The following is a 72,089-nucleotide window of genomic DNA, read 5'->3' as shown; positions in this document are numbered from 1 at the left end:
AAAGCTGCTGTGGTACGAAGGGATTTGATTTACTTTAAAATCGTGCGTATATTGATTAATGAATAAAGATGGCAGAAACAGTTGCAAAGATTCTTGTATGCAGGAGTAAACAGACAAGCAATATTTTTATTGAGCTGAGGATGCATTGTTACATTTACACTCCTATAAGATAGCAAAATTTTTTTAAATCCATCAATCTGCAAAAATATCCTCTTCATCATAGGTTGTTGTTGAAGGAAATTACTGAGATTTAAGTAAATATCAGAGAAAGGAAGAATTTAATGATGATAAACTTTCATTGATATAATTAGATTTGGCCTGTATTCATACGGAAGATTTTCATGCTTAAATATCCCTATTTTTTGTTGATTTACTTAAATGACAATTTATTTCTGATTTCAGAATTGTGTTCAGTGTTCCGAGTACTACTGTCCTGGATGTTTTGCAGCATTTCATTTAAAAGGGGCCCTGAAAAAGCATAGGTCCTTACCAGTGTCTGTAAGTGCATAGCAATCTGGTCATTGAGTCTGTGATATAACCATGAATTTGTAATCATTTTAGAAATAAAATTTCCTATGGTGTATTTGCAGGCAACGGGCCCAAGGCAGTGTATGTCTCCCAGACCCACCCCACCCGTTACCAACGGCAATAGGTACTTCCTGTTTCTTTTATTTAGTATTTCAGACAATGTGTTATCAAGCCATGGGTTTTTGTTATCACATGGACTGAAAATTTAGTTGCATAGGTACCAAAAGTGAAATGTAATTTCATCTGAAATTTTTTTTTTTCTTCTTATAGGAATTATGAAATTGATTCCTCTGAAAACTTTGAAAGTCTCCCCTCTGATAGTGCAATCCATCCAGCAAACTCTGTTGTCAATAGAGTTCGAGTAAGTGTTTATCTTATGCTGTAAACATAAACATTCAGCGGCGTTTTCTTTTTAGCGTTGTTGGCGGCAGACATCCACTAAATTAAGTACATCACTTAATGCATACCTGTTAAGTAAATGTGAAATCTGGTTGCAGTAAGCGCTATATCAAAAACATAATTTCCGCCAAATGTTATACATGCTAAATATACTACATTTACAGTAATTAGTTGGACTTTAGGATAATTTTGCAATCACAGTCTTGATTATAGATACAAAGAAAACTTAACCCACAAGGACATTTTCCTCTTGACAGTACTTGCAGTTTTTTTTATTGTCAATGAAAATCTTGTAGTTTGATGACTATGGAAGGAACAGCCCAGAGGGCGCCAGTGGATCTTTTGATGGCCCCTCCCTGTTTGACGGAAATTATGATGAGTCAGAGAGTGCCGCTTCTTTCCAACAGGCTCTCGCTGCCTGGAGATCAGGCAAACCTGAGGCCGGGGAACCAGCTTCGGAGGCCACCAGACAACCTCAAGTTCTCAAAGTGGAAACTCCTCGTAAGTATGGATTGTCTTTGGATTTAAGAAAATACATTTTAAGCACTGGTGTTGTATTTTAGAATTTATAAAATTACAGCGTAGTGCCGTTAATGAGTCAATTTTCACATTCTACACTGTATATTTCATTGAAAAATATCCTTTGTTTGAACAATCATTCAGAATTTATATTTGCTCTAACTTTTATGAAATCTAAAATATTTATTACAAAAGATCTGGACATAAATTCTATCCATGATTTTTAGAACTTTTACCAACAATTGCAGAAATATGACTTATGAAACTCTAACATCAACTTTTAGCATTCCATTTCCTTATATAATCTTTTGTAAGAGTGGAACGAAACCTTGAGTGTGGTGTTGTTACAGTCATATAAAATGTGTATGCTGTTTAGGGAAAAAAGACACTTGAGACTATAAACTGCAGATATTTGTGTTGTTAAAATAGTGTAAAAGTTGCTAAAAATTGAATCTTGAGAAGTTTATAAAAATGATTTAGAAAAGTGGTTATTTTCAATGAATTATATAGTAAAATAAATAAAAGTTGACTCATTTATGGCACTATGCTGTAGATACAAGGTGTGTTAATGGATGCTTTATGTAGAGGGAAAAGAAAAAATATTTGGCTGGTCTGGGAATTTAATCAAGGACCCCTGCATTTCTAGTCAGGTGCTTAAACCATTGAACTACCGGTATACACCAATTCTACTACATTCCTCCCTCCTTAAATAGTCTTAAACTCGATGACAAAAATTCCAGTCCATCCCTGCCAGGGAGTCTTAATTATCATAAATATCTGGACAAGCTATGGTACAATCTGTTGTTTGATAATATATGGCTGGATTTGGAATTGAACCAGGACTCATCCATTACCTTTCAGGTGCTCTAACCACTGAGCTACCCGTTACCTGTCACCCCACCCCCCCCCCCCCCCCCCCACCCCCCACCCCCCCCATTTATGCCAATGTACATTTTTCATTATTTTTACGTGTAAAGTAGGATATATTAATTGGCTTGGTGATTGCCTCTTCCTCTTTTATAGCAGTACTGTATTGAATGGTAGTGGAAATATGAGAATGTAAGCATTTGAACAGATAAAATCAACAAGGTCCCCCACTTGAAATTTGCTTGTCAAATATTTTCAGACATTTGTGAATTGTCAACTTCTCGTGCAGTTGGCTCCTTACCACTTTTGAAAAACAATGATATGTGCCAGAGTTAGACAATCTATACCTTTGTCATCACAGATCAGAATTCGATTCAGAAAACAGTCCTACAATTTAAGGAAGTCTATGAAATGACTAGTTTAATAACAGTGTATTTCATACAAGTAAACCTGAAGTTTCTATCTACAATTGTAGGTCATTCGGTTCCAACAGGAGTTGACAGTGGCACTGAAACCAAGGAAGCTCCACCTGTAGAAATCAAGTTCTCCTCCAACCTCAGTTACGCCGAGCGCCTCCTGATAAAAAAGCACCGGAGGACAGACATTGAGAAGTCAGACACCCCCAGAATGAGTCTGCCCTCCACTCCTCGACTGAACTTCTCCATGCCTAAGGACAGTCACAGTGAGGTAGAGATGCCCTTCACTCCACGGAGCCAACAGACCCCTCGGATCGAGGCCTATCCTCAGAGGGCTTATGCTGAAAATGAAGAGCAAGATGATATAGAAGGTAAGCGTCAGACAAAAATACCTGGAAATAGAATATTGAATTCCAGAGGTACAGTCAAACCTCGTTATCTCGAACTAAAGGGGATTGGAAAAAACTTCCAGATATCCGAGGATTCGAAATATCAAGGGTAAGATACTTAAAAGAATAAGTGTTTAGGACTTCCAAATCACTTCAACAGATCCATGGTATTTAAGATATTGGTGTTCAAAATACCAAAGTTCAACTGTACAAAATTACACTTTTTAAAAATATTTCTATGTATAATGAACATGTACTGAAGAAATCCATGCACTGTTTATGTGTGTGATTCTATGATTATACATGTACATGTGAACTTTAAGGTGCACCAATGTGAATTTCTATAGATTTCCTGTCATTGCAGATAAAGCAGAAATGTCTGTCACATGATAAAAGTGTTTGCAGAATTTGAAATTCTTTCCTGTTGTGTTTTAGGAGAATTAGAAGAGAGAGTTAATTTTAATGCCCTTTATGAACTTGCCAAAGTGTCCTCCAACACCAATCAGGGGAGACCTCGTCATGACGAAGACAACATTTCTATCATTGAACTGGATACCATTACAGTAAGTGAAATTAAACAGTAGAATCTAGCAAGATAGACAGTAGTAGATTCTGCTGCAAAGGAAATTTTTTTTTGCTTGAAGCCACATGCAATTATATCGCTTGGGTTCGAATTGACTATACTCTTTAATAGTATATTCAAACCTGGGCGATATAATACGGAAGTTCCGAGTTCCCCAATTGTCGAACTCTTCCGTAAATTATGACGTAAAATATGATGACAGTGGGTACATTTGCTAATTACTATCATTGTATTATTTCTTAAAAGATGATATCCAGAGTTTCTGAGACCATCCTATCTCAGGGAAAAGGCAACTTTAGTGAGTTTATGAGTATTGGATAACAAAATGGCTCAAACAAATATTGTTAATTGCCATCTTTCTTTGATAAAAGCGTCACTCATGTAGAAGAGAAAACGAATAATGATTCAATAGCCAATTTGATGATCTTATTCAAACAAATTATGCTTGATGTGGCCAAAATATGCATACCAGTGATTGATATAAACAAAAGTTACGCTTTTATTACATTAATCGTACGTAATCGTTATGTACAATGCCAGTGTACGATATAATGTATACATTGTGTACCCACCATACATCATAAAATGCGAAAGAGTTCGACAAAGGGAAATAACTTTTGGGTAACTCGGAACTTGCGTATTGCCTGTGTTTGATGCTACTAAGGATTATGTGCGATATAGTGACTATTTTCTGCCTTCTGAACTACATGTACATCTTGAGTTGGAGCTATATATCTGATATAACTTTCAGAACATCACTTTGTTCCAAAACTGATTTAATATTCAGGAATCAATCATTTATTTAGTAATTACACCATGGAAATGATGTTATTTAGTATTTGTTGCTATTTTCAGCAAAATGTGGTATTTCATTTAAGATTTTTTGGTTGGAAAACTTTAAGTGCATGTGTGATCAGACGCTTTTACTGACACGTTGTGTAATGGGTGAAATGATGATATATCAGTGAAATATTTATAGGTTATAGACTTTGTATGGGAAAATATGACGACCGAGTTTTTTGGCGCGTAGATGGACCGAGCTTGCGAGGTCCGTTCACGACAAAAAACGAGGTCATCATATTTCCCATACAAAGTCTATAACCTTTTTATTATATACTTTCAATTTCATTTAGAAACTAACAATAATTTTATTTTTAACAATAACTTTATCGGTTTAACTGAGTAAAAGATGAAAAATTTGAAAATTAACGGCGTAGAAATTTGATAGTGACGTAATATTTGCGGGTCGGAATGTTTCCAGGCATATATTGTGTGATATATGTCCGCAAACTTTTAAAGAAAAAAGAAGAGATGAAATTGAAAGTATATAATAAGTAGAAATACTGTCTCAGCACTTCTGTGTTCCATTGTTAAATCAAAATATGGATAATACATGTACATGTATTTCAAATTTTTTTTTTTTTGGCTGCATTTTAAAGAAATTGCAGGAAATTGTTCATTATGTGGCATCTTAGAAACAATCATTAAAGGAGGCATTGATTTCTACATATTATAATAAAATTATCACGACAGACATTTAAAATTTCTGATGTTTTATATAGGGGCATATAATAGTAGTGTATCAAATATAGCACCGTGCAGGTGTTTTTTATAAATATCCATCAAATGAGAAAACTTAATTTTTTTGCAATTTTAGTGATATGTGTTGTTATATGAAATTAAGTTTCCTTTATTTTTGAGACAAAAATTTGACTGTTTCCAAGATGGTGATGTCAATAAATAAATTGAAATTAAATTTCATTTAGAAATTACTTCTTGAACTTTTAGGTATCTACCACAAATTTAAAAAGAATTATTTGATCACTCTTTAACAGATAGACTTTTCACTTCGGTGGATTTTCGCAGTATACAGATAAAAAATATTATTATCTACAGACTAACCCCACCATTGAGGTGACTACTCATGCAATGTATCACTATACAGATATAAATATTGTTATCTACAGACTAACCCCACCATTGAGGTGACCACTCAGTGTATCACTATACAGATATAAATATTGTTATCTACAGACTAACCCCACCATTGAGGCGATCACTCAGTGTATCACTAAACAGATATAAATATTGTTATCTACATACTAATTCTACCATTGAGGCGACCACTCAGTTGTTATCTACAGACTAACCCCACCATTGAGGCGATCACTCAGTGTATCACTAAACAGATATAAATATTGTTATCTACATACTAATTCTACCATTGAGGCGACCACTCAGTGTATCACTAAACAGATATAAATATCATTATCTACAGACTAACCCCACCATTGAGGTGACTACTCAGTGTATCGCTATACAGATATAAATATTGTTATCTACAGACTAACCCCACCATTGAGGTGACTACTCAGTGTATCACTATACAGATATAAATATTATCTACATACAATTCCACCATTGAGGCGACCACTCAGTGTATCACTATACAGATATAAATATTATCTACATACTAATTCCACCATTGAGGTGACCACTCAGTGTATCACTATACAGATATAAATATTGTTATCTACAGACTAACCCCACCATTGAGGCAACCACTCAGTGTATCGCTATACAGATATAAATATTATTATCTACAGACTAACCCCACCATTGAGGTGACTACTCAGTGTATCACTATACAGATATAAATATTATTATCTACAGACTAACCCCACCATTGAGGTGACCACTCAGTGTATCACTAAACAGATATAAATATTATTTACATACTAATTCCACCATTGAGGCGATCACTCAGTGTATCACTATACAGATATAAATATTATCTACAGACTAACCCCACCATTGAGGCAACCACTCAGTGTATCACTATACAGATATAAATATTATTATCTACAGACTAACCCCACCATTGAGGTGACTACTCAGTGTATCACTATACAGATATAAATATTGTTATCTACAGACTAACCCCACCATTGAGGCGACCACTCAGTGTATCACTATACAGATATAAATATTATTATCTACAGACTAACCCCACCATTGAGGTGACCACTCAGTGTATTACTATACAGATATAAATATTGTTATCTACAGACTAACCCCACCATTGAGGTGACCACTCAGTGTATCACTAAACAGATATAAATATTATCTACATACTAATTCCACCATTGAGGCGATCACTCAGTGTATCACTATACAGATATAAATATTATTATCTACAGACTAACCCCACCATTGAGGTGACTACTCAGTGTATCACTATACAGATATAAATATTGTTATCTACAGACTAACCCCACCATTGAGGCAACTACTCAGTGTATCACTATACAGATATAAATATTATTATCTACAGACCAATTCCACCATTGAGGCGACCACTCAGTGTATCACTATACAGATATAAATATTGTTATCTACAGACTAACCCCACCATTGAGGAGACTACGCAGTTCATGGTAGAGGAATCTGGAGATCTGGAGGCCTGGACTGTAAAGGATGGGTCTGTAATCAAAGATTCTGACTTCCATCGTTAAAAATCAATTTACAGCATGATGGATACTGTAAATCAATTTTCAATAGAGAAAATATGCAAAGTTGCTTTGCTTGAAAATAAGATTTTCAGGAATATTTTGCATGTATAGGCTGTGATAAACAATTTACAAGAATTACTACTATGTGTCTTTGATAAATCAGACAAGGTGAGATTGTGGTGCAAAATATAACCATAAGAGTGATTGAAAGCATTTTTTTAAAAATCCATGAAAAGTATGTTTCTAAATCAAATGCAGCTTATAGGTGTAAGAAAAGGCATCAAAATTAATCTATATTTGGCATGCATATTCTACATCTACAGTTTATTGATCAAATATGACAATACTGTGTAAGCCCTGTGATATATTTTTTTCACATTTTCATATCTGCTTTATTGCCAGTGATAAATCCTCAGCATTACCAACATTTTCAGCTGTAAACTGGTGTACCATTTATATATAACAAACCACAATAAGACCATGATATTCAGAGTGCAAAATTATAAAATGTCACTGTTTATGGACCATGCAAACTTCTATAGAATATTGTACCTTAAAAAAAACAGAGTGTGTATGATCTACAATGAAAATTGGATATTTGTAGTGAGGAAAGTGTAAGAGAAACGCAAAGACATAATCAAACAGCATCAATCCACCGCACAGCATCAAGAACGGCCAACAGCATTACCGCCTCCCCAGAAAATGTGTCAGCCAAACCACCAATCAGACTGGACGACAGACTGGGGTCAGCTAAGGTCAAGACCAGTAGTCAAAGTCAATCACAATCTGAGACGAGGGTCAAGTCTGGGAAGGTGCGACCTCCCTCTGCCAAATCTAGACCGCCATCAAGTCGAGCAAAGAGTCGACAAGACTCACAAAGACCCGCATCACGAACAAGAAGTCGAGCTGGATCTCGGATGGAAGGGTGATTTTTTTTCTTGTGGTCAACATTTAAATGCTATGTGCTGAGTACATTTTATAGTACAATAAAACATGAATACAATGAATACGCTAGCTTATAATGAATTCACACTTACAGTGAAGGGATTTTCATGTTTTAACATATTATGAACTTATTGGATATATCTATATTTGTACTACATTTATAACGAATCTAAATTATTTGTCCCCAGTACTTTGCTACAGAATAAGCGTGTCTTACTGTACCAGGTTTGATGATCCTCATGTTAGCGCTTTAAAAAAAAACTGAATACATTCAAGAAATAAATTTCATTTTTGAAGAAAAAAAAAATGATGGTACATTAGCATTATTTTCTTCAGACCTAAGAAACCCCTTATGCCAAGGCCAGGCCACATTGGAGATTTTAATGTTTTAGAAAATATCTATAGGAAAGATCCAAAAATGACTTTGGGAAACTTTTAGAATCTGTTCAAAATATATTATTTAAATATTCAAATTATGATAGAAATTGGTATACATTCACCCTGAGCCATGTATAATCATTATAATTATGTGTGAATATAGAATTGTCCACTGAAAGTTTTTCTCATGTCTCATCTCTGTATGGCCACAGTGACTCAGGTGAGTGTTGTGGCCCATGGGACTCTTATTCTGTAAACAAGCAAAGAGGTGGATTCAAACACTATTCTAAGCAAACCTGAAATGTAGTGATATTCATAGGACTATTATTTACAGAGAAGGCTGTTTGACAAAAGTTCCCGGTGAAATGTAGTAATATTCATAGGACTATTATTTACAGAGAAGGCTGTTTGACAAAAGCCCCCAGTGAAGCACTAAGTATGGTGGCCCAGATGTCTGCAGAGGTCAAAGTTCAACAAAGCATTCCCCTGGAAGAGCTGTTTATGATTGGTGTTACTCCAGCACAGCAGGACAGGGTCATGACCCCATCCAGAGCTAAGAGTGCGAAGGACGACAGAATGAAAGTTAGCAACCAACGTGAGTAATGTAATATCTGGTCATTTTCACAAAAAATCTTACGACTAAGATGCAATTTCTGTCTCTACCTTATACTCAAGTGAGTGCAACTGTGCCCCGAGTAAGAATTGAGTGTCACCACCAATGCATGTACTTAATTTTGCTCATTCAAAATATGTGAGCAAAGAATTATAAAAGAGTGACAATGTTTTAAAATTTTCATCTTAATTTTAAGATTTTTGTGAAAAGGGCCCCAGGGCATTTAATGCAGAAGTAAAGTTTTGTTGCTTTATCTAGCAAGTTAGGCAAATAAGGAATAACTTGAATTAGCAATCAATGACGTACGCTATAAGCAGATTATGTTGCAAAAAAATTATGAGGATATTGAGTTATCTATCAATGTATGATAACAGATCATTTTAAGTTATCGATCATTGTATGATAACATATCATAAGTTATCTATCAATATTAGATAATAAATTAGTTATTTATCAATGTATGATAACAAATTATAAATTATCAATCAATATATAATAACAAATTATAAGTTATCAACCAATGTATGATAACAAATTATGTTATTAGATATCGATCAATGATTTGATAGCAGATGAGGCTCTAGAGAAAAAATCAAGTTAATAGCTAAATGAGAGAGAAAAAATTCGTGGGGGCCAATTTTCGTGGATTGCTGAATTTTTACGAGTTTGTGGGGACATAATTTCCTGGATTTATATATTTGTAAGAAAGATAACGCTGGAATGTAAATAGTTGTCTTTATTCATTGAGGATGTAAATTCGTGGGTGAGGGGTACCCACGAATTCCACGAAAATTGAGCCACCACGAATTTTAATGATTCCACAGTATATTTGTACATTCAGGAAAGCTTTAATTTATCAGTATCTGTATTTCCTACATTTATTTGTACTTCTTGGTAACTTGTATTCAGTATACATTAATCGGGCTAGCTGCAGATCTCTCACACTCTGGGAAAATATTGTGTCTGTCCCGATATCCTCCGAGAGAGCTACAAATCAGCAGCTACAATGAGGCATGCATGTGTGTTTCTTGGGGTGTTACATATATATATTATATTGCTGGTAAAGTCACCAATGGCTACAACTGCAATGCATATTTTCATGATTGCTGTTAGCAACATGTGATCCATTATCCATCATCGCTAGCCACAGTGACCGAGTCCAGTAGTATACCTACCCTACCTCAAACCATGGCGTTTGATGTAGTGTAAACAGGCTTGCGACGATGTCCATTATCTAAAGAGAGAGACAACTCCTAAATACCTAGTATGTTTACCAGGTGAATTGAATGGCATATACTATATGGGAGATATTTTGGTTTATTAATTTTTCCACATTCTAATTCATTTAGTGTATCAGATGGCCCCTCGCTCCTGGAGACCAGACAGCAGTCTCGCAGACAATGTACCAAATGACCTTGTACAGATAGAGCCAGTGGAGGACCCATTGGCTGTTCCCATGGAAACTGATGCAATTGATATGATCATGGATGCTAACAGCTACCATAGCAACACAGAAGGAATAGATGATAAAACACCGACACCAAGGTATTGATATAAATTTTATTCACAACAGCTTTATTTCGCAATTTACTGGTGAGGAACTGGTTTGCAGTGACTTTTTGTGACCGAGATAATCTTCAATAGATATTGTAGTAGTTAGGGCTATGTGAACAGTGGATATTAGCCTGAATAGCTCAGTGGTTAGAACACCTGACTAGTAATGCAGGGGTCTCAGTCCAGCCATGGATTTTCAACTCATTTCTACTTCAATTGGTCCCGTTGACCACCCCTGCACTGCAGGTTGTCCTGCCAGGGGCAAAAAGAATCTGGATTGTGTGTCTTTGAGGGCAAAGACAAAGGAGGGAGAAATGTAGTAGTTAGGGCTATACGGACCATGGTTATCAGCCTGGGTAGGTCAGTAGTAAGAGCACCTGACTAGTAATGTGAGGGCCCCGGGTTCGATATCTGGTCCAGTCTTAGATTTTCTTTTCACCTATACTTCAATATGAAAGGCATTTGATTCAAAGGACAGTGAGAAATGTTTACAATAACAAGGTTCTTATAAATGTCACGAAAATGTCTTAAACCCAAATAAAACAGCTTTAAGACATTGATTATATTCCTGTTTCACTATACAGAACATTTGCATCAATTTGAAATTAAAAGGAACATGACATGAATTACAATGTAGATCTAGTGACATTAATAACAATATAATCCTCATAGTGACAAAATGACAGTAATGCAGTCTTTTTAGTGACAATAATGACAGTAATGCGGTCTTTGTAGTGACAGTAATGCAGTCTTTGTAGTGACAGTAATGCGGTCTTTGTAGTGACAATAATGCGGTCTTTGTAGTGACAGTAATGCAGTCTTTGTAGTGACAATAATGCGGTCTTTGTAGTGACAGTAATGCGGTCTTTGTAGTGACATTAATGCGATCTTTGTAGTGACAGTAATGCGGTCTTTGTAGTGACATTAATGCGGTCTTTGTAGTGACAGTAATGTGGTCTTTGTAGTGACGTTAATGACAGTAATGTGGTCTTTGTAGTGACAGTAATGTGGTCTTTGTAGTGACATTAATGACAGTAATGCGGTCTCTGTAGTGACAGTAATGCAGTCTTTGTAGTGACAGTAATGCGGTCTTTGTAGTGACAGTAATGCGGTCTTTGTAGTGACATTAATGACAGTAATGCGGTCTTTGTAGTGACAGTAATGCGGTCTTTGTAGTGACAGTAATGTGGTCTTTGTAGTGACAGTAATGTGGTCTTTGTAGTGACATTAATGACAGTAATGTGGTCTTTGTAGTGACAGTAATGCAGTCTTTGTAGTGGCAGTAATGCAGTCTTTGTAGTGACAGTAATGCAGTCTTTGTAGTGACAGTAATGTGGTCTTTGTATTGACATTAATGACAGTAATGTGGTCTTTGTAGTGACATTAATGACAGTAATGCGGTCTTTGTAGTGACAGTAATGCGGTCTTTGTAGTGACAGTAATGCGGTCTTTGTAGTGACAGTAATGCGGTCTTTGTAGTGACAGTAATGACAGTAATGCGGTCTTTGTAGAGCTCCTAGTCGCAGTGATTCTCTGCTGAGAGATTCCACACTTCCCGAGTTTACCAGAAACCTCAGCTATCTGTCAACAAACCAAAGATCACCAGAACCTCCAAAAGAAAAAAACAACAGACAGGCTAGTAGAAACTCTAAAAGTCGTTCCTCTCACCTCACCCCTAGAGCAGGGTCATCGAGGGCTGACCCGCACAATATTGCACAACCTACTGCTTTACAATCCTCTGCAACTTTCGATGGGTGTATGAGCAGCAAAGGTGTGGATCAAATGGGGGCGAGGGCTAGCAGTAGATCTGGTTCTGGGATAACCCCACGACCTGCAAGGGCATCCTCCCGTTCAGGAGGAATGATTCCAGGAGCCGAGGAATTAGAAAGACCTGCTTCCAGAGCCATAGGTAATTTTTTTTACATTCATTTGAGATTCAAAACCAATTAAGGCAAGATTATGTGTATTAAAAAGTAAACTGTGAAACTGAGTTAATCCAGGTCTACTAAAGGTCTGCTAGAAAAATGTTATTTTGTATGCTGAGATGTTTAGACTTGTTTTTATTAATGAGAGCAATCCTCCCCTGTATTTTGTTTGACAGTTGTTGATGGGGAGGATCTATCCTCGTATGACACAGTTGGGGACCAGGAAAACAGAAATCTGGAGGATCAGGAGAGTCTCAGTAGGCTGGAGTGGGAGTTGGCCTCAGAGTCCGGCAGAGTCACAGGTAAGGAACGCAGGTGTTATAAGGGATCACAGGTAGGGAACACAGGTGTTATAAGGGATCACAGATTGGGAACACAGGTGTTATAAGGAATCACAGGTAGGGAACACAGGTGTTATAAGGGGTCACAGATGTTGTAAGAAATCATAAGTAGGGATCACAGGTATTATAAGGAATCACAGGTGTTGTAGGGGCATGGTGTTATAAGGGATCACAGGTGTTGTAGGGGCATGGTGTTATAAGGGATCACAGGTGTTGTAGGGGCATGGTGTTATAAGGGATCACAGATAGGGATCACAGGTGTTGTAGGGGCATGGTGTTATAAGGGATCACAGGTAGGGATCACAGGTGTTGTAGGGGCATGGTGTTATAAGGGAACACAGGTAAGGAATATAGATTGTAGGGAATCATAAAACAGATGTTGAAGTGGAATCACAGATAGGGAATGTGTGGTAAGGGGATCACAGGTAGGAAGTAGTGTTGTACATGTATTTTGGAAAATAGGTAGGGAGAGTGGCAGGATTACAGGTCAAAACAAAAATATTGTTATGGAGGGGGCAGAGCAGGCTCACATTAAGGAGACGGGGTTTTGCAGGAGAAGCAGTATCTTAGGTGTAAGACACAGATGTTATGCAAGAGGGATGAGGATGAAAGGTAAGAGACACAGGTGTAATGGGGCAAATAGACAGGTAAGAGACACGGGTGTAATGGGGCAAATAGACGGGTAAAATAGAAAGGTGTTTTGGACAAGAGAGCAGGATGACAGTTAAGAGATACATTTCTTTTATTTGAATGTGTAGGATAACGAGAAGAAATTACAGGTGTTTAGGGGAAGGGGGCCGAATGACAGGTAGGAATTACAGGTGTTTAGGGGAAGGGGGCTAGATGACAGGTAGGAATTACAGGTGTTTAAGGGGAGGGGCTGAATGACAGGTAGGAATTACAGGTGTTTAGGGGGAGGGGTTGGATGACAGGGATGAATTACAGGTGTTTAGGGGAAGGGGCTGAATGACAGGTAGGAACTACAGGTGTTTTGGGGGAGGGGTTTAATGACAGGTAGGAATTACAGGTGTTTGGGGGAGGGGTTGGATGACAGGTAGGAATACAGGTGTTTTGGAGGAGGGGATGAATGACAGGTAGAAATTACAGGTGTTTAGGGGTAGGGGCTGAACGACAGGTAGGAATTACAGGTGTTTGGGGGGAGGGGTTTAATGACAGGTAGGAACTACAGGTGTTTAGGGGGAGGGGCTGAATGACAGGTAGGAATTACAGTTGTTTAGGGGGAGGGGTTGGATGACAGGTAGGAATTACAGGTGTTTAGGGGGAGGGGTTGGATGACAGGTAGGAATTACAGGTGTTTAGGGGTAGGGGCTGAATGACAGGGAGGAATTACAGGTGTTTCGGGGAAGGGGGCACAAAATGTGATATGAAGGAGGGACGGGAGTGTCATTTCCATTTCACATCACTCATTAGATAAACTTTTAAAATGAAGCTGCTGAACATTACTCTTTAGTTTTATTTAATGCCCTTTTGCTTCAGCTGATGGGCAAATTTCTCGGATGAGTACTGTAATGCCGGATACGGATGACGAGGGAAGCACGGGAAGCAGTCGCTCCTTCAGCCGGATGAGTCAACAAGACCAGGGATACGATATCAACTCACGACTCCGGTAAGTCAATCAAAATAAGTTATAGACCTGTCTGCAAACTATAATACTGACAGGTGGGCGTGTCCTCAGTACATGTAGTGCTACATCAACTGGCGACTCCGGTAAGTCAATCAAAATAAGCTATAGACCTGTCTGCAAACCACGATACTGACAGTTGGGCGTGTCCTCAGTACATGTAGCTACACCAACAATTGTATTTTGATACTCGCTTTAGTCTACAGTTCATACATCTGAATTCTCACATATCTTTATCATATATATTTTTCAAAATAAAAGCATTTGTTTAAAGGCATCACTGTGTATAAACAAATGAATGTTAGGTTTGGTCTGTATGTAATAGAACTGTCCCCACCCCCACCCTTCCTAAAGAGACAATTTTTAGCCGAGTTGCAACGAAGTTGAACTCAGCTATTGGTTTGCTGATGCGGACGGGCGGGCGTCAACAATTGGTTTCCGGATGATAACTTGAAAAGTTTACAATCTAATCAAATGAAACTTTGATATATTGTTGGGTACCAGGTAAAGAAGACCCCTATTAATTTTGGAGGAAAATGGTCAAAGGTCAAGGTCACAGTGACAGAAAATAGAATGAAAATTTCAGAAAAATTTGGTTTCCGGATGATAACTCAGAAAATTTAAATCCGAATCAAATGAAACTTTGACATATTGTTGGGTACCAGGTAAGGAAGACTTCTATTGATTTTGGAGAAAATAGGTCAAAGGTCAAGGTCACAGTAACCGAATATAGAATGAAAATTTCAGAAAAATTTGGTTTCAGGAGGATAACTCGAAAAATTTCAATTTTGAATCAAATGAAACTTGGATATATTGTTGGATACCAGCAAAACGAGGCCCCTATTGATTTTGGAGAAAAAAGGTCAAAGGTCAAGGTGACAGAAAATAGATTGAAAACTTTAGACAAATATGATTTTTGGACAGTAACTTGAAAAGTTTAAAACTGAAATTAGTTCTTCACAATTATAAATATGCCACATCATTCCTGACTTTACAATGTATTCCATGCAACTCGGCTCATGCACCCCTGGGTGCATATATTGATTTTTGCAAAATTAAACTGACACATATACTTGTTCACTTTCTGATTTCTCTCCAGGGAAGATGAATTGATAGATGATGAGGAAGAGAGAGAAAGCGAAGAGGAAAATGAGGTCAAAGCTCTTCACTAAGCTTGCTTCCCATTGGTTGGAGAATTGGAAGAATTCCACTCGTGGCTGATCAGGCCCTCCACAAGATAAAGATGAGGCTAAAACGAGTCTGAACCAGTTCAGCTGCTTTTGGAAACACGATATTCAGAAGACATTTTGATTTCTATAGCTATGTTCTGATCTGCCCTTGCCATTTTGACCTTTGTACAAACAATATGGCTAGATAAAGGCCTACAAGTGTTCATAACGTGAATAAAACAAGACAGTGGTTGTATATAATTAGAAAACATTCCTGTGATCAGAATTGATTTACATATTTCACTGAACATTCCTGACTATGAAGGACAAGATTTAATATTTACAGATTTGTTATGTTTTGCCAGTTGTCTATTTGTTAGATGTAAGTTGTGATCTCCAGTTTCAGTTTACTTTATGAATGAGTTATTTAATGAATGAGAGTAGAATTCGCTGTCTATTTATTTATTCTGAAGTGTGATTTAAACAACAGCTATTATGTTATCACTATACAATAAGAAACTATTATGAAATAAATCCACAAACAATTATAGATAGAGACTTTATTGTATTTTGAATTTATCAATTACTGGTACATGTCTTTCGGTTTTGAGATTATAGTCACAATGCTTTGTACTGCATCCTTCCAACTTATACACATGTATTTAGATCAGCTGCGATATCCAGATGTCCCAGACTGACAGTGTCAGTGTCAAGTGATGTCCAATATTCTCTGTGTGATCAGACTGACGACAGTGGGAGTGGTGGGTGATATCCAGTACTCTCTGTGTGATGTGACAGTGGGAGTGGCAGGTGATGTCCAGTACTCTGTGTGTGTGATCTGACAGTGGGAGTGGCAGGTGATATCCAGTACTCTCTTTGTGATCTGACAGTGGGAGTGGCAGGTGATGTCCAGTACTCTCTATGTGATCTGACAGTGGGAGTGGCAGGTGATATCCAGTACTCTGTGTGTGATCTGACAGTGGGAGTGGCAGGTGATATCCAGCACTCTGTGTGATCTGACAGTGGGAGTGGCAGGTGATGTCCAGTACTCTCTATGTGATCTGACAGTGGGAGTGGCAGGTGATATCCAGTACTCTGTGTGTGATCTGACAGTGGGAGTGTCAGGTGATATCCAGCACTCTGTGTGATCTGACAGTGGGAGTGGCAGGTGATGTCCAGTACTCTCTCTGTGATCTGACAGTGGGAGTGGCAGGTGATAACCAGTACTCTGTGTGATCTGACAGTGGGAGTGGCAGGTGATGTCCAGTACTCTGTGTGTGTGATCTGACAGTGGGAGTGGCAGGTGATATCCAGTACTCTCTTTGTGATCTGACAGTGGGAGTGGCAGGTGATGTCCAGTACTCTCTATGTGATCTAACAGTGGGAGTGGTAGGTGATATCCAGTAGTCTCTCTGTGTGATCTCACAGTGGGAGTGGTGGGTGATATCCAGTACTCTGTGTGTGTGATCTGACAGTGGGAGTGGCAGGTAATATCCAGTACTCTCTCTGTGTGATCTGACAGTGGGAGTGTCAGGTGATATCCAGCACTCTCTCTGTGATCTGACAGTGAAAGTGGCAGGTGATGTCCAGTACTCTCTCTGTGAAAGAAATCCACCTCCACAATGTCTTCTACTAGAATCATTGAATTGATTTTCTGGAAAGTCCTCATCTCTTGGGATTTTGATTGAAAGTCAACATAAAAACGATCCCTCAGCCTATCCCAAAGTATCGCTTCTCAGACACAAATCTGATCAAAGGCCAACTCCATCAACTTACCTCATAAAACCTCTATATTGTGACCATACAGAAATATTGAACGAGCAACAACACATGTACAAGGTACACAAGGTCAAATTGAGAATAGGTCCCCTGTACACAACTGTACCCTTTTCCCTCTAGTGGTGAAAATTAGTACTGCGAGGAGTCTTGAGCTTTGTCCCCCCCCCCCCCCCCCCCCCCAGATCCTAGTCAACCTTGACCTTTAACCTTGAAAAATATTAAGCATCTTCCTCTCACTCTCATCATGGTGATAAAATATACCAAGGTGCAATATACTGGAGCTTAGGGTCCGGTTTGTATCCTGCCTACAAGGTTTTCCAACTAAGTGATACTACGACCTTGACCTTTAACCTTGAAAAACAAAAACAAAAGGCATTTTCCTCTCATCATGGTGATCAAATTTATGAAGTTGCAATATCCTGGAGCATACGGTTTGGTCTGTATCCTCCCCACAAGGTCCAGACAGACAGAGCCATACCATAATACGTCCCGTCTTTGACGGGCATGTAAAAACAAGTTCCAATTTTCTAGCTATGAAGTCTGCTTTTCATTTTTTAGATACTAGCCGTAGTAATTGTACAGCAATGAATGTTTAGAACTTTGAAAACACTAATGTCACAAATTGTGATTTCAGGATAAGAAAACAAAAACAAAAAAACAAAATACCTCAGTTTGAAATTTTATTCCACACCATGCGGTGCATTAGTACCCAACATGGCACTATAACATCAATAAAAACCCATAACAATAAAGTCAGCACTCCCTGATCCACACAGCAGAACACAGTTAAACCACTAGTAGTTTGTCATCCTTTCAGGATGCAGCATCCATTCACAACAAAATTCTCACCCAAAATTGATATTATTCTAGCACTTTCATGCACCTATATCACCCCTACATAAATGTTTTAAGTACACAAACCAATTATATTGCTTTTTTACATTTTTCTATTCACCAAAATCAGCACACATGAGCAGGAATGTCACTGAGAATACATCCGATTGGCTCATATGTCACATGATAAGAGGATCACATCCAATTGGCTCACTTTGTCACATGATAAGAGGATGAAGTCACATGATTACAGAATTTTCCCTGTACTAGCTCATCATGTCCAGGAACTGTGTGGAATTTGTGGGACTTTGGCCATTGGGGGCTTTCAGAGAATCATTCACATCTCTTCTGAACAAAGACAAGTTCTGTGTGAATCTAAAATAATAAATCATTCAAAAATATGAAAGCATCAGCACACAAATTTATATTAAAAGTTGATGAATCTTAGCTTAATATCATTGTTATGCATTTTCCACTTTGAAATTATGAAAGGTAAATCTGTTTTAATATTTTTCCTTGTGCAGCATAACATATATTCAACACATTCCTTTAATTAATCTCTGCATAATACATCCATGTAAATGATCTGGTCCATGATCATTTTTAGATGGAAACAAACAAATGTTAGACTACACCGGAGAATCATCACGCTATTTTTTGTAACATTTGGAACTTCCATTGATAATACTAGATTGACATGAATTACTGAGTAAGTTCAACATGAATTCAAAGTTACTGAATAGAGAAGCAGTATGTAAATTTAGACTGGAAATCGACTTAGACCAGGCCGGTAAATGATTTTCTCTAACTTAGCTTATCCTTTGCTGTTTAATAAATGTTAATATCTGTACGAGATACAATCAATGTTAATATCTGTACGAGATACAATCAATGTTAATTTCTGTACGAGATACAATCAATGTTAATTTCTGAATGAGATACAATCAATGTTAATTTCTGAATGAGATACAGTCAATGTTAATTTCTGTACGAGATACAATCGAATTTAATTTCTGTACGAGATATAATCAATGTTAATTTCTGTACGAGATACAATCAATGTTAATTTCTGTACGAGATACAATCGATGTTCATTTCTGCACGAGATACAATCGATTTTAATTTCTGTACAAGATACAATCAATGTTAATTTCTGTATGAGATACAGTCAATGTTAATTTCTGAATGAGATACAATCAATGTTAATTTCTGTACGAAATACAAACAATTTTAATTTCTGTGAGATACAGTCAATGTTAATTTCTGCACGAGATACAATCAATGTTAATTTCTGCATGAGATACAGTCAATGTTAATTTCTGTACGAGATACAATCGATTTTAATTTCTGTACGAGATACAATGTTAATTTCTGTACGAGATACAATCAATGTTAATTTCTGTATGAGATACAATCAATTTTAATTTCTGTACGAGATACAAACAATGTTAATTTCTGTATGAGATACAGTCAATGTTAATTTCTGAATGAGATACAATCAATGTTAATTTCTGCATGAGATACAGTCAATGTTAATTTCTGTATGAGATACAGTCAATGTTAATTTCTGCAAAAGATACAATAAATGTTAATTTCTGTACGAGACACAGTCAATATTAATTTCTGAATGAGATACAGTCAATGTTAATTTCTGCACGAGATACAATCGATTTTAATTTCTGTACGAGATACAATCAATGTTAATTTCTGTACGAGATACAATCAATGTTGATTTCTGAATGAGATACAATCAATGTTAATTTCAATGTTAATTTCTGAATGAGATACAATCAATGTTAATTTCTGCATGAGATACAATCGATTTTAACTTCTGTACGAGATACAATCAATGTTAACTTCTGTACGAGATACAATCAATGTAAATTTCTGCACAAGATACAATCAATGTTAATTTCTGTACGAGATACAATCAATGTAAATTGCTGTACGAGATACAATCAATGTTAATTTCTGAATGAGATACAATCAATGTAAATTTCTGAATGAGATACAATCAATGTTAATTTCTGAATGAGATACAGTCAATGTTAATTTCTGTACGAGATACAATCGATTTTAACTTCTGTACGAGATACAATCAATGTTAACTTCTGTACGAGATACAATCAATGTAAATTTCTGCACGAGATACAATCAATGTTAATTTCTGTACGAGATACAATCAATGTAAATTTCTGGACGAGATACAATCAATGTTAATTTCTGCACGAGATACAGTCAATGTTAATTTCTGTACGAGATACAATCAATGTTAATTTCTGCACGAGATACAGTCAATGTTAATTTCTGTACGAGATACAATCAATGTTAATTTCTGAATGAGATACAATCAATGTTAATTTCTGCACGAGATACAGTCAATGTTAATTTCTGTACGAGATACAATCAATGTTAATTTCTGTATGAGATACAAAGTTAATTTCTGTACGAGATACAATCAATGTTAATTTCTGTACGAGATACAATCAATGTTAATTTCTGCACATGATACTTACTTGTCTCGATTCTTGGTGTGCAGCGACCTCTCTATTCCACTCATCAGATTTTCAAAACACTGCACCATTGTCTGTTGTTTATCTGGGGGCTGGCTTGCAATTATGCTGTCCCGCAACTTGTTAAAATACTGCAAGAAATACGAAATGTGTTGAAATATATAGCACTAAGTGTACAGAATTTAAAGCTATGTTTTACATTCATACTTTGTCAGACTTGCTGGAATGATACCCTATTAAATGACCTTAGCTTTGATTGGTTTTATAGCTGTAAGGTAAAGGTCAATGAAAGGGGAATGTTTTAATTATTTGTGTATCAAATTTAAGTCACATTTCCTATTCAATACACGTATCAACACTTCTCCATGAGTTACGTCCCTTTACAGAGTCAGCTAAAGGTCAATTGGTGAAAAACCTTCTTTACCCTACCAAATGTAAGAGGTTACTACTGTGAAATATAGCTAATTGTTTAGTTTTCATACAAGTCTATGGGTTGCCCCACCCCGGGGCATTATTGTAGTTGACTACATTTGATGGAAATAACAAATGTCAAAGTAACAGATCAGAAAATGACAAGGGCCAATGTAGGGAAATACGATTTTTTAAACAGGGAGATGGTGGACAAGGGATGTAATGTGTGCAAAGCGTTGATGTGTGTATTATAATCAAACTTTTGGGAATGAAAACCTGCATGGGTCCCAGAGGAAGGTAAAAGGTCAAGGTGACTGGAATGGCAATTTCTTAGTAAAATAGTCTTTGTGAAGTAGTTTGTATATTATTTAAATTACATTTCCAAGAACGCTATCCAATCAAGATTTTGATATTGAAGTTTATATATTATATATCAAATATAAGAGATCAAGGTCAATGACACAGAAATTCATCAATCTTACTTCACTGAAGGGATGGTATCTTATGACATGTCATGTTGTGGGAGGGAGGGGGTGCCCTGCTTTGCAGTGGCCTATATCAGGTTGTCATAAATGTACTCACTTCTTCATTAAGCAGAATCAGCCCTAGTAAGGGCCTTGACATGGACCACTGATTTCGACACTCTTCAAACATAATAATGTTAAGTACAGTGGACAGCATCTGAAAAACACCAAAACACACATTGTGTAACGAGTCTTAAAAATAAATAACACCCTTTCGGTTCTGGGTGTCTGAAAAACATCAAAACACACATTGTGTAACGAGTCTTCAAAATAAATAACACCCTCTCGGTACCGCGTGTCTAAAAAACATCAAAACACACATTGTGTAACGAGTCCTAAAAATAAATAAAACTCTTTCGGTACCGCGTGTCTGTAAAACATCAAAACACAACTATTATAAAGAGTTCTACAAAATATCACATCCATAAAAAGAAGATCCTATTGGCATCATATTTACAACATACTGTACTTCATGTAAAACACAATACTTGGACATTGACAGGATTGACTGTTAATCTAGAACTGCCAAATACAGTTCTATTTAATGAACTGCTTTTACTAAAGGACTGCTAATGTAGATCAGTCAAATGCAGTTCTATTAAAAATGACTGCTAAACTAGAACTGATATAAAGAATAACATGGAAAATTTGTTGATTTATGAATGTAATGAAATGATTGTCCACTTTCAGTTTGTCAGAAGATGACAAAGTTAATGTCTCTTCCTGTCCTTACAATTAGTAACTACGACCAATCTACAACCATGTTCAGACACATAAACTAGTGAATGACAACGCTAATGTCTATTCCTGTCCTTACAATTAGAAACTATGACCAATCTACAACCATGTTCAGACACATAAACTAGTGAATGACAACGCTAATGTCTCTTCCTGTCCTTACAATTAGCAACTACATAAATCTACAACCATGTTCAGACACATAAACTAGTGAATGACAACGCTAATGTCTCTTCCTGTCCTTACAATTAGCAACTACATAAATCTACAACCATGTTCAGACACATAAACTAGTGAATGACAACGCTAATGTCTCTTCCTGTCCTTACAATTAGCAACTACATAAATCTACAACCATGTTCAGACACATAAACTAGTGAATGACAACGCTAATGTCTCTTCCTGTCCTTACAATTAGCAACTACATAAATCTACAACCATGTTCAGACACATAAACTAGTGAATGACAACGCTAATGTCTCTTCCTGTCCTTACAATTAGCAACTACATAAATCTACAACTATGTTCAGACACATAAACTAGTGAATGACAACGCTAATGTCTCTTCCTGTCCTTACAATTAGGAACTACGACCAATCTACAACCATGTTCAGACACATAAACTAGTGAATGACAATGCTAATGTCTCTTCCTGTCCTTACAATTAGCAACTACGACCAATCTACAACCATGTTCAGACACATAAACTAGTGAATGACAACGCTAATGTCTCTTCCTGTCCTTACAATTAGCAACTACATAAATCTACAATCAACAAACTTAAATCCATCGTGAATTCACACCAGACCAGTTTGAATATATTATATGTGTTGAATTAGACCATTTAGTACCTGTTGAAGGATTTCAGGATGAACTTCAAGGATTCGTAGAAAAGCTTCATGTTGCTGCATGTGATTTCGTTTCTTCTTTTTGATTGTAAGATTCTTGAACAGATAAGTGATGACAGTGTCCAGAGTGGCACAGCAGCCAGTACAAACCATTGTATCTGTTCAAAATAAACACAAACCAACTCAATTCACTACAGGAATTCTGATTAGTTAACTCGTATGTTGAAGAATCACACATGCAAGGGTTTTTCTCCCCGCTGTTGAAAGTTACAAGCTTGACGCCCAAAATAGAAATTTATAAGCGGAGGTGATAATCACAAAATAAATACTTTTTGTATCAATATTACTGGAATCAAAGACTTAACTCCTAAAAGTAATGTTTACATCATTTTATGACGATCTTCAGTAACCTGCATGTCTTGCTCTGGTCCCCATCCCAGTGAATTAGATGCATTTGTGTGCACATTAATTAAACTCTCTGTCTAAGAATTTTATGGCATTTTTATCATTGTACCATGTATCAGATAAAGAATTTTAACGCTGACTTGTGTCACTTTTCAATGATTTGATGTTAATTATATCATCATGTTGTATGACCTTACAGGATCAGGTTCAATATCACATACAGCTACCCTAAACTATTTTCATAATCCAAAATATATAGACCATCAAATGAGAAATGATAAAAAAAAAATTTAAATTAACAAGACTGCTATGCATAGCCATATATCCTCTGCCACCACAAAAAAAGTGGAAGCACAAAAGAATCATAACTCCTGTAAAATTTGTAGAATGAAAATTGCGGTGGAAAATGATCAACTACATATGGTGAGTAACAATCCTACAAAATTTGAACAAAATCTGTTGAGTGGTTTCCGAGGAGTTGCGTCCATAAAGTCAAATGGGATGGACGGACACCGGTATTTCTATGTCCCCTTCGTGTTGTGACGGGGAACAAAAAATGAAGTTTAAAAATCATGAAAATAAAATGGAGGAAACACATGTAATTCCATCTATTAAAAATAAAATCAAGTCCCAAACAATTCTGGAGTTGTATCTTACCTTCAACAGAGCTCCATTTGTATACTGTTAAAAACACGGGAAAATTTGTATTGCAACCCATTACCACGGTGAAAACCAGGAAAATCGACAGGATACGAGAATACTTCAACTAACTTTATGCACTTCACCATTTCAAAAGATCTATGATTATTCCACAGACTAAAGATCATGATCAACACACATTACACCTACGTTGTCAACCCTTACCTAAAGCTGTAAGGACATTGTTGTTAGGATACAGAAAAAGACTTGGTCCTAAGCTTTCGAATTTTACCTACAGCTGTGACTAAGATGTACACAAAGCCTTATGGACCCAAGTTACTGACACTTACAAAAAGCTGCGAGGCCCTTCTGCATTGTAGCTACTACAGATGTAAAGCAAGACTTAACGATTTAAGCTACAACTTTCACCAACAGCTGCGAGACCCTCGTGTATTATGGCTAGGATGTATGCAAAGCCTGATGGATCTAAGTTACTGACACTTACATGTACGTAAAGCTGCGAGGTCCTCTGGCATCGTGGCTAGGATGTAAACCAAGACTTAAAGATCTAAACTACCAACACTTACAAAAAGCTGTGAGGCCATTAGACATAGTAACTCGAATGTAGAAAAACACTAGCTGTTCTATACAACCAATTCTTACCTAGACCTGTAACTAGGATATACAGAAAGACTTGTGGCTCTAACTTACTAACCCTTACCTAAAGCAGTAAGGCCCTCCGATTTGTGGCTAGGATATACAGAAAGACTTGTGGCTCTAACTTACTAACTCTTACCTAAAGCAGTAAGGCCCTCCGATATCGTGGCTAGGATATACAGAAAGACTTGTGGCTCTAGACTACTGATGAAGGCCATGTGGTCATTTGCCAAACACTCAAGTAGGCTGTAGTAATTCTGACTCAGCTTAGGGTAATCCTGTAAAACATCAGTGGGGCGGAAATGCAGAAAGATATAAAAGTAAATAGTCTAAATTCCTAAATACATGCAGAAATTTATTCTCACATATATTTTGTGAGAAGCATCACTTGCAAAATTTAATCAATTGCTTTTATTTTCATATTGCTAATTACATGTAAAAACTCTTGATCAACACCATTCATAAATTCATAATCTTGTGAATTGCTGTATATGAGTCATTTCGCGATATCAAGTTCTTGCGTAAAATAAGGAATCTACAATACTCAAAAACTTTGACTGCAATCAGACTGTAATTCATTTTATGATCAGAATCTAAGTTGTCTTTTCTGTTCTGAGTAGTTCTTTCAAGAAGATGAATATCAATTGTTTACTGTTTTACATGGGAGCAAAATTCCAATTCCTTACCATGAGGTCTCTCTGGGATACAGAGAGAAGGAGTTTAACAAACATTCCAAAGGCCTTGTCCAACGCATTGTCGCCATAAAGACGGAACACGCCAAAGTTGACATAATTACCACAGAGGGCTGCCTTCAGCATGGAGAAACACACAGATACACCTTTTAATGTCAAAAGAAGTTAAGAAAAGTTTTCCTGATTTTTACCCGATATTTTTAAGGGAAGGGGTGGGGTGCTAAAGTATGAGCATCAGTTTTAATAAAGCAGACTTTCCATTTGATAAAATCATTGTCCTAAAGATTTTATCATTTCTTTTGGAAACATTGTAAATCAAGTATATCCATGGAGAGTTATTAATGATCTGCTATCATTTAATAGCTGTTGGGTTTTTTTCCCCAATACCAAATGACCATTTTGACAGAAATATTAAAACAATTTTATTCATTATATAATTAGTATCTTTCTTTCTGTGAATACAATTAAAATCTTTTTTTTCTTTTTGTTAGAAGTAAAATCTTTTCTTTGACAGTTGATCTATAATCTTTATCATTATACATGGGGACCACTAGAGGTTTTCAATTTCTAGGCCCTTGGCCCCAATCCCCCTTCTTCTAACACAATCTCTTATTAAGATTGATTTCCTTCCAAAAATAGAACTGACAACACCTGGTGGTTTTATACAAAGGATATTTCATGGGATATACTTGATCTTTCGGAACTTCTCCTATTGTTAATAATCGTGATCCTGAAAAGAAAAAAAAGCATTCCTCAAATGATAAAATCATACTGAAACATTTATTTACATTCTGTAGATTCAGGATAAAGTCACAAACAGACCAACAATATGCCCCGTCTTCAATCTCGTAACAAAACTACATGCATGTGCCCTACCAACCTTTGGTGATAAGGAAATAAAAATTGAAAATTTCGCGAAAGTAAATATCATGGATAGAGACTAACCATAGCTGTCAATCATTTTGCTGACCTCCCTGAAGAGGAGGTACCCGTTGGGGGAGGATACATCAAACAATAGTCTCTGGGACCGGCTCTGAGCCAACTCAGCCATCAGTTTCAGCACCGGGGTTGTGACAGCTGGTTCATGGTACCATACCTCTATGGCTCGGTGAAGAATGGGGGTATATGAAGGATACCTAACACTGTTAAGCAAAACTTCCTAAACATGTCTAAAAATAGCACTAGTCAATGATCAATGTATTAATGCCTAGTTTGGAATTGCCTGCTCATTAAAAAACCAAATACAAGTTGCTTTGTCTGAGTGTAATCTTTGTACCATGCATTCAGCAGCTTTGCGATTGGAAAATAAATGAAACAAAATGTGTTTGTGGAACACCATGTCCCTAGTGGTTAACAATTAGAAAGGTCTTTTCATAAGGAATATACACAAAAAATATGAAAGTGTAACCTTAAAAAGTTCGGGAGATATTGCCTAACTTAAATTTTCTTAAAAGTAGGTCAAACACTAAGGTAACAAAGTCAAAAACTTTGGTACCAAATGAAAGGTTTTGTCACAAAGAATGTAGTATGAGAACTCCATCACTCACCATTCAAAAGTTATAACCAATGTTAAAATTTTGGATGGACAAACAGGACAAACTTCGATCATTGATAAGGGGCATTAAAAAAAGACCCCGAAACACAAGTATTCAGGGACCCAGAATAAACTTAATCAAAAAGGGAACCACACAATAGAGAGTAGATCTAAATCACTATCACTCTTTCATCAATTTGTGAGGAAAAACTTCACTTGTACAAACAAGAGGCCCATGGGCCACATCGCTCACCTGAGTCACCTTGGTCCATATCAGAAGATTTTCCATATCTATTTGTATGTAAAACCGTAGTCCCTATTATGGCCCCAAACCTACCCCTGGAGGCCATGGTTTTCGCAAACTTGAATCTACACTATGTCAGAAAGCTTTCATGTAAATGTGAACTTCTTTGGCCCAATGGTTCTTAAGCAGAAGATTTTTAAAGATTTTCCCTATATACAGTAATTGTATGTAAAACTTTGATCCCCTATTGTGGTCCCATCCTACCCCAGGGGGGCATGGTTTTAGCAGACCTGAATCTGCACTATATCAGAAAGCTTTCATATAAATCTCAGCTTTTCTGGCTTAGTGGTTCTGGGAAGAAGATTTTTAAAGATTTTTCCTATATATTTGTATGTAAAACTTTGACCCCCTATTGTGGCCCCATCCGACCCCCGGGGGCCATGATCTTAACAATTTATAATCTGCACTATATCAGGAAGCTTTCATATAAACCTCAGCTTTTCTGGCTCAGTGGTTCTTGAGAAGATTTTTCCTATATTTTTGTATGTAAAACTTTGACCCCCTATTGTGGCCCCATCCGACCCCCGGGGGCCATGATTTTAACAATTTAGAATCTGCACTATATCAGGAAGCTTTCATATAAATCTCAGCTTTTCTGGCTTAGTGGTTCTTGGGAAGAAGATTTTTAAAGATTTTTCCTATATATTTGTATGTAAAACTTTGATCCCCTATTGTGGCCCCATCCGACCCCCGGGGGCCATGATTTTAACAATTTAGAATCTGCATTATATAAGGAAGCTTTCATATAAATCTCAGCTTTTCTGGCTCAGTGGTTCTTGAGAAGAAGATTTTTAAAGATTTTCCCTATATATTTGTATGTAAAACTTTGATCCCCTATTGTGGCCCCATCCAACCCCCGGGGGCCATGATTTTAACAATTTAGAATCTGCATTATATAAGGAAGCTTTCATATAAATCTCAGCTTTTCTGGCTCAGTGGTTCTTGAGAAGATTTTTTAATGACCCTACCCTATTTTTACCTTTTCTTGATTATCTCCCCTAGGAAGGTGGCCTGGCCCTTTATTTTAACAATTTAGAATTCCCTTTACCTAAGGATGTTTTGTGCCAACTTTGGTTGAAATTGGCCCAGTGGTTGTTGAGAAGAAGTTGAAAATGTGAAGTTTACAGACGGACGGACAGACGGACGAACGGACGCCGGAATACGGGTGATCAGAAAAGCTCACTTGAGCTTTCAGCTCAGGTGAGCTAAAAAAACTTTGGTATTTTCTGCGTTATCTCGGTAGAAGAGAAGGATACATCCAATCAAAAAACATCATATAACTTGTCTTTGTGTTAAAGGCAAATGCCACGCCCCTCAAATCTCTGGCCAATCCCACGACAGCTCTCTGTTAAATAAAAAACAAAATACCATGGTAACTTTGAATAATCAGATAGTGGAAGAAAACAGCACACCCAGTCACAGACTATGGAATACACATATCAGATTTCTAAATCACCATCAAAAACTTATTCTTATTGAATACCTTGTAATATGAACAATAACCAGAGAAGCAGAATTGTTCCTTTTTAAAATATACTTAGTACCTACTACCTACACCATGTACACCAAATTAGATGACCATAGTCTTATTACTAGTTTTTCTTTCATGATTATCCATTAAGGATGATCTTGACCTTTAACCTTGACAACTAGCATTTTAAGTACCCTTTATCTTTCCAACAAGGTGCTAGTGGACGAACAGATTGACAACATAGATACAAACATAAAACACTGCACCATACTATAATACAGTTTGTCTGATGATTGAATATGCATATCAAGTTTGATCATCCTAGCCTGTTTCTACTGTGTCTTGTTTTATGCCAAAAAAATTACCTATGAAGTTTGACCTTGATTTTGAAAAATCAACAAACAAACCAAAAAAGAAGGAACAAAATTATAGTAAAAATCTGAAATTCTGACTCAAAAAAGTGAACCTGGTTTTTGATACACCCTGAAAAGTTCCTGGTCTTTGCCCACTAACCTTGGCCTCATCCTCTTTCTGAGGTGTGTCCATATTGGTTAACATTGTACCCACGGACTCAAAAGCAGCTGTCAAAGAAACCAACATAACAGTTAAAAACAGTTGAAAAGTCATGTAAAAATCACATGTTTAAAACTATAACACTTCTAGACAAACTGAGGGTTTTCTTGGTTATGAAACTCCTGAGTCTGTCATTTCATTATAAAGACACTGCTTCATATTCTATTTCATACATGTACATTTTTCTTCCCTATAAAAAAAAAAACAACAATACGACTGGACCAAAATGATCACATAATTTCCCACTAAAAAAAACCCAAAAGTTTTGAAAGTGTCTCACATGTTAAAGGAATCATAAACTCTTCAAACTTGTCTTCATCGTCCTCTCTAAGGTCCACCATTAGAAGCCGAGCTAATGCTGTGTAAAAGGTGGTTCGACATCGCATGTCTGCGAACGATCGATTGTTCGTGTTCAAACCGAGGAATGGAAAGTGTTCATTCTGGAATAAGAATTTTCCATGTAAAGCAAAATAAACTTATACATGTCGATTAAAACAATGCATCTGTGACAACAAGTGGTAATTTTGGCAGAAAAACTATAAATCCTTTTTGTATCAGATTCTAGATCAGTTTCTACCAGTAAATTTAATCACTTTTGTATCAGATTCTAGATCAGTTTCTACCATTGAATTTAATCACTTTTGTATCAGATTCTAGATCTACCATTGAATTTAATCATTTTAGTGTGCCCTTCAATAGCAGACTCGCTTTTGTAAGAAATTGTCTTTCACTTACCGTATGATTACTTAACACAAACTGTACAGCATCTAATTTGACTAGTTTTCTAACAGAACTGTATCCTACAGACAAATCATTCAGCAGCTGTAATGTTTTCCAGGTTATTTGTTCACTTCTGGCCCAATACTTTAAGTTTGTAATTCTGCAATAGACGTTATAGAAATCAATACTTTAAGTTTGTAATTCTGCAATAGATGTTATAGAAATCAATACTTTAAGTTTGTAATTCTGCAATAGAGATTATGATGTTAAAGAAATTTTTTTTTAATTTGTGTGCTTTCTTTCATACATACAGGTAATTTCTACAAAATAATTCATTCTTGAAATATCATTTGTGGGGCAGATTTTGTTTTTAGCTACAATGAGTAATGTTTCAGTAAATTAACATTCACAAATGTTGTCAGCAATACATCTTTCTGTTTTGTTGTATTTCAGATCTTATTGATAACAATGACCTTCCAACAGAACAAACAAAAATACATGTTACAGACAGAAACTTTGTACTAATCTGGATATTACATATATTCCTACAGGACATTTCAGTTCCAAAGATTTTTCAAATCATTCATATAAAAAAAAAAATGCTGTGCATTCCGGACCTTGTTTATTCTGTTCATTATTTTAAATTGTTAACACATTTCATCATTGACCAGTTTGAGCCAATCCTGACACCAAAACCCTTACCCCTGGGATCATCAAATTTACAGTTTTGACAAAGGGCTACCTGCTCTTTCTAATTATCCATATAATTTCAATTTCGTATCAAAAGCACTAATGAAGATGTTATTTCAATGTTTTAAACATACATGTAAGCACTACATACCAAGTTTGGTCCCACCCTGGAGTCAGAATACCCTGGGGGATCATGAAATTTACAATTTTGGTAGAGACCTTCCTGCTCCACATCATCATTATGTATTTAGTTTTTATTACAGATGTGCAGTTGTAGAGAAGAAAAAAAAAGGTCAATATTTGTCCCGCCCCTAAAGCCCCAGGAGTGCAAGAGTCCTGCATTTTACAATTTATGTCACTTTTGTCCCAAAGATTCTTCATACCAAAATTGAAAAGAATTGGAGTGGTAGTTATCATGAAGTTAAAAGAGTTCAATTGTTAACGCAAGACGGATACGGCGGATGCTAAGCAATTGAGTGGTTCAAACATTCTCAAATACAGATGTCTAGTGTTTAAATTATGGAAGATATACCTGTACGAACAATGGAAGCATGGAAATATACTTACATTTTACCAATAAAAACACTCAGTACCATAGATTCATCATTTAATCCTAACACCTCTGATAAACGTCGATAAACCTGCAAATATACATCATATACAATGTCAATTATCTCATACAATATATACAACACGTCATACAATATATACACACATTTGTAGTTTTAACACACGAGACATTCATATTACAGTGAATCACACACATTTCCTGCATTGTTTCTATCTACAGTGAATCACACATATTTCCTGCGTTAACCAGAAGGTTCCTAGAAACAAGAATCCAAATTTGTCTCCTGTGAGGATGCAAAAATCTCTCACATTGCCACACTAAGACAAAAATAAACATAAAAATTACAGCGCCCTATGTCCAAAATTAGAGTCCCATGTTATTTTGACTGACAAACATGCATTTTGATCAGCTGATCAGTGGTTTATTTACAGCCTAACTGCCCAATCAGACTTCAACTAGTGTACAATTCAATTTGGATAATTTCATCAATTTTTTTTTAACAATCCACAGAACATGTTATGCAGCCAAGTTCTACAGTCCTGCGGATCAGCTAGCATTTGAAGACCTCGGTTACTCCACATAAATCAGTATACCAAGCAAGACACCTTGGTTACTCCACATAAATCAGTACACCAAGCAAGATAACTCGGTTACTCCACAAAAATCAGTACAAGCAAGACACCTCAGTTGGTACAGAGAATTGGTACAGAGAAAAGATAAAAAATTGTTGGACAATATCACCATCGAAAATGTATCATGTGCAAAACTACTTGATGTTTATATTGACAGATGTCTCACGTGGTCTGAACATGTTGAAATTTTTATCCAAAAAACTTGCAAGCAAAATAGGTGTGTTATCTAGATTATATTCATTCTTGTCAACTGAATTATTACTGAAAATTTTTATTACAATTGTTTTTCTTCATTTTAACTACTGTTGTACTGTTTGGGGCAAAACGAAAAACAACGACAGTCTTTACAAATTATGCAAACTTCAAAAGCAAGCTGCTAGAGTGATTTTAAATAGAAATTTTTATACACCTACAACAGAAATGATGCAGAAACTTAGATGGATGCCTCTGTCAGACTATTTTGTATATAGATCTATCATTCTTGTCTTCAAAGTTTTACATGGTCTAATCCCCGATTATTTAGATGTTTTTCAGTATGTTCATGAAATTAGCAGTAGATCTACCAGATTAAGTCAAAGTAATTCATTATACATCCAGAGAGCAAAGACACAACATTTTAGAAGATCCTTTACAATTTATGGTTCACAGTTATGGAACGATATGCCAGAATTTTTAAAATATTACCCAACATTGAAAATTTTTAAATCCGCTTATCTTCGGAAAAAAATTTATTCGGGAAATTAAAACCATATAGATTTGTTTTTGATTATTTTCAGTTTTATTATTTTTTTTATTTATCTATTTATTTATTTTCAGTTTTAAATATGTAGATAGCGTACATGTATGTATACAACATACCTTCATATACTATTTTAGATTGTATCTGTATATTACCGCTGTCTGTATATATGTTTTCAGGACCACAATGTAAACTAGTTTTTAAACTACTTGTGCTTTCCTGTTTAAATAAAAGACATTATTATTATTATTATTACTCCACATAAATCAGTACACCAAGCAAGACACCTCGGTTACTCCACAAAAATCAGTACACTAAACAAGACACCAGTTACTCCACATAAATCAGTACACTAAACAAGACACCAGTTACTCCACATAAATCAGTACACTAAACAAGACACCAGTTACTCCACATAAATCAGTACACTAAACAAGACACCAGTTACTCCACATAAATCAGTACACTAAACAAGACACCAGTTACTCCACATAAATCAGTACACTAAACAAGACACCAGTTACTCCACATAAATCAGTACACTAAACAAGACACTTCGGTTACTCCACATAAATCAGTATATTAAACAAGACACCTCGGTTACTCCACATAAATCAGTATACAGCAAGACAACCTGATTACTCCACATAAATCAGTACACCAAACAAGACACCTTGGTTACTTCACATAAATCAGTATACCAAGCAAGACTTGCTTCATGATATACATTTGCATATATATGTATTTCTTGTGCAAAACTTTATGAATTTAAAGAAGTTTTCTGGCTGATCTATCTTTAATCTTACCTTAGACATTTTAGGAACTTGGTCACCAACATAAATTTTTCTGAATTGCTCAAAAAAACTTAGGATGGACAAATCTAATTTTTCACATGCATACTGTGCTATTCTGGAGTCTACTAAATTCATTAATTGTAGCACCCTGAAATACAAAATTTTTAATTTAAACAAAGTATACAAGAAAAAACCCATTTTTTTAAACTCTTGTATTATTACTTCAATATCCTGTACTGTACAATGAAAATAGCAATATACATGTAGATAATTCAAAATCACAGCTCCCCCCCCCCCCTCCATTTGCCAAACTTCAGTGGCGCATGCTCACGCTTTTAATATATACACATGTGATTTAAAGAAGTTACAAAAACTGTAATAACAGTAATTTTAACTCTTATCACTGAATCAAGTAAATCAACCTTTGACCTTTTTTTTTCAGAATTATCTGCCTTACCTACAAGCTAGCTCCCCATCCATGGCATCGTGTTCATCAGTACTGGCAAACGAAATCCGTCCCCCTATCACAGCTCCAATAATGTACACTAACCACGATAACCGACCTACAAACATGAAATTGATCCATAAAATGAGCACACTTGAGAACTTCACTACTTTCTCTTCCTGTGAAGAAACTGGCATCTAAAAATAACAAACTGGCATCTAAAGATAAGAAACTGGCATCTAAAAATAACAAACTGGCATCTAAAGATGCAGTCAAACCTGTATAAAGCAGTCACCTTTAAGAACACACAAAGTGTTTACCAGAATAGAGGGTCACAGATTTACACAATATCAATCATGTAAAATTAATTGAATTAGCTGTAGAAGAACACAAACATATCGTTCCTTTCTTGTAACGTAACATTTTGTATCATATATTCATTTCCATCGTCCGTTTTCTAAATAACTTTTCATCTTCTGATGTTTTCTTTTCACTTCACCCATTGCATTATTTTCAATATCATTTATTATCCCTGCCATTCTTTTTGATAGATTTGTCACAACCTTTCTCGTTATGTCCAATTCTACTGTAATATTTCAACACCTTTATTCCCTCGCTTTATATAAAACAAGTACAGTTCAATTATTTATTTGCTTACCTCCCCATATATGAACTCTTAATTATCTAAATTCTTAATTATGTGCAATTAGATCATATTTACCAACCCTTCACTTCGCATGCTTCGCTATGTACATAATTAAAAAGCATTCCGAATCCCCTCACATTTGGGAAATCCCATTATAAAAACCCCAGATGTGAATCAAGTGGTCAACCAGTGACTGTTTAAAAGAATTACATGTAGTTTTTCATTGGGAGGAAAAGTGGCCGCACACGACAGGCAATTGCTTAATAAAGGTGACTGCTTCCACAAGTTTAAGCATAAACCATCATACTAGTGCGATACAAAATTTACTATTACTCTAAATGTATATACTGTAATCATCATAGTAGCGCAATACAAAATTGACAATTAATTTACATGTATATACTGTAATCATACTAGTGAAATACAAAATTGACTATTAATTTACATGTATATACTGTAATCATACTAGTGAAATACAAAATTGACTATTAATTTACATGTACATTGTATATATTGTAAATCATCATACTAGTGAAATACAAAATTGACTATTAATTTACATGTATATACTGTAATCATACTAGTGCAATACAAAATTGACTATTAATTTACATGTATATACTGTAATCATACTAGTGCGATACAAAATTGACTATTAATTTACATGTATATACTGTAATCATACTAGTGCGATACAAAATTGACTATTAATTTACATGTATATACTGTAATCATACTAGTGCAATACAAAATTGACTATTAATTTATGTGTTTATACTGTAAATCATCATACTAGTGCGATACGAAACCACGATTCTGAAAATCTTGTCTATTAATCTAAAATGCAAAAGATGGAGCTGAAGTACTGACTTTCAAAGCACCCATCTCCATGGAGGACCTCACCTTCCTGCATTGTAACCTCTACCCCTTGTGTTCCCGAGTTGATTGCCTCTTGGTATCTCTGCGCTGCCTCGTCAAATAACTGTACCAGGAGACCACATGTCTTCTCATATTCACATCTCCCAATGGTGGACAGCTGCAGAGATAAAAACAGTGTTACGAACATACATGTGATTAGAATTCTGTTACGAACATACATGTAATTAGAATTCTCTGTTATAAACATACATGTAATTAGAATTCTTTGTTACAAACATACATGTAATTAGAATTCTTTGTTACAAACATACATGTAATTAAGAATTCTTTGTTACAAACATACATGCAATTAGAAATCTTTGTTATAAACATACATATCCTTAGAATTCTTTGTCACAAACATACATGGAATTAGAATTATTTGTTATGAACATTTGATCATGCACTGTAATCGAAACATTTGAAAATGTTTTTATAGTGAAGTTGTGAAAAGACAAGTAATTGTATGAAGATGAGATTTACCGACCTGATCTAATTGTTGGTTTATCATCCCGTGGTCCTCTAGAGGATCTTCTAATCCATCTCTAAATAAACATTCAGAATAATTAATGACGTAAATGTAGAAAACATCTTTCATCCTTCCACAAATCTTGGGGTAATCCATCTCTCATTGTGGCAATCTTTATGTGCTTGTACACAGCCACATTCACTAGCTAGAACATTGAGTGAGTTTTGGAAGAAAAAAATTTCTGTATCAGAGTAAATAAACTCTCATCAGACAATGTGCCTGGTTCTCAAAAATTCTGATATATTCATTTCCAGAATTCTGATATTTTCATTTCCAGAATTCTGATACTTTAACATTTCCCTATCCACCACAATCAAACTGCACTCACTTGATAACGACAGTGACAGATTCTAGCCGTGACATGGTGTAGGCTTTGAAGATTTCCGGCGTGTACGTCTCCAGTAAATGTGGTTCATTGGCTTTGACGTACGGCATTGAAGCCACCATCTTCTGCCACAGACTGAGCAGGTAGTGGACGCTGTTGGGGGCAAACTGCCACATTTGCTAAAAAATTACAAAATAGTGTCACAATAAATCCTGTCTGTCACACAATGATTTCATGTGTCTCCCATGTGTTATTTATACCCACACTAATCCCATGTGTTGTTTATCCACACACACACTGATCCCATGTGTTGTTTATCCACACACTCTGATCCCATGTTTTTATCTACACACACAGATCCCACATGTTGTTTTTATCTACACACACTGATCCCATGTGATTTTAGCTACATACTGATCCCATGTGTTGTGTTTATCTACACACAAACACAGATCCCATGAGTTTTGTTTATCTACACACAGATCCCATGTGTTCTGTTTATCTACACACATTGATCTCATGTGTTGTTTATCTACACACATTGATCCCATGTGTTGTTTATCTACACCCACACTAATCTCATGTGTTTATCTACACCCACACTAATCCTATGTGTTGTGTCTATCTACACACATACTGATCCCATGTGTTTATCTACACCCACACTAATCCCATGTGTTATTTATACCCACACTAACCCTACGTGTTGTGTTTATCTACACACACTGATCCCATATGTTGTTTATCTACACACACTAATCCCATGTGTTGTTTATCTACACACACACACACTGATCCCATATGTTGTTTATCTACACACACACTGATCCCATATGTTGTTTATCTACACACACACACACACACACTGATCCCATATGTTGTTTATCTACACACACTAATCCCATGTGTTGTTTATTTACACACACACACTGATCCCATGTCTTGTTTATCTACACACACACACTGATCCCAAGTATTTATCGAGTGTTTCCTTGTAATCATCTTAATTCCATGGATATGTACATACATTTTACAGATCAGTACAAGCCATGCTTGTGCTTTGTTTGAATCACTAAATATCCAGTGTGTTGAACACATTACACTGTATCCAATTTACATTTACTTTTATAAACACAACCATCATAAAACAACATTACCTTGTCACTGTGATGAATGTGGTATTCTCACAATAGAAAACAGAAATTCAAACAAAATGTTCTGTAGCCTCCTTACCCTTAGACTTGTGACCGTGAACTCCGCAATCCGTTTGATAAGCTCTGGATAATTCACAACCTTTACTAGTTCTCCTAACTGGTAATTTGTCTTTAGTCTTGCCATGAGTCGACAAAATTCATGGTAGTTACTAGGATCTGTTAAACCCTGCAAAAATATTAATACAATTTCAAGGTGGAAATCAACAACACTACATTCAGTCCAGCACATGGATTTATCCATCCATGCCAAAACTAGGAGGAGCAAAACATATTTTTCCTATGAAAGCAATTTTATTACATCCCATCACTTTTATTTCACAAGACCCTATTCTCACTAGGATACAAATGTGTATTTATTTATGACAAATAACCTTCGCAAATCATTATTCGCTACTGAAGTCTTCTATATTTACGAGTTTATTCACAAGAAGTTAATTTTTGCAAATGATTCAAGTCTGCAAAATAACACGTAAATTGTGTTCTTGTGAAGTTTCAGTACTTTTGTTCCTCTGTTATTAAATTTCATTCTAAACATTATTTGAAAATAAAAATATCAGTTTGTAAGTACAATTCTGGCAATTTGTCCAAATTCAATGTAGATCTGTGTATTGCACACACCTTGAGCATGACTTATTGTATAAACCTGGAGCCGCCATACCTGTGGATTTTCCAATATGTTCCGGACTCCTGTCACCAACTCATTAAGAAATTTGGCACGCTCTGTGTTGTTGAATAATGATCGTCTAACTGATGCTATTTGTACAAGACATGACAAGGCCTGATGGGAAAGTAAGAAAAAAGTCTAATAAAACACTATCATACTGCATATAATGTACAAATATACAGGTAAATTAGTACAAGTATACAGGTAAATTAGTACAAGTATACAGGTAAATTAGTAGACGTATACAGGTAAATTAGTACAAGTATGCAGGTAATTTCATATGCAAATGGGCCTTTCACGGACATAGAACAGGTATAATATATGTACATCATACACTAACTTTAAACACGTATACACTGTAGGTCATGCACTTCTGTCCTTGAATAGATCTCTTTTAATGGTAATTTAAGCAATGTGAACTTACAATGGAGGAGAGGGAGGGGGGAAGGCTGGAGTACAGACTGAAGAACAGCTCCATAGTGGCTCCGTCCAGGAAAGCTGGAAAAGAAACGCCAAAGTTTTATCTATATGTGTATACTCAGTTCAGGTGAGAAAATACTGGTAAATAAAGAGATAGATTTTAAAACAACACAAACTGCAATCTGGGACAACAAAAGCTCAGAACATTTGCTTTTTGGTTGTTTTTTTTCTTTCTTTAATATTGATGCTGTATCCTTCCTCCTAACGGAGACAATTTTCTAACATAAACAATTGTGGTCCTCTGTGTGGGAGACAATTATTTAAATCAAAAACAATTATGTGAATCTAATACATGTCCAAAACATGATACTTAATCCATTTTACAAGTATATCAAAACATCTGGACAAAACTGGCGTATGAAAAATGCATTTTACATAACTCTAAGTAAGAATACAAATCCTACTGTTGGAGGTTTGTCCGTACCTGATCGCCACCCTGTGGGGATTTGAACTGTACAGAGGTCATCAGCCGTCTCGTCTGTAGAAGTGCCGATGAAATCAAAGGTCAGACAGTTGCGAGCCAAGCGTAGAGCATGTGAAATCAACCCATGCTGAAATAACAAATCACACAATTCACATGTTTATTTAATACATGTATATGTTTCACAGAATGTGTTCAATGTCAGACAAAGCAAGAGCCACCCCCCTCCCCCAATACAAATTTGACAACTTTATAAAACGTGCCACAGAAGTTGTTTTTTCAGTCCTTGCCTTGTAAAAGCAGCCTTTAATTTTACTTTGGTAGACTTAAAGGGGCATTAGCTGAGAAAGTGATGGCAACCATTTTGTTTCTTCAAAATCTCAATAGCATGGGAATATACATGTATATGTCAATGACTAATAATATTTTGTACAAAAACAAGAGAAACCTAATAAAACTGCATTTAGATAACCACTTTTAGTGTAAAGAAATATAGAAGGAAGAATCATCATTGTCTTGCAAGACATTAATTATTTAATCACCAAAATCACATATTAATGTGCCCATTTTGTGGGTAACATTGATTGATTGTATCTTGTTTAACATCTCTCTCAACGAGAATATTTCACTCATATGGAGATTGGGTGATATTATAATGATTTGACCAATCAACGAGAAGAATACAAGGAGGAAATACTGACAGCTATATAAAATTCAAGTCAAAACTGAATTTTCTGGAAAATAAGATTTGTAAATGGTGCAATTTCTTGAACAACCTAAAAATTTACAGAGGTGGATTGTTATATAGAGAACGATTTTTCCAGTCCAAAAAAGCAGAATTCCGCTTTAAAGCAGAGAAAAATCATGTTTGAATACAGTAAAACATGATTACAAAACCACACTTACAATGAATTCACACTTACAGTGAAGTGATTTTTATTCTCTAGTTTTAAAACTCATCGAATGCATATAACAAATTAAATTTATAACGAATCGAAATTGGACGTCCCCAACACTTCACTATAACAGTGTTTACTATATGCCAATATTCTTTGCAGGCAACTAGAAAGCAGATTTGAAACATGAAATTTTCTGTGAAGGAAATTACTTTTTACTGAATTCATATAGCATTAGGGCTGGGACGATTCAGGGTTAGCTCGATTCGGTTCGGTTTCGATTCAGAACAGCACGGTTCGGTTATTTTCGATTCGGTTCATGTTAGGTCCAATTTATCTAATGACACCACACAAATTAACAATTTTAATGAGTAGCATATTTGATTTGATTTAATTCAAGTTATATAACTATATGTTGTCATTTGTAAACATCATATCTATTCATAATGGCATTTTATAACTTTGATAGAAAAAAGAAAACACTGACAGTCTATCAAAATTTGTTATATTAATGTGCTGCATAAGTTTTGGATTATTAAACAAATCTATAGTGAATCTAAAATGTATATGATATTGTTTTCATTGATATGCAAAAATTCAACAATTCTATCAATTGAGAGTCTTTGAAAATCTCTCCTTTATTGATTTACTTCTCTCATGTTAACTGTCAAATCTGTGTCATTACCTACGATGTTGATTTCACTCCACCACAGGCAGAAACGCTATATGTCATGTAAAGATACCATATTCTGTTGGTATCTGAGTGGTGAAAATGCTAACTCTTAACACAGTAGTTGCATAAAAAACCACGTTTTCAACATCACTCGGACGCCATATTTGTTGTTTTGGTGTAAGTAAAATCTAAACCGAACCGAACCGAAATCCGGAATTTGTAATCGGTGCATCGAATCGAATGGTATGAATCGCGGTGCACCGAAATTTTCGGTGCACCGCACAGCCCTATATAGCATGCAGTAGGAATTTGATCTTAGAGGACAGACTCGGGACAAGGATATGACAATCATTTCAAATAAATAAATCATTTCGCAAAAACAGAAATGGAAATACAAACTGATATTCGTTCAAATCTTCACCTGTGAGTCATCAGAAAAATCCATGCTCTTTATATTTCCAGCAGCTGTTTGTAACAGTTCACAAGATAACTGGAAGATCTCAAATAACTGGAGATCACGGAACGAGGAGGCAATCTTTCTGTGTTTCGTCAGCGATCTGCTGGAGTCGGCCTGCCAACAAAGATCAAACAATTCATGAATTATCCACGGTATGTGCCATTTTTCCTGTACTATTTCAATTCTTTAGAAATACACTGTTCCTCTCATGAGGGTTGTGATATTACAATTCATCTTTTTAACATTAGAGCTGAGTTACCAAATGTTTGGTACTGCCTAAAGATACAAACATTTAGACAATAAGGTTTAGGTACTGTAAATCAAGAAATATTCATATGACTTTACTCCAGTGAGATTTTCATTGATCATTCATTCACAAGGCAATATTTATGCAAATATTACGGAACATATAGAAATCTATATATAGAGAATTTTTCAAGATATGATTTTTATTTCCCGTCCAATTTTTCCTATGATACAGCCATCAAGAAAAGAATTACAAGATTCATTTTTTATTTCACAAGTTCACAGTTTCGTGAAATCATTCATAATAAAATTTAATACCTTAAAAAATCCACTAGAGTTGCTATACTATATAGACCTATACTTATACTAGGTGAACCATTATTTTAGGCCAAATCTGCTACATGTATTCAAGAGAAGTTCCACAAGCATGTGTGAGATGATTTATTGACTAACATTGCTGCCTTTGATCTAGAGACTTCCTGTTAAAATACTACCAGGGAACCCCCTCTCCTACCCCCACATTAAACAGTATAAGTGGTATAGAAATTTTGAATGGGAGATCATTAAGGAAGACTTTTTACACCAGTAAATATTGTGTATGCTATCAGAGGAACAAAGTAATAAAATTTTGTTTATAAAACTACAATATGCTATTATTACAATTTCAAATTTTGTTTATAAAACTGCGATATGCTATTAATACAATTTAATATTTTCTGTCAAAATGTAATCTTAATTAGCTAATTATGAAAAGTATATAAAAATCTTCAAAATTAGACATTGATCCATACTAAAATATACCTTATTTCTGCAGCAATAACTTTACATAATGCCATTGATGAAGTTAGAAAAAATATCCTTTGTCCCCAAACTTTAATTAGTAGTGATGTTGAAAAGTAAAGATAAAACTGTGATTTTTTTTTTTTCATTATTAAAAGTTTTGTTGGTGGTGTGAAAAAATGCCAGACTAATAACTGCAACAAACATACTATAAAGACTGAGATTTTACACAATTCCTCAACTTTTTCAATTGAAATCTCATTGGTTGAAATGACAGTATTAAGCACCATTTAAAAAAAAATATTATGCGATTTCTGATGGCACAAAGAAGACTTTAAAAACACAAAATGAAATTAATGTCGACAAATTGTGAGCATTATGTAAAATTATCAGTCCACAGAGCTAGGTAACACACTTTTGTAAGTAATAAAATACTATGAAAAACACACATACATGTATATATGTATGAAAATTTATCTGTCGTATCATTTAACTTATACTGACATCTTTTTCGTATGCCTTGCTTGTTTGTTTTTCTGAACTCTACTAAATGTTCTAAATCTATAAAATATAATTCTTCTCACTTTTAAACTTTACAGTTTTGATTTTTGCTAATTTTTATTTTCAGGCAAATGACACAGAGACACACTAAAGCACCTCGTATTACCTCCTCCTCATTGTCATCCTACGGAGAACGAAAACGGTTGACAACATGGGACCAAAAAAATCATGTCAAGCTCATCACATTTACTGTATGACCATACATCTTATCTACTAGTTAGAGACTTTACACCTCAAAAATTCTGATACACGTAGCATCGGATAAAATATAAGTAAACTCTCAATTTAAAATTGGTTGAAAACACCGTGAAATTTTCAATTTTCAACTTATGTGAATTTTATAGTTATACATCATGCCCTCAAATTCACAGCACACCAAAAAATTATTGTCTCGCAAAAATTAACCAATCCAAGGGTGATTTGTAAGTATATACCCCACCCCCACCTCCAAAAGTTTGCAGGGGGTATGAAAGCCTCAATTCCACAGCCTAGTCACAACCAGATAATATACAGGTAATTTATATCTCATTTGTTTCTCAAGTAATGTCTCACACCAGTAAAATACCCTGATGATAAGTCCATAGTTAAAGGAAGACCTTCCCTCCTTACCTCGTTATACTGATTCATCTCACACACCAGCTGTGACAGCAGCTGAACTCCTATCATTACATGCTGGGTGGACCCACTCTAAAAAATATCAAGACAGCATTAAAACAGTTTTATTATTTAACTAACTGACATCAAGAAGTGACTCATTATTCGAAATGATACTGGATCTGATACAATAAGGACCTCAGTCAAGAACATAGGGAGTAGCGATTAATTAAAACAAGCGGCCCACGGGCCTTATCGGTCACCTGAGTACTAGTGAAAAAGTATCACTACTCTCAAGGGCTATGAAACCTAGAAAAAAAATTCTGTTCTGAATATCTAAGCTAAGTTCTAATATTCAGCAACAGTATAGAACAAGTTGTGTTCTTAATATTCAGTGCCCTCAAAAGTGCATACAACACTGATGAAAGGCTTTCATATATAATATAATAGGTGTATTAACATTAAAACATTAAAAGATATGACTAATTTGAACCATCCTAGAGTCAAAACCCTGGGTTGTGAAATTCATCATTTTTTTGTACATCCTTTTCTGCTATTCCTAAGTATGTATTTAGATTTTATACAGTATCAGCAAACTTACACATAAATGTCACACTAAGTTTGGCCCCACCCTGGGGTCAGAAACCCTACCCCAGGGATCATCAAATTTACAATTTTGGTAAAGAACTACCTGCTCTTTCTAAATATTTGTTTAGTTTCAATTTAGTATCAATAACACTAAAGAAGATGTTATTTTACACATAAAAACTGTATAGTAAGTTTGACCCCACCCTAGGGTCAGAACCCCTACCTCGGGGATCATGAAATTTACAATTTTGGTAGAGGCCTTCCTGCTCTACATCACTATACATTTAGTTTTTCTTGAACATGTGCTGTTCTAGAGAAAAAGATTTTTGAAAATTGGTCAATTTTGGGCAGTTTTTGCCCCGCCCCTTGGCCCCCAGGGGTGCAGGAATCCTAAAATTTACAATTCATGTTCCCCTTGTTCCAAAGATGCTTCATACTAAATTTGAAAAGAATTGGAATGATAATTATCAAGAAGTTAAAATTTCTATTGTTCACACATTTAATAACTGATCATTTTGGTCCCACCCTGGTACCAAAATCCCAACCCTTGGGATCATCAAATTTACAATTTTGGTAGAGGCCTTCCTGCTCTACATCACTATGTATTTAGTTTTTTTTTTTTTTTACATGTGTGTGGTTATTGAGAAGATTTTTGAAAATTTGTTGATTTTGGGCAGTTTTTGACCAGCCCCTAAGGCCCCAGGAGTCCTGAAATTTACAGTTTATGTCCCCCTTGTCCCAAAGATGCTTCATAACAAATATGAAAAGAATTGGAAGGATAGTTATTAAGAAGAAGTTAAGAATGTACAATTGTTAACGCATGAGGACGGACGACAAACTAATTGCAATAGGTCACCCGAGTAAACTCAGGTGACCTAAAAATGTACAGTATATCCTTATTGTTCAACCATTCAACTGTGTGATATGTGAATACTGAAATACATATAGAAGAAAATTCAATGTATATACATGTACAGGTAAGTGTAATAATAACAATACAACAAGAAGAGGTACATTTATGTCAAGCTTTTTCACATCAAAACAGTTGCATATATGATGCCAGCAATGTTCATTTTCTATGTACACCTGGCATTAATATAATCTCACAAAATTTTCATGGAATCTGTCTAAAATAGGTCTCAGGGAAAGTACTATTTTTATCATGTTTAATCTTGTTCATTCACAATCATATAGAATTTTACCCCACCACTTTCTGAATACTTACTTGGATAAACTTTGTCACATCCGTGACGACATTACGAAATACATAATCCTTGTCTTGTATATCAAACCATCCAAGTTTGGTGATCCGTGCAAAGAGCTAAAATGAAAGGAAAGCATTCTTTAAAGCAACAAGATGTGCTTGTGGAACATAGCATGACCAAATCCCATTGTGACAAATTTCAACTTCACAATTCTCAGCAGGACAGTTTTGACCTTGACCTTTCACCAAGTAAGAAGTCTCAATCTTGTAAATTCAAAAGTTATGACCAAGGTCAGAGCTGCAGACAAACGAAATAAATACACCGAGAACTGTTCAACACTGTGAGGGAAATGTACATTTTGGAACAATGACCTTGCATTAAGATCTGACATTGAACTTTGGTCAACATCATTAAATTACCTTTATAGTTTGCATGGGCCTTATCCGAAGAAAACATAATCTAAGGACAGATGCCATTTTGGACAGAGCAACCACAACTGGAAGTCCACTACAATGGGCCCTAATTAACCGAACAAAGTACATATACTGCTGACAGGACACTAATTAACCGGACAAAGTACATATGTACAGCTGGACAGGGCAATAATTAACTGGACATAGTACATACACTGCTGGACAGGGCACTAATTAACTGGACAAAATATATATACTGCTGGACAAGGCACTAATTAACTGGATAGTACATATACTGCTGGACAGGAAACTAATTAACTGGACAAAGTACATATTCTGCTGGACAGGGAACTAATTAACCGGACAAAGTACATATACTGCTGGACAGGGAACTAATTAACAGGACAAAGTACATATACTGCTGACAAGAACAGACATGCTAGACAAAGATACAAAAAGCATGAAGGCCTTGTATAACACTCTCCTACAAGTATCTTAATAGCAAGTATCTTAATTTACAAGTATATTTATAACAAGTATCTTAATTTACACATGTTTATAACAATTATCTTAATTTACAAGTATCTTTATAACAAGTATCTTAATTTACATATCTTTATAACAAGTATCTTAATTTACATATCTTTATAACAAGTATCTTAATTTACATATCTTTATAACAAGTATCTAATGTACATGTTTTTGTGCCATGTAGATAGACATCCATTCCACACCTGTAATTAAGCTTACTTACCTGTACTAAGGCTTGCAAAACATAATGCACCAACTTGGGGCGTGTCGCCAGGTATCCCAAGACATAATTCCCTACAACAAAACTTCAAAGTCATCAACATCTACAGACTTTACGCATTACCTAAATATTAGGGCTGTCATGGTTCCAAATCTTTTCGGGTCAGGTCAGGATTTTTTAATTCAGGTTTGGGTATTTCGTTTCGGGTCTATATAGCTATTTTAAAAATCTAATATACAAAATAAAATCATAAAACCTTTATTGTATTTTCTTACAAAAGTTTACTCGCGAATGTGGACTCTGGTTTAGACTCGACATCCATGGTACTAGAAACAGCATTGTCACTTCTACTCGTTTCCATTTGATTTCATGCTTTCAATGTTTTGTCATTGACGATGTTGATCCTGTGGCGTATTCTAAATGTCTGACATTTTGCATACTGGCATATTGTTTAAACAAATTTCTAATAAAGATTCTATCGTATAAACTGGAGTCAAACTCAAATACGGAATAATGGAACCGAATTCGACCCAATCAACATGACCCGTAGTTTTCGGTTATTTTGGGTATCTGTTGCAGTCTGACTATATATGTTTAAACTTCCAAAGTTTTAGCAATCATGTTGTCATAAGTTTTCCACATTACCTATTGCATGAATATTTTCAAGAGAATTTACAAGAAAACAAATTTCTTGTGAGTAAAACGCGATTACAAGTTACTTAACATAACCAGGTTTCATACTGCCAAATGCCATTTACTGATGAAAAAAAATCAAAATGACCAAAGATAAAGAAAACTATACTGCCAAAATGCCTATAAGTTTAAATACTGAGCGGACAGAATGATCAATTAAATCGTATGTGTAACAACCCGACATATCATGATTTATGTATTTCTATGACTGATTTATTTTCTTGCTTTCCGTGAATGTAGATTGCATCACCCAATCTTGATCTCCAGCTTGCTTCATTTAATACCTTGTTGCGAATGCACTAAATTTACTCTACTGATATAGTGTAATGCATGCAAAATGCTACCTAAGAAGAAAGTTTGCAGTTTTTGGAGGAAAGCAAATTCTTTTTAAAGTTAAGAATTATCAACTAGCATGAAAAACGACTCCAATAAACCTACTCAAAGAGATGTGTCAAAAACATATAGCAAGGCTACCTGTAACTCTCAGAAAGAAATGTGCAAATTGAATTTAAAGTGCCTGGCTTTCCCTATTCCCATGAAAAATCAGTTGACCTATAACTTGGGGACTTTTCAGACAGAATGGCCTTACTTCCTGATTTCAATCTGAAACCCTGATGTAAGATGGTTTTAATTTGTCGAGATGTGGTGTAAAAAAAACATTAATTACGGATATCAATCCTCTGTTCCAATGGAAGAGTTACATTAGGCCGGGATACCAGCTTCGTTAATGTTGTTGCTGCAAGAAGTTGTGCATAAGGAGACTGAAAAGATAACAAGATTCGAAATACAAATTACTGTGTAAACGAGAAGCTTTCCAATTCAAAGTTCATAATGCATATAGAGATAATTTTTCTGGGGTCATAAAAACTCTGTACTTCCTTGGAATGTTTATCTTACATTTCCTCTCTCCAGAAGTAGTTGACACTTGCTCAAACAGTCAGGAGAGTTGGCAAAGGACACCAGGGCCTTTTCTGCCTCTGTTCGGAGATTCGCATCAGCAGTCTCATAAAGTTGTTTACACAGGAGTTCCAGCTGTAGCAGCTCCTGCATGAAAACAGTGTAAGAATGACTCATCATGTTCACCATCTTTAAATCTTAAATTCAACCCGCAAGACTATTTCATTTGCAAGCGCTTGAAACCTTTTTAGCAAACACCACATTTTAAAGAATTTTCTATCTGCGTACTAGCAGTGGCTCACTAATTCATTTTTTAAGCACTCGTCCAAAAGCAAGTGACCACCAGCCTGTGAAATTCACTTGCTCTACCTTGGAAATTTCAACCTTGTGGTTTTAACCGTCCTGGTCAATACTCCCCAAGTGGTTAATACTGGTCAATAATGGTCAATTGTGATTTAAACTGTCTATTTTCCTATTTTTGTACATTTCTTGCAAAGATGCAAAGATAAAGTAAGTCTTTTCATTATATGGATCAATTGTTGATTAATATTTTTTATTAGATAATCAATGTAATTTCACAAGTTTAATATATTTGGTTTGCTGAAACTGACCGAAATATGTTCAATACCTACCAGAGGGTCACAGTTCTATAGCATAGCTTGACGATTGAAGACAGACTTCTTAATACATGTACCTGAGCAGATTAAGAATAAAAGGTAGCTGGACATTACCTGAGCACAGGAAGAAGAGTTGACAGATGTTAATAAGCATAGGGTGGAACCAGAGATGACCAGTGTGCCTGTTATTGTTATGAAAACATCACCAACCCACCCCTTCAAATGTTTATTCAACAGTTAAAATGAAGATTGATGAAAAAATACTTATATAGGTAGTTCTTGTTAAACTAAGGAATTTGAACAGAACCTTTTACATCATCCCCAATTCTAAAGTCATTTGTACATTATTTATTTAATATTATGACTTATAAGTATATTATAAACTGATAGTGCATGTTATGAATTACAGTAGTTACCATAATGGTCACTTAAACATTTAAAATAAATAACACAGACTAAAATAAATAACAAGACTATAATGACAAAATAATTTTCAATCGACCAGTATTAACCAGTATTGACCGGTTTTAACCAGTATTGACCACCGGTCCAGTCAATACTCATATTGACCACTTTTTTGCCAACCCTGCATCTGAGTCAAAAGGTCAGTCGAAGCATAAACCGTCATTGACGCCGACATTTCCAGAATCAAAATATGAATGCTTGCAAAGAGAAGTCGATGAAGGCTATGCCTCTTGACTTCTCTAAAGAGAATATGTATGGGGTATGACACTCAGGGCTTTCTAGACGTTCCGTCCCATAATCAATCCAATCCTTAGTCGATTCGTCCCATTACCAATCCGTCCCCTAGTCGATCCGGCCCAGAAAAAATAATATTTTTTCAAGTGCTATTTACAGTACTGAATTGATTTAATTCATCTGTGCATTTCATCTTCATGGTGTGTGTGCCGCTGATATCTTCTGTCATCAGGTAGTCATCCTTTAATATGCTCTATGGTATTTATCGCTTGATTGCAGACTAATTAACCTTGATCACAGGTAATGTATATTAATCTTCTTGAGACTGTTTATCATAACAAATGTCTCTTCTTTTAAAAGCAAGAAAAACATACTTTGCCAAAGCATTTAAGGTATTTGTTCCTCCATATTGAAATAAGCTTTCAGTATTTCCCAAAAAATGTTTTGATATTTGACAGCTTTTTCTAAGATCATTATACGCATCACAATATTATATAAAGAATACCTTTTGTTTTTAGACAAAATTTACATACTCTGTCATTTCTTGGAATATTTCTATACCTGCCACATTCTAAATCATGAGCAATTCTTTAAACTTCTGGAGTTAAAAAAACAACCCCAAAAACTTCTAATAGTTAGGTTACTGTAAGCTGGTAATTAATGATCAAAGGTTGCACAACAATGCAGTTATAAAAACTGTTTTCACAATGATCAGTGGACATGGGACACACATTTACATTGATTGCTATACATAGTTGAATAACGATGTTTTTACAATAATTAATGAGCACACATTTTCATAACCATCACACTTCCAACAAAAATTATAAATCCTAGTTAAGGGTTGTATAAACAATTTTATTTACACATCTAACTTCAGCAGTTATCTAATTTTGATAACTATAACTGCAATATATATATATATGCAAAAACTTACCTTTTTCTTAAGTAATAATCATTTATTATATCTTTGATTTAAAAAAATGGAGGGGCCGGATCGACTAAGCAAAATGGGCCGAATCGACCATGGGACGGACCGACTGGGGGACGGAACTACCTGCTACCATACTCAGGTGACTGAGAGGCCTTTGAGCTCAGGTTTGGTGTACAATTGAATTTACCAATAAGAACACATTTTCTATTTTGGGTGATTGAGGAAACGTTCCTATGGTTCCTATGGTTCGAAAACGACAGAAAATGCATTGCTTCTTCATATTTATTGCCAGATATTAGGTATTTTTAAAAATCTATGATCTTTCCTCGATCAATCAAGACTGGGATTGAAAGATTTAATGTCCTTTTCATATAAAAAGGAGACAAATGAAAATTTGAGTCAGCGATTTTGGAATTCCTGATTCCTCCCTTGTGTATATATAGAATAGACGATGTCAAATTTTAGTAAGAAAATTTTTTCGTAACGAGCCCCTGTGGGAAAACACCATTTAAAATGGGTCGGGTTGTACTGCAACAGTGTTAATTGTCAAGTACCCTAAACTTTTAAAGTTATACTGTACTTGTGAAATATACATATTTAATGTCATTGACAATATAATTTTCGCGATCAACTGAAGTGTGCTAAGAATGTTTATAAAAATCGGGCTCCAGAAATTTCAACGAAAACAGCATTATTCAGACGCTCGAAAAATTTCAAAGAGGTGTGCATATTATGTAATACCTATGACAGATTCTAAATCATTCATTTTGACTCTTAAAAACAACAGTTACGCAACCTCCAAGCATTTTTTGCAAGATAACTTTGTGCTATCTTACCTGTTCTTCCGCCATTTTTGTTTTCCCCTCTCAAATTTTTCAACGTGCTAAGCATGCGCAAGGAAACAATCTTTCGGATAAATTTGGAAAAAAACCTGGCTTAATTTGAACGTATTTTATTGTGGTAGAACTACAATGGGATCGAGCACAAGTTCTAAAAACTTAGATTGCCCCTCTCATTATTATGGTAATAGCATATATCTAGGGAGCATGTGTTTCGTAATGTTATGCATAGATATCGTTACCATAATTCAAAACTACCAATGGCCCTAATATGGAACCTTGAAGGACACCACCATAAAAAGGTTTATAGTGTTTAAAAGAGCGTCTTTATATATACTACTTAAAAGTAAACGTACTTTGTGCCGAATACGACCAAAATACCATACACAGGGACGGATCCAGAAAAAAATCTCAAAAGGGAGGGGGGGTGCAACCCAAGTTCAAGTGTACCTTTTCGCCAAACTAAGGGTATGTAAAGACCAAAATATAATGCCCCCTTTTTTTTTAAATCGACCAAAAAGAGGAGATGCCACTCCAGATCCGTCACCAATACAACAGGATATACCCTCATCTATAGAGTTCAAAATATTATAATAATTATGTTTCAATTAATTGTTAATTGTGGCTTCGTAGTAACTCAGAGAAAAGTGGCTGATAACAAAAGAACAGGAATCAGGTGGAAGTTTTTGACAGTGCAAGACGATGAATAGAAAGACAGACAGGAAGGTAAAGGTAGAGGAAGACGAGGTGGAAGATGTGAAAGAGTTTGTTTACCAGGGAGGAATAGTGACAACATCACGAGGAGGATCACAGGACATCACTAGCAGGAAGAACAAGGAAAGGGCAGCATACGGGAGACTGGGGAAAGAATGAAGTGCAGTGAACATAGGAGTTAGCAGGACGAACAAGGAAAGGGCAGCATACGGGAGACTGGGGAAAGTATGAAATGCAGTGAACATTGGAGTTAGAGTAAAGGTCATATTCAAGTCGCTAGTGAGGTTAATGCTGCTATAGTATATGGAAGCGAAACAAGGAAGGAGACAAAGACAGAGGAGAAGAAACTAGATCTTTGTGGAGGATCCTGGAGATAAGGTGGTAGCAGTGGTCACAAACAGGGAAGTGACAGACAGGATGGACACGAAGCGACAAGCTGAAGAAACAGCGATGGAACCGGATAGGACACGTGCTTCAGAGGGAAGGTGACAACGACCGTGAGACGGCGCTGTCGTGAACATCAGAAGAGAAAATTAAGGACATGAGGGACTAAATAACATGGAGGAGGACAAGTTGGAGGCAGAAAGAAGGAGAGCAGGGTGGAGAAACTGGAATGAGGTCATATATAAACGAAAGACCCGAGATTCCCACAATCACTAACAATTGGTACAAAACATGCATCAGACTGCATTAGACACAAAGATAGGATGTATCGGCAAATTACATCATCATAACGACCATAGAATTTGCGAAAATGTTGGCTTTAAACGAGATTGTAGAAACACCTGTAACACCAATTTCTTGTCAGTAGCTTGCCTCGATTTTTAAGAAAATGATCATACGCAGAACAAGCTCTTGTGTATGTTAACAAGCATAGAGCTCAGGTTCTACAATGGTTTGAACAGTACACTTCAACACTTGCCCGCAGTAGAATTGACAATATGTCGAGATGTTCCATTCAGTAATATGTATATTGTGCAAAACGTAATGATATTCAATCTTTATTGTTACTTGATTGTAATTACATTAACATATTGTCATAAATTTATTGAATAAAATTAATATTGTTTAAATCTTAACATCATGATCTTGCAAAAACAAACCCAACAACTTGTAGATTGTACATTTTACCTGTTAATTATATTTTTAGATCTTGCATGACATATTGTAATATTTTAGTAGAGGGACTTGTAAGTTGGTAGAACTTGATCTCAATCCTTTTGATTTGATCAATAAAATATGTTCGAAACAAAACAAACAAAAAACAAAACAAAAGCAAACAAAAAAGAAAGAAAATATGCAATTTGGTTAGTCATCAACATTTGAAATTGAAGAAAAATATTTATTTGATAATTTGACTTTTTCTGCATTATCTAGGACCTAGGATCGTAGACAATATTTTTGTAAAATAGCTACAAAATTTATTTTTTTATTTGTTTATATATAAAATTGTCTCGTATAACCAAGCATCTGCCTGTATATAACCTGTAAAATTTCGATAACAACTATTCCGTATTTGTACGTAAGGAAGATTATTTTACTATTTAGAAAGAAAACGGAGTTCACGACTTAGAACAATCTGAGTATCTCGGCGAAAGGTCGTGTCTGAAGGTAATTAAGGAGAAAGAGTTTGCAAAAGTGAAATATATATAGACTAATTATATCACGATGATATAGAGAACATAATTTCCTCTGACAGAATATTGTTCAACTGTGTAGAATATAGTTCGAATTTCCTCTAATGTTTTGTATAGAAACCATCCAAATTTTCTGAGTATCTACCTCAAGGCGTCGTCTTTCTGAAACATTCTTAAATCATTTAACTATCAACATAAATAAATACTAAAATACATTGAAAAAACACACCCATTCATTGTTGGCATTGCAGAACGAACCATCATGCCGGAGACAAAGCAAACGTTAAAGGAGGTTCTACCGAAACAAGGACTCCTTTATCAGGAAGACATGCCGACAGTGGTGTTGTGTAAGCCTAAAATTCTGCCTCTGAAGTCTGTAACTCTAGAGAAACTTGAGCGTATGCAGCGTGATGCCCAAGAGACGGTGAAACAACAGGAGTTGCAACAACCGGCCGAAAAGGACTTCTTCAGTGACTTCTCATAACTGGGGAGTGCTCTAGTGATTTTTTTTGGAGGAGATTTCCGGATTTATTGTCTATTGACGGGATCTAAAAAGTTAATAACATGATAAAGGTACAATCTGACTATAGGATCGGTTTTTCTCATGTTAACAGAGATGGGTTTAAACTTAAAAATATAGTACCAGTATTTTGAACAATCATCCTTGATTGTACAAATTACCAATGTGATCACATATATATCTTATAGAATAGTTATAGTTACCAGTATGGAATGTGTTCATAAATCCGTCCATGTGAATTTAACAATGTTTATGCTTCGTAATGTAACAATTACCTTGCTTCATTGAGTTTTGTGATTCTGGTTTCCTTTAGATTTAAGTTACCCAATTATTTTCATTAAAAATATAAAACAAAGAAAGGATTTCAAATAAAATACTGTCAAAATATTTGTTATGACTGTGTTTCACTTGGGTGTCTTCAATTTGAACTAGGTTAGTAAGAATACACAATACAGGGCTGGTATTTTGAACCTCCAAACAGATCATTTCTCTGGACGAATGCACACATTTTATGTACACATGTCTACTTTCAGCTACAAAAAGCATATTGATAGACCTGCAGGCATTCTCATCACTGTGATGCATATGATGTTTTAACATCATTGCCACTGTATTCATTAGCATTATAGAATGAGAGAGTGCATGTGCGCTAAACTGCACTCTTAATGAAAAAAACATTTGATAAAGCAATACATATATTTCCAATAATAAAAGTCAAGAAACACAAAACTTGAAAGAATAACATTTCACTGTGAGCGCTTTTGGCTTTAATGCCTCTTCAGACAGTTATATTATTCAAGTTTTGTGTTTCTTGACTTTTATTATTTATTTGGATGTATTTATTGTATCAAATACTGAATTCTTTTTACAAACTATATATATGTATTTATGAATATCCTAAAATGCACAAGCAGGAACTCCATCTTCTGTAATAGCTGCTCATGTTGGGTCCATAAGAAATGTAGTGGAATCAATGGTGCTCTTAAACCTGATCAAAGATACAAGTATCTGCACTGTCATGGACTTGCTCAACCTATTGATGGTAGGCTTATGACAGAGGTAAAATTGGTGATGACACACTTGAATCCTGAAGTGAATGTAACCTTTGAGTCTTATTTCTCAGCCAAACATCAGAAACATCACTGATCAGTGATGTAACCAGACATGTAGGCTGAGATGGCTCAGCCATGTTGAGCATAGTACAGGTTGGATATCGCAGGTCATACATTGAATGTCACTGCATATCGAGCTCCAGGCAGACCAAAGCTGGCGTGGGATGAGTTTGTAAGATGAGACTTAGAGTTTACATCCACTGGATCGCCAAGTATGGCCTGGTAATCGAAATGGATAATGATGATATACATTTATATAATAATCATACCCCACACAACGAAGTTGCGGAGGGTATAATGTTTTTAGCTCACCTGAGCTGAAAGCTCATGTGAGCTTTTCTGATTGCCTGTTGTCCATCGTCAGTCTGTCCGTTTGTAAACTTTTCACATTTTCGACTTCTTCTCCAGAACCACTGGGCCAATTTCAACCAAACATGGCCAAAAGCATCCTTGGATGAAGGGCTTTCAAGTTTGTTAAAATGAAGAGCCATGCCCCCTTCAAAGGGGAGATAATCACATAAATAGGGTGGGGTAATTAAAAATCCTCTTCTCAACAACCACTGAGCCAGAAGAGCTGACATTTACATGAAAGCTTCCTGACATAGTGCAGATTCAAGTTTCTTAAAATCATGACCCCTAGGCGTAGGATGAAGGCACAATAGGGGATCAAAGTTTTACATACAAATGCATAGGGAAAATCTTCTCAAGAACCACTAGGCTAGGAAAGTACAAAATTATATGAAAGCTTTCTGACATAGTGCAGATTCAAGTTTGTTAAAATCATGGCCCCCGGGGGTAGGATGGGGCCACAATAGGGGAACAAAGTTTTCCATACAAATATATGGGGAAAATCTTTAAAAATCTTCTCAAGAACCACTGGGCTAGGAAAGTACAGATTTACATGAAAGCTTCCTGACATGGTGCAGATTCAAGTTTATTAAATAATAATCATGGCCCCTGAGGGTAGGATGGGGCCACAATAGGGGATCAAAGTTTTACATGCGAATATTTAGGTAAAATCTTCTTCTCAAGAACCACTGAGCTAGGAAAATACATTTACATGAAAGCTTCCTGACATAGTACAGATTCAAGTTTGTTAAAATCATGGCCCCTGGGGGTATAATGGGGTCACAGTCGGGGATCAAAGTTTTAGATATAAATATATAGCAGAAATCTTTAAAAATCTTCTCATTAACAAGAACTATTGGGCCAAAGAAGTTTACATTTACATGAAAGCTTCCTGACATAGTGCAGATTCCAGTTTGTAAAAATCATGGCCCCTGGTGGTAGGTTGGGGCCACAATAGGGATAAAAGTTTTTCATGTGAATATATAGGGAAAATCTTTTAATATGGGCCAAGGTGACTCAGGTAAGCAATGTGGCCCATGGGCCTCTTGTTTGACTTGTCCGTCAGTCCCTTTCTTCTCAGGGCAACTCCTCTGACACCGCTCAACAGAATTTCGTGAAACTTTAAATAGTTAATAAGGACACACTGTGTAGATGTGCATATTCCCAGGAAATTTGGATTCAATCATTTTTCTTGAAGTTACGCCCCTTTTGAACTTAGAATTTTGAGACCGTCTGTCTTACTCTTGTCAGCGCAACTCCTCTGAGACCACTCAACAGATATTCATGAAACTTTGTAATTAAGAAAGACACACTATGTAGATGTGCATATTCCCAGGAAATCCGGATTCAATAATTTTTCTGGGAGTTATGCCCCATTTGAACTTGGAATTTCGATCCCATCTGTCCTAGTCTTGCAGTAATGCATAGCATTGCCATTCATTATGTGAGGCATTGTCAAGCAATGTTGGAGTGTGAGGTATGTGAGCTTCCTCACCTCTGCTTTCTTTCATTTTATTTACCCAGCAAATTGACATTAATGATGTTTTTGTTCAGAAATAAGACTTAGGGTTTTGTATAGATAGATAGATTCTTTATTCTTAATCAGGGCCCTTTCACACATTACAAATTACATACATGATTAGTACACTTTCACAAAAATACATACAAATTTGCATTTAAGATATACAATTTACAGTATAGCATTTCACCATAACACTGTATAAGAATCCTGATACAACTCAGAAATTGCAAAATGACCTGAATTCAGAATTATGACATCATCAAATTACATTCACCCGCTCTTCAACATTTTCACATAAAATGGTTATCTTTTCCGAGTTTTTCCCTCATGAAACATTAAGTTCAGGCATGGAAAAACTTTATTTCCTTAATATGCCAAATAATTATCTTAAATCTCTCCATTACACTTATTAAAGCTGCATTCTTTGTTTTCTTGATGAAAATATTCACAAAAATTAGCATTGTCACTTTTGAGAAAAAGGGCTAAGACCATGTTTTGCCAAAATTGGCCTAACATCAAAAATGAATAATTTCTTGTTAAAAATATTTCTTAACACTGTCTCATCTTTAATCTCATGTACATATATTAGAGACAAAATTATTTCAAGTTGTATTTGATTTGATCTCTTTTATGAAATAAAATCCATATCATTTTGATTTACAGCAATTATTCTTTAGAGATTTAAAATGTTGAGTTTTGCGGGGGCCAAGAAATGCTGATATTATGTATACATTGTTATCGAGTTCTTTGCAAGATTCATAGATATAGCTGCATATTGGTCAGGCACGTAAGAACGGGGGAGGGGGGGTGTAATGATATTATTAAATGGCCTTGAACAGCAGAACTGTGAACTGAACTATCCATGAACTGAATGATCAACATTTACGCGACCCCTCCTCCTTTTTTTTTGAATGGGTAAAAGTTTTATTTTGAACGTCTTTTGTAGATGCCCCCCCCCTTTTTTTAAAAACAATGCATGTGATTGTTGATACAATGTAAAGAAGAGTAGAGATGCTTAACTCATGATAATGTCCTCATGAGATAATAAAGCCGAGTTAAGTTAATTCTACTGACCATTACATGTCTCTAGTAGAGATTGTCAAGAGTCTACTGACCATTACATGTCTCTAGGAGAGATTGTCAAGAGTACTGACCATAACATGTCTCTAGTAGAGATTGTCAAGAGTCTACTGACCATTACATGTCTCTAGTAGAGATTGTCAAAAGTCTACTGATCATTACATGTCTCTAGTAGAGATTGTCAAGAGTGTACTGACCATTACATGTCTCTAGGAGAGATTGTCAAGAGTTTACTGACCATTACATGTCTCTAGTAGAGATTGTCAAGAGTCTACTGAACATTACATGTCTCTAGTAGAGATTGTCAAGAGTCTACTGACCATTACATGTCTCTAGTAGAGATTGTCAAGAGTCTATTGACCATTAAATGTCTCTAGTAGAGATTGTCAAGAGTCTACTGCTCATTACATGTATCTAGTAGAGATTACCAAGAGTCTACTGACCATTACATGTCTCTAGTAGAGATTGTCAAGAGTCTATTGACCATTAAATGTCTCTAGTAGAGATTGTCAAGAGTGTACTGATCATTACATGTCTCTAGTAGAGATTGTCAAGAGTCTACTGATCATTACATGTCTCTAGTAGAGATTGTCAAGAGTCTACTGACCATTAAATGTTTCTAGTAGAGATTGTCAAGAGTCTACTGATCATTAAATGTCTCTAGTAGAGATTGTCAAGAGAGTACTGATCATTACATGTCTCTAGTAGAGATTGTCAAGAGTCTACTGACCATTACATGTCTCTAGTAGGGATTGTCAAGAGAAAAGATTCCAAAATAACATATACATTATATCATACTATTCATGTTCCTATTGCATGCCAAATTAGCATAAACTCAATAATTGGCGACATCTTTAATTTCATTTGGAGTTCGGTATTAAATGAATTGATAATCTCTTTAATTGAATTGAAGATATTTTTAATTGTTTACAACATTTTGTATAAGGAATAATTGCCCACTTCAATTCAATTAAAGAGATCATTAATTCATTTGTGGATATGTTGAATTGAAGATATCTCTAATCACTAAATCAGTGATATCATCAATTCAATTGAAGAGAGCAATAATTAAATTACTGTGTGCATTAATTGAATTGATATGCACATTAATTCAATCAAAGCTCTCTTCAATTGAATTGTAGCGCACAGCAATTTCAGTTGTTGATGTCGTCAATTTATGTGAAAAGAGCAACAATACAGTTATAGCACGGATTAATTAATTCATAACTGAAGATATCATCAACTATTTGATTGAATATTGTTTAACGTCCCTCTCGAGAATATTTCACTCATATGGAGACGTCACCACAGCCAGTGAAGGGCTGCAAAATTTCGGCCTATGCTCGACGCTTATGGCCTTTGAGCAGGGAGGGATCTTTATCGTGCAACACCTGCTGTGACACGGGACCTCGGTTTTTGCGGTCTCATTCGAAGGACCGCACCATTTAGTCGCCTTCTACGACAAACAAGGGATACTGAGAACATAGTCTAACCCGGATCCCCACGGGATTCAACTATTTGAAGAGATCTTTAGTTGAATAGTTGCGCGCATCAGATAAATTGATAATATCTTCTATTGATGGAAGATGAAGATATCTTCGTTTATTTGAGTTTATGTTAATTTGGCGCTGTATATGTTCCTATGTGAAAAATTTCCTTCCTTAAAGAAATCCAGGCTAAACATTTTAAAAGAATATTATTGGAACATTATATAGAAAATTGACCAGTCACACACCAGGAAGAAGTTTCACTCAAGGTCGTCAACTCAAACGTAGGCGTGTATGTGCAACTTACGAGTTTTGAGGGGGTTTTTTTACGTGCAAAATTACCGGGGGGATCTACAGGTGTTTTGACGTAGGTCGCGGGTTTGCAGACCTTTTATTTCACGCGACAACCCCACCTGAAAATCTGACAAATGTATCTTGACAATATATATACTACTGTGTGAAAATTGTTTTACATTGAACAACACAGTGCTTTAGTAATTACACGTACGTGTTCAACATACCATTCATTTAACAGTATAGCAAGACTGTATAGTGATTGACTTCACTCATTGCATAATATAACTTGAAATAGATAGAAGACCCACAATCTACTGAAAAAATTAGTAATTTTAAAAAAACCAAAGCTGCCTGCCATTGTTTTGGCATATGTTTTTAGAACTTTATTATACAATCTTATCAATTTGCAAATTCAGTTCCTTTTAATCATAAAATTTAAAAGTTATTTACAAAATGTTCACACTGTTACATTTATACCAATCTGATTAAAATAAGATCTTTTGATCCGCTCCGTTATTGTTATGTCGCTACACAAAGTTTGAATCAAAACAGCTATTTTTAATTAGATTGCACATATATATATATATATATATAATTGTATATGTTAATTTAAATTTTGTCTGAAATCAGTATTACATAAAATGTGTATAAATAAGTGTGCAGTGCAGCAACGTTGTGAAATGTGACACGTAGTAGTACATCTGAACGATTGTTATTTATTATATCGTTATAATTAATTACCATTTAAACTTTACATGTCCCTCCCCCGAGGGCTCTTAATTGATGAATAAACATATTTCATAGATATTCAATTTCAAAATGTGTGAGGAATGGGAATTCTAACAGTTTAATTATACCGAAGTTTACAGTACAACACCATTAGATCAGCAAGGACTTCGATTGCTGGGTAAAACTCTTTGTTTCGTCAAAGTAGAACAAGCTACGTATGAAAAAAGGTGCATTTAAACCATTATGTATATACGTAATGTTTACCTGTCAAGGTTTCAGTGTCAACATTCGGTTGTGTGTCAGACTCTAAAAATACCGACCGTAGTCATTGAAAGAAAATAGATACATTTATTTTAGGACGAGAACAGATGCTATGCGAAAATATCACTGATGAAAGTATTCCAATCAAGGGTCCGTACAAGTACAACGTAATTCCGTACATACAAGTAAATAATATACAGAAAATGTATGCTACATGTATAATGCATGTGCCATTATCACGGATAATATATATATATATATATATATATATGTGTGTGTGTGTGTGTGTGTGTGTGTGTGTGTGTGTGTGTGTGTGTGTGTGTGTGTGTGTTTCACCAGCTAAGGGTCCTCGGGGAGGAGGTGTACAGTTTTTTAGCGCATACACACACAGAGAGAGAGAGAAAGAGAGAGAGAGAGAGTCATATCAGCGCATACACACACCCACAGAGAGAGAGAGAGAGAGTCATACCAGCGCGCGCGCACACACACACACACACACACAGAGAGAGTCGTCATATCAGCGCATACACAGAGAGAGGGGGAGAGAGTCTCATATATATATATAGAGAGAGTCATCATATAAGTGCATACACACACAGAGAACACACACAAAGGGAGAGCTAGTCATATCAACCATACAGAGAGATATATATATATATATATATATATATCAGCACGCACACACACACACACACACACACACGCACATTCATATCTAGAGAGAGAGAGAGAGAGTCGTCATATCAGCGAATACACACACACACACACACACAGAGAGAGAGTCATATCATGCAACACACACACACACACACAGTCATATCAGCGCATATAGAAAGAGAGTCATATAAGCGCATATACAGAGAGAGAGAGGGGGGGTGAGAGAGAGAGTGAGAGAGTCATATCAGCACATACAGAGAGAGAGAGAGAGTCATATCATGCAACACACACAGTCATATCAGTGCATACAGGGAGAGAGTCATATCAGCGCGCGCACACACACACACACACTCACACAGAGAGAGAGAGAGTCATGTCAGCGCATACACACACAGAGAGAGAGAGAGAGTCATATCAGAGATACACATACAGAGGGTCCTTCGTTTCATATACATGTATAATAATTATGTTTCTACATATGATGAATTACTTCAGAAATCTCTTCTTCCAACCTTAAAAGTTATGCGTATGCGCACACTGGCTATAGAAACGTATAAAATTGTAAACAAATCCAGCTGTTTCTTCATGACATCATTGCATTTAAGGGTACCTGTAAAGTGCGAAAAGAAATCGAAGCGAAACGAAATCTACCGAAACGAAACGAAATCTAACGAAACGAAACCTACCGAAACGAAACAGATCGTATAACCGAACTCTTTCAATTATGATAATTAAAAACGGTATCTTAGGCCCCTGTGAAAGTTACCACATATAAATGAAATTCGCCTCCCCTTTGATATAGGCTTTCGGCTTGACTGATACAAAGTTTTAAAAGTTGGAAGGGGGGGGGGGGGGAGTAAGCACAAAGTACATATCCGAACTTGATTAAATACCATGTGTAATTAGTTAATTCCGTTAGCAAAGAATTTTTTAATTTACTACCATTATTGATTTTAATTATATTCAAATTATTTAAAAAAAAATTATGCTATTTATCCAGCTTTCTATTTGAAATAGCTTATACTTTCCGCAATATTTGCAACAAAAATTGCGAATTAGATTGAATTTTAATGATGATTTTTATATACAACCACTCTAGCTTGTAGATTGTATTTCTTCCTCTAAGTCTTATGCTTTCGTATCTGTATATTCTTGCATGAAATGTTTTGTTTTTATTTTGTATTCTTTTGTTAATCTCTGATATGTCTGTGTATATGTGTACATGCATGCTATGTGTCTTTGTCTTTGATATACATGTATGTGATAGTCGGTTAAAAAACTCTACAGAGCTTGTGTTTGATTTAATTTTTGCTGAATGTATATTGTGACGACTTTAGATAAAATTTACTTTACTTTACCTTTCACACACACACACACACAGAGAGAGAGAGAGAGAGAGAGAGAGAGAGAGAGAGAGAGAATATATATCATGAGTGTATACACATATTATAATTCTGTATGTACAGACAGTAGTTGTGTGTCGCTTTTCAAAGAGGGACGGGGAAGCCAGTTCTCACAATTAACTGCTAAACTTCCTGATAATTAAGCAAATAAATACATGATAAAAGATGATGTTCGTTTTCAAGTCCTTCACTTCATTTGTTCAAACTTACATTCTTACCATTCAATATACTATCATAAAACAGTAGGGAAGGGGGGGGGGGGGTGCTATCACCCAATATATCTTACATTTCACAAACTAACTGACTTTTCGTGTAAGAATAGCGGAAAATCAACGCTATAAAAGAAATACCCCATACATGTACATGCATGTATACTTAAATATTAAAATCATAATGACAATTCATACTCAAGTACACTATTTTATGAGTAGCTGAGTGTGAGCAAGCATTTTCATTAATTTGCCTACAAGCAGAAGTCACCAAAGGCCGATTCAAAATCTCATGTATGTTTTGTGGTGTTCAGCTCATACACATTTTCCTAATGAATCCTCAACATGTATTATATAGTATACATCTGTATATCGTATTGTGTGGTTCTATTTAATTGTATACAATACTCAAGTAAGTTGTCTTGAATATATTACATCTGTATATGGTATGCACGTGTACATATTGTGGTATCATGTATTTATTTTTGTGTATACATGTACTATAAATAAGCTGTCTCAAATACTTGGGGTACAAGACTGCCAGTCTGATCGACTTGGCTCAGGCACCGTCCCTTGGTACCCTCAGTGTTTGTGACAACATTTTATAATAATGTTTTACTTTACTTCCCATATAGTACACTTATTGTACAGTACATTTCCAATCAGTATTGTGATGAGAATTCAATACCTATGTCAATGTAGAAACCATTAACATGTGTTTATGGTACACATGTGTAAATTGTATCATGTAGTTATAATGTTTATTGTTAATTTGTATATGCCCCCTGAGGGCCCTTGATTGGTGAATAATTATATATATACCGATAGTATATCGTTACTAGATGTACATGAAACACGCTCTAATGTCAATATTATTTTAAGATATTTCCTGTTTTGTTTTTGAAACAGTATCAAAATTAATTCCATTTTTAAAAATAGCTCTCAGCATTTCTTAAGGGAAGCTGGGTTTCAGTGTGATCCAACACATTTGTGAAAAGTGTGGTGGATCACATATCCTTCCCTTGGGAAAATCCCAACAAAGGAGAAGATTGAAACTCGTTAGGACTATCGTCTTTATGCTATTTAGAAATGTTTGCGGTATTATTTTCTCTGTAAAGGATAAAAGCTTCAAACTGTCCATTCTGTGAGAGAAAGAACTGATCGAGGCCCGCAGGGCCGAGCTTAGTTCTTTCCCTCACAGAATGGACATTTTGAGGCTTATATCCTACTTAAAATATTACATCTTTTGTTCTAAGAATGGACAGTCTCAGGTAAACCCATTGACAAATTTTGATCTGAAAAGCATTGTGTTTTCGAACATTTGGATGAGGAAATAATTAACACCAGCCAAAAGAACCCAATACACCTATCTCGTGAAGTGAAATTATTGATGAAAGCGAAAATAATAATTCAGAATTAGGATATGCTAATAAAGAAAACATAAAAAGGCGTTGTGAAGAAGTTTCGGAAAGTGCCTCTGAATCCAGCGAAATTCAAATGCAGTATGGAAATTTGTCTTTCAAATTTAAGTTTTGATGCGATATAGTAATGGCCAATCGAATTTAAAAATTGTGAATCTTACGAGTTGAAGCAGAGAATTCTACTAAAGGGAAATATAATTTTTAAGTGTTTCAGTGATTTTTCTGATATCTGTGTTGATTCTTACTTGTAGGGAATTTAAGATTAAATTTGTATCTCTTTGACAAATGTATTGTCTTTCTCTTATTTTCAGCCTACCTGTAGATGTTTAATAAGTTATTGGGTTTATCTGTAGGTGTCCAATAAGTTGACAATTATTATTGTCCATTATTTTTAAGAACGGACAGTATCTGTCCATTCTTAAAAATAATAGACAGCAATTGTCAACTTATTGGACACCTACAGGTAACCTTTTCACTGCAAGTGGACTTTCTTATATATAAAAGCCTAAAAAGACAAAGGATTGCGTAACAATTTTTTAAAAACATGTCATATAGTACACATTACTAATATCATCGTTCATTTCTAATAGGCCAATCAGAAATTTAATCCTTTTGAACAATCCGACTTTATGAGAATCAAATTTAACTCCTACTAGGTAAAATTAAAGATGTAAATAAAATGAGAATATGAAAATCTACTCATAGATATAACATTATTCACACAAATTTCCAAATATCTAGATAAAGATTTCGAAATCGAATGGTAGGGCGTGCACCTGCACCTACCAACATGCATATCTGTTATAGGAGCATGAAACACAAAATCAAGAACATTAATTAGATACATGTAATTAAGTATTCATAACATTAATTCTGGCTGCCTAACAACCGAAACATATTCGGATACATCCCCCTAGCAACAACGCCACCGATCAGCTGTTTTGAGTTAAGACAATTTCCCATAATGCACAGCGGATTCTTCTTTGTTGTGAATAAGTGCGAATGTGTCACAACTCGACATTTCTTTGTTTTGAGACTGTGATTAATATTGGTGTACAGACTGTAGAAAAATGAACTAAGATATGCTATAGTGTTGCCTTAGTATTGTACCATCTGTAGTTTCAATCACGATCGAAAATGGCCAGTGCGAAAAGTTCATCGAAAGGAGAATTTCATGTTGGGGGAAAGTATCGACTTGTGAGAAAAATCGGGAGCGGATCATTTGGGGACATTTATCTGGCAATGAATATAGCGAATGGAGAGGTTGGTAGGCTTTTAAAACATGTAGCGAGCAGAGAATAGTTGTTTGATAAAGTTGTCATCTTTTCTCGCTCTAGTATTGTCTTTATAAATTTCTGTGTTTGATTGTTCATGTCGTGGCTTTACAGGAAGTGGCCGTCAAGCTGGAATCCGTCAAAGCCAGGCACCCTCAGCTGATTTATGAGAGCAAACTGTATAAAATTCTCCAGGGAGGAGTTGGAATCCCCCACATACGGTAAACAATGACAGTCTAGCATGTTTATTGTGGTTTATATGTAAAGTTAGGGGGGGGGGGGGGGGGGTAATTGTACGCTTATTACTCCTCCTTCATTTTCACCAAGTTCTGATAAAGAAGAAATCACCGACTTAACTGTTTAGATCTAACAACACATACCTCTTTAGTAAGGTTACATGTGTTCATGAATGTTATAGAACATATAGAGCAATTTACTTAAAAATGTAGTTCTATGTAGGAACTATAGTGACTGTCTACATACTGTAAAAGTGGTTTGATGAGATGAAAGTTTAACGATTTTTCTGATTTGAAAAACTGAGCAAGTCGAGGATACTTCGATAAATTTTCTCTCTTACTCTCTAAATAAAAATGGAATATCTTTCTTTGCTTGCTTCTATGTAATAGTCGTACAATACATATGGAGGAGATATGTTACAACATTAGCTTTTTTGTTTTCGTTTTCGACATGACACAAATCTTTGAATGTACAATATCGAAGATGTTGCTTGTGGCCATTGATGTACTCTAGTTCAATCACAGTATAGGTTAATCAATTTTACTTCTGTGGTTTAAGTTGTTGTGTTGGGCCTAAACCAGGGTTACCAGACCCATCAGCTTAAAATAAAAACCTGAAGAAAAAAATAAGAATAGAAAAAGTGAACAAGCTGGCTGACAGGACAGTTAAAATACTTGATTTTACAATGAGAAAATTGAAGTGAAATGAAACTTTGACGTATTGAATCCATTTGTCAATTTCACCAGGGTTTCTTCTTCATCAAACTTTCCATTTTTACAATATTTTATACCAAAATTCTATACTACAACACAAGGGAGGGCACTCACACACCCCCCCCCCCCCCCCCATATCCTTGCTTCACATTTGTATTATTTCTGCTAACAATGCACTATAGATCTATACCTATGTATGTGAATGAATTCCATAATGGTATATCTCAAAAACTGATATATAATAATCCCCATAGGCTAATGGACATTTAAACCTTGTCAGCTGTGAGATGTCCGGTAGACACCCCAGTGATGTACTTTCAGCAACAATTTCACTTTAGAACTCAATTTATAATATGGGCTTGATGGTCACTAGCAAAATTCTTTGAACATTTTAGAAAATATGTGATGAACAGCCAGTAAATATTATGTTCTTCCATATATATAGTTATATATCTGTATGTGTGTTACTAACAGCGTTACAGATCTGGATAATATGGAATGTAGTGATTTTTCGAGGTTCTGTTTATTACCTGGTAAAGGTCACCTTTCTCCCCTTTTGACAACTAATGAATATTTCCCCTTCCACAGGCAAAAATTTCCTTCAACTGTAGAAACGTACACAAAACTGTATAAGAATTTTTAACAAAAACCATTTAAATTGTATATTGTAAGTCATTTTTGGAAGTATTAGATAAATATAGATAATAATCAGTAACCAATCAATTTATATATGTCTTTTTAGAGATATTATAATCTGAGGATGTCTCCCATTTGACACACACCCCCCCCCCCACCCCCCCCCCCCCCTGGAAGTTTATGATTGCATTCTCAAAAATTCCCCTTAAATATGAAATGGGTAATAATAACATATAAAAGCTGGATAAAACCCTGGAATTATATTTAGTTTCAAATTCCCAACCTATTGTAATTGAAAAACAGCTCAGTTTGACCTGTAAACGTGTGGTGGAGATCAGGTTATGTAATTTGTCTCTCTCGGTCACCGGTCATTGGATCTGTGTGCAGGTGTTCATTTCCAGTACAAACTAGGGGTTACTTCACCCATTTCTGGGCACTAGTACGGATGAAATAAATGTGTTCCCAGGACGATTAAGGGTTTAAAATGCTTTAAAACTTTTGTCACACCCAGAATCACTTTAGATTACTGACAGAATATAAATTACGACTGTGTCATGATATCATATTGACAATAATTGATACATGTGTCATACATATTGTGAGATCAATACGATCAGTATATTTTCATATTTACGCAACACCTAGACTGAACAACACCCTGCCATGTCTTATAATCTCGCTGTCCTATGCATGTACATTGTTGCAATATTCTTGTTTCTGGGACGTCAGAATGTTCACAGGTTTTTTATGTGTATCAGTAAACTATTTTTTTTCCATTTTTTCAAAGTGTCATGAAGTACTTATTGAAGCTAGCAAATATGGTAAAAGAACAAGGTACGAGTGCACCCTGATTTGGCTCGACAGAGGGTTAGCTAAACAAAAACACCATCCCTTAATAAGTGCATGCTAAATTGATATTCAATTATAATGCATGCATTTTCTGTATCAGATGTCATGATTCAGCTAAATTTTCCCAACTTTTTGTTTTTGAAATGAGCAAATTCTGCTCAGGTTTTCTGTAGAAAGTGTCGAGCGACATTTAATGTTATACCGGTGTGTTTTAGGTTACAATGTTCATACTATGTAAACAATTATCCTTCTGCTAGACACCTGTACTGTATATTTTGTATCGAAAAAAGAAATACCACTCAGAATTCAAAACATTTTGGGGTTTTTTGTGTTAATTTTGACCAAATTATGAATAAAAGATGTCCATGTACAAGTGATGTCAATTTTTTATTTTTTTGTTTTTTGTTTTTTTTGAAAAAGATAAATGATATGTAGTATTTTGTGAGAAGCTTTATTGATTTCAGCTTCTTCTGTCTTTTATTTAAAAGAAGAAAAAAAACCTGCCTCTGTCAAGTCTGTATAGACATGAAAGTCACATGAGTTATTCATTAACATTTTGTTGTTAGGTGGTGGGGAGTGGAACGGGAGTACAATGTACTGGTTATGGACCTATTGGGACCAAGCATTGAGGACCTCTTCAACTTCTGCTCCAGAAAGTTCAGTATGAAGACAGTGCTTATGCTGGCAGATCAGGTCAGATTTACTTAACATTGCTGCACTGCAGTTTTCTTTACATATGTTGCACAGCAGCAGGACTTAATGTAATCATTACTGTGAAACAATATTTTGGTTTTGGTGTTTCAAGAATGATTTTACAAACTCCTTTACTGAAAGCTTTATAATGGAGGAGGGCAGAAATAAAAGAAGCTCATTTAACAATGAACTAACAGGTCATCAGGGGAGGGGACTTGGGATCTAGATACTCAGACACCTAGGGGAGGGAATTTAGATACTCAAACACCTAGGGAAGGGAATCTAGATACTCAGTCATTAGGAGAGGGGGTCTAGCTAGAATCTTGATGCTCAGACATAAAAGGGAGATCTGGCTATTCAGGGAAGGGGACATGGAAATTGGCGGCTCGGACATTGAAGGGGAGTCTTGAGGAGGCAAAGAATCTGGTTACTTAGGGGAGAGGAGACCTGGAATCTGAATACTCAGGGAGAGGAGACCTGGAATCTGAATACTCAGACACTCAGGGAGAGGAGACCTGGAATCTGAATACTCAGACACTCAGGGAGAGGAGACCTGGAATTTAGTTAAATTAAACACATAAATATATGGGAGCAACGTTGCATACAAGTTTATGTGCTTCGACCAATTGATGTAGAATTGGGTTAATTTGTGAATGAGTGTTAAATACAAGTTCATTTATAACACATGTATTTAAAAATGGTTTGAATTGGCTAAGTGAGCTGTGATGAAAGCTCACTTTTTGTCACATTGCCCAATTATGTGCTTGACTATTCATGCTATGATGCATTTATGAATAGTATAACTTGAAGCCCTAATTGGGGTGCAATGTTACTATTATGCAATACCATTTTCCTCTGTTGTAGATGATAAACAGAATAGAATTTGTTCATAACAAGAATTTTATACACCGAGACATCAAACCCGACAACTTCCTGATGGGCATTGGGCGACATTGCAATAAGGTAAAGATTTAGATAATCATTGATATCAAGTCACATGTCAAAAACGCAGTACAGGTAAAGCAGGAAATTGTTGAGAAGTCAAGTAGACTTCTCCACGTTTTACAGGAAGAAAATTGTCATTCATTAAACTTTTTTTTTTAAATTTATTAAAGCATAGAAATTAAACACATTTTGCTTCGTGTGATAAATGCTTTAGTTCAGTGGATTTTAAAAAAGACACATGCAGTCATTGATGTTTATCTACATTGAAATGTTTTGTTAGGGACAGGGGTTCATATTACATGTGTAAAGATTTCATGCACAGAGTTTTTGAAATCTGTTTCTTACAAACTGTTAGTAATTATTTTTAATAATTTTATCACCTTTCACCAGCCTGAGTGAATGTTTGGTGATCAAAAGTTTAGGACCAGTAGATTTTGGAAACTCTACATGCAGATGCTTGTGCTTTTAATTGGTAATGGCCATAAACATGATAAAGAATTATTATATATTTTACATGTAGGGTAAGTTACAGAACTTTGTAAGTCTCCTCTTATGTGTAAATATTCTCATTACCAGTTCTTTGATATCATACTATGAAATTTTATCTCAAGCTTGTATAATATTAGAGAACTTTGCATACTGAATTATATATAAAATTTAAAACTTAACCATCCTTAACCTTTTCCATTACTCCCTTCTTTAGAATGGTTTTGAACATCTCCAAAGATTTAAAAGGAAAAAATAATTAAGATATGTCTTTGTTTTCAGGTTTATCTGATAGACTTTGGCCTTGCTAAAAAATATCGAGACAGTAGAACGCGACAACACATTCAATATCGAGAAGATAAAAACCTCACCGGAACGGCACGATATGCCAGCATCAACGCTCACCTGGGTATCGAACAAAGTCGCAGAGATGACATGGAATCCTTGGGTTATGTTTTGATGTATTTTAATAGAGGTTCCCTCCCATGGCAAGGGTTAAAGGTCAGTATGAATTATTATCAATTAAAATCTTATGTTTATTATTAGGGGCTCTGATCCCTATAGTGACCGGTGCGTCTGAGCCCTATAATGACCGGTGAATCTGAGCCCTATAGTGACCGGTGCATCTGAGCCCTATAGTGACCGGTGTTTCTGAGCCCAATAGCGATCAGTGTGTCTGAGCCCAATAGTGATTAGTGCGTCCATCCGTGTATGGACAGTTTTCTGGAATGTTGGTTATCACTGCTATTGAGGTAAAGCAAGCATAGCAGGGACCTTGCTGGGCAGTCTGTACTATAAATCCATTCATTAATTTGAAAATTTATACATGAACTTATATCAATGAGCTACAACTCAAGTCTCTTGACATATTTTTGATAGATTTTTGGACCTTGAATGTGGCAAATAATGCCAGAAAGTGGGACCTTTTTGTGATGATTACCATCACAATGATATTTAGAATACATCACAGTGATATCAAGTATACATCACAGTGATATCTAGTATTCATCAGTGATATCTAGTATACTTCACAGTGATATCTAGTATTCATCACAATGATATCTAGTATACATCACAATGATATCTAGTATACATCACAGTGATATCTAGTATACATCACAATAATATCTATAGTATTCATCACAGTGCTATCTAGTATACATCACAATGATATCTAGTATACATCACAATGATATCTAGTATACATCACAGTAATATCTAGTATACATCACAATGATATCAAGTATACATCACAATGTTATCTAATATACATCACAATAATATCTAGTATACATCACAATAGTATCTAGTATACATCACAGTAATATCTAGTATACATCACAATGATATCTAGTATACATCACAATGATATCTAGTATACATCACAATGATATCTAGTATACATCACAGGGATATCTAATATACATCACAATAATACCTATAGTATTCATCACAGTGCTATCTATTATACATGACAATGATATCAAGTATACATCACAGTGATATCTAGTATACATCACAATGAT

The 72,089-nt window shown here is 35.5% G+C and overlaps 3 protein-coding genes and 1 long non-coding RNA gene across 6 annotated transcripts in view; 3 read left to right on the top strand and 1 right to left on the bottom strand.

Annotated features, from left to right (window-relative positions):
* LOC125659401 (uncharacterized) overlaps positions 1–16,330 on the top strand; it is a 25,419-nt gene extending 9,089 nt beyond the window's left edge. For 2 of the 3 annotated variants that reach the window (XM_056149142.1, XM_056149144.1), the window contains exons 11-20: positions 2,789–3,100; positions 3,554–3,681; positions 7,103–7,182; positions 7,818–8,138; positions 8,935–9,131; positions 10,499–10,694; positions 12,215–12,612; positions 12,805–12,930; positions 14,467–14,596; positions 15,711–16,330. In XM_056149142.1, the coding sequence (XP_056005117.1) occupies positions 2,789–3,100; positions 3,554–3,681; positions 7,103–7,182; positions 7,818–8,138; positions 8,935–9,131; positions 10,499–10,694; positions 12,215–12,612; positions 12,805–12,930; positions 14,467–14,596; positions 15,711–15,783 (1,961 nt within the window). In that variant the 3' untranslated portion in view covers positions 15,784–16,330. Of the gene's footprint in view, positions 13–402; positions 499–590; positions 653–798; positions 890–1,223; positions 1,429–2,788; positions 3,101–3,553; positions 3,682–7,102; positions 7,183–7,817; positions 8,139–8,934; positions 9,132–10,498; positions 10,695–12,214; positions 12,613–12,804; positions 12,931–14,466; positions 14,597–15,710 lie in introns of all 3 variants that reach the window. The other variant, XM_056149143.1, reaches the window with a different exon arrangement.
* Positions 16,331–18,225: 1,895 nt separating this feature from the next.
* On the bottom strand, positions 18,226–51,382 carry LOC125658207 (exportin-7-like). Its single transcript, XM_056149141.1, has 29 exons — positions 51,331–51,382; positions 48,245–48,391; positions 48,015–48,108; positions 46,658–46,728; positions 45,511–45,606; positions 43,713–43,790; positions 41,481–41,630; positions 39,494–39,620; positions 39,014–39,087; positions 38,584–38,703; positions 37,945–38,091; positions 36,715–36,890; positions 36,345–36,402; positions 35,843–35,975; positions 34,306–34,411; positions 33,861–33,996; positions 31,680–31,753; positions 30,438–30,582; positions 29,983–30,142; positions 29,643–29,710; positions 28,915–29,003; positions 26,766–26,956; positions 26,496–26,550; positions 25,815–25,974; positions 25,268–25,406; positions 23,431–23,585; positions 21,900–21,998; positions 20,910–21,037; positions 18,226–18,768 (listed from the first exon to the last, which is right to left on the bottom strand). Exons 1-29 carry the CDS (start codon positions 51,343–51,345, stop codon positions 18,660–18,662), a joined length of 3,300 nt encoding a protein of 1,099 aa, XP_056005116.1. The 5' UTR covers positions 51,346–51,382; the 3' UTR covers positions 18,226–18,659.
* Positions 51,383–53,510: 2,128 nt separating this feature from the next.
* Positions 53,511–54,593, top strand: LOC130050129 (uncharacterized). Its single transcript, XR_008798534.1, has 2 exons — positions 53,511–53,658; positions 53,936–54,593. It is a non-coding gene; the product is annotated as an uncharacterized LOC130050129 (long non-coding RNA).
* An 11,075-nt stretch (positions 54,594–65,668) lies between these two features.
* The window catches only part of LOC125658217 (casein kinase I-like), a 19,758-nt gene continuing 13,337 nt past the window's right edge, over positions 65,669–72,089 (top strand). The window contains exons 1-5 of the mRNA XM_048889380.2: positions 65,669–65,993; positions 66,119–66,225; positions 69,006–69,132; positions 69,997–70,095; positions 70,846–71,064. Coding sequence (XP_048745337.1) covers positions 65,868–65,993; positions 66,119–66,225; positions 69,006–69,132; positions 69,997–70,095; positions 70,846–71,064 — 678 coding nt within the window. The 5' untranslated portion in view covers positions 65,669–65,867. The remainder of the gene's footprint in view (positions 65,994–66,118; positions 66,226–69,005; positions 69,133–69,996; positions 70,096–70,845; positions 71,065–72,089) is intronic.

This window comes from Ostrea edulis, chromosome 9 (genome assembly GCF_947568905.1).
Source record: "Ostrea edulis chromosome 9, xbOstEdul1.1, whole genome shotgun sequence".
In the NCBI taxonomy this organism is placed as follows: Eukaryota; Metazoa; Mollusca; class Bivalvia; order Ostreida; family Ostreidae; genus Ostrea; species Ostrea edulis.
This window is presented reverse-complemented; position numbering and strand designations above follow the sequence as displayed.

Excerpts from the sequence above, each read along its gene's own strand:
- LOC125658207 (XM_056149141.1), bottom strand. Across the intron at positions 21,038-21,899 it reads TGATTCTGCTTAATGAAGAA|TATTTTAACAAGTTGCGGGA; the intron begins GTGAGTACATTT and ends TATTTCTTGCAG. Across the intron at positions 18,769-20,909 it reads CACACCAAGAATCGAGACAA|ATTCACACAGAACTTGTCTT; the intron begins GTAAGTATCATG and ends TTATTATTTTAG.